A 65,132-nucleotide genomic window follows, 5' to 3' on the forward strand; every position below is an offset into this window, starting at 1 on the left:
TGCACTGGTCTTGCTGGTGGGCTTCCTGGAGGCACCTGGTTGGTCACTGTGGGAACAGACTGCTGGACTTGAAGGGCCTTGGTCTGATCCAGCACGGCCTTTCTTATGTTCTCATGTGTTTACTGCGTCTGTGAATCTAGAGAAAATTTGCTCACATTGTTTCACATTAAGTGTTTGTCAGTCATTGTCATTATTTAATTTTATGGATATCTTACTTACTTTTTTCCCTCCTCAGAGACCATGTCTACCCACTGGCTTTCTTGGTGGTAGACCTGGACTCCGAGGAGGGGAAAAAGTCCCCCTTCAGAGGCCAGGTCTACCAATTGGCTTCTATGGGCCTCCGGAGGCCAGGTCTACTGCCAAGAAAGCCAATGGATAGACCTGGCCTCCCAATGGGACTCAGCCGGAGGCCAGGTCTACCAATAGGCTTTTATGGCGGTAGACCAGGCCTCCAAACGAGGACTCCGGATGGGGAGGGGGAAATGGCAGGGACTTACAATTTAATTTTTATCAATAAATAAGATCACTATTAAGTATGATATCAAGTTTTATTCAGTGTACCTATAGTTTAATTAAGACTTAAAACTTTAATTAAAGTTTATTAAGTTAATAAACAGTGTACCTACCTATATAGTTTAAGTTTAAGAAATTTGGCTCTCAAAACAAATCTCAATTGTTGTACTGTTGATATTTGGCTCTTTTGACTAATGAGTTTGCCGACCCCTGCCATATACATTGCTATTCACTTTTGCAGGAAAGAAGGGGGCCTGAAGGAAAGAAGGGAGCCAATCTATTTCCTTTCCAAGGCAAAAAAACAGTTATAGTGTGTGCATGTGAGCTGTGGGATGGGGAATGAGTTGGTTTTGAATGGTGAAACTGAGAAGGTTAAAAGGTTAAACTCCCTTGCCAGGGAGGAGGCAAGCCTCAACATGAATCGAAACACAGGCAAGGGCTATCTATGGATCTCAGGTAGAGATGCCATCCTCCAGGTGTGGCATAGAAATCTCCTGCAATTACAATTGATGTCCGGACTAGAGAGATCAGTTTCCCTGGAGAAAAGAGCCACTTTGGAGGGTGGGCTGTATGTGGCATCGTAACATGATGAGGTCCCTGCCCTCCTTCAACTATGCCCTCTGCAGGATCCAACCCCAATTCTCCAGGAATTTCCAAGCCCAGAGATGGCAACCCTCTCAAGCTATTTTGTCTAGTTTGGTCCTCAGTTTCAATCAAAGGGAGAGTCGGATTTAAACTGAGGCCTACGGTGGAATCTCTAGTTAGAAAACAGAAGAGTCCCCTCTGCTGGAGGAAAAGCAGCATTTTTTAAAACTTCCATCTTTCATCTCCAGTATCTTTTGAGGAAATGAGGTGATTTTCCAGAAGTTAATGCATTCATCACATATATTTCATATATAATTAGACTAAGAGCTGGTTTAAGACATCCCTTTAATGTCTGCTTGATTTGTTTAATAAGCCTGTAATCCACAAAACAGGTCTGTGCTGATGGGGTACAAAGTTAGCAGAGGAAGCAGAAGAAATCTCTATTCATCCTGCCATTGCAGAAAGGGAACGCTTTGCATAGCGACAGCCACTGAGAAGTTTTTTTTATATTGGGCAGACTCTTATCTTAAAATCAATAGAGAAATTTTAACATTTGTCCTGAGTTGGTCGCCAAGTGTTTCTTTGTTGCTTCTTGGCTGCCATGAAAGTAGCATACGTGTGGTTTTCTTTTAAATAAAAAGGGAATATGGAGGAAAGTTGTTGCTAATGTCTGAAATTTCAGAGAGTTTTCACTGCATTGTTCGTGGTATATATTATAGTTTTCATTCCATTGTTCTCTGATTTTGTAATCTCATTTCTGACACCTCCCCTTGTACAAAGGGAGTGTACTGCTGTTAGAAGAAGAAGAAGAAGAAGAAGAAGAAGAAGAAGAAGAAGAAGAAGAAGAAGAAGAAGAAGAAGAAGAGTTGGTTTTTAATATGCCAACTTTCTCTACCACTTAAGGCAGAATCAAACTGGCTTACGATCACCTTCCCTTCCCCTCCCCACAACAGACACCTTGTGAGGTAGGTGGGGCTGAGAGAACTCTATGAGAGCTGTGACTCGCCCAAGGTCACCCAGCTGACTTTGTGTGTAGCAGTGGGGAAACAAATCCAGTTCACCAGATTAGCCTTCGCCACTCATGTGGAGGAGTGGGGAATCAAACCTGGTTCCCCAGATCAGACTCCACCACTCCAAACCACCGCTCTTAACCACTACACCACGCTGGCTGTATTTATTAAAATATTTGTCTTCTCTCCCTCTCTCATTTGGACATCCATAGCAGCCAGCAACAGATTTTTTTAAAAAAATACAGCGTTAAAACAAATACAAGATAATTACCAGACCCTATTATCTCTGTTATTATTATCCAAGACAGCCGTTAGTCAAGAGGCAGTGTACTTCTGAGCATCAGAAGTTGGGAACATAAAACAGAGGAAGGCTGTCCTCTCCATGGGCTATTTATAATATTCCTGGAAGCACTGCGCTGTTCAGTGCTGGCAACAGAATGCTGGACTTCATGCACCTAGGTCTGTTCCAGCAAGACAACGTTTACATTTTATAACCAACAAAAATAAAAGCCGCAGAGCGTTTCTTCAGATATTTTGAGAGCTTTGCCAAAGACCACATCTAACTTGACTAACAAGCAACAGAAAATGAAAGTTCTGTTTTGTTTTGTTTCAGTTTTGCACAAAGAATACGTTTTTCATTTATTCCTCCTTAGCTGAAGTAATCAGGGGACTCCAGAGAGATCTGGCCATTTTCCAGTTTGCAAATGACTCCAAGAGGAAGAAGGACTCGGCTAAGTTGTATTTTCACATGATGGCTTTCCAGAGAAGCAAGCCAGCTGACTGAGTTATCAGCTAAACTAAAAGCAGCAGACTGGAGCCCTCATTTCCTTGGCAATTTCTGCTCCCATCAGTTGGTTTTTAACAGAAGTCAATGAGAGAGTAATGAACCCAGCTGAGTGAGCCAGTTGTGTACCAGCCAAGTGAAGGTTATAACCACACCCCTACCAACTGATCCCATCCAATCAGGGCTTAGTAAGAAGATCCCTTGCTGGATCAGACTAAAGGTCCATGTAGCCCTGCATCCTGTTTTCCCTGCAGCTACCAACCAGGTGCTCCCAGATGGTCTACAAGCAGGGTAGGGAGAACAAAACTTCCTCCAGACGTTATTCCCGAAATACTGCTATGCAGAATTATACTGCCTCCAAACTTGAAGGCTCCATTTAGCTAGTGGGGATGATAGCTATCAATGGCTCTCTCCTTAGGGTTGCCAGGTGCCCGGTGGTGGCGGGCAAACCTCCAGCAATTTGTCCCTTTGCCTGCCGACCAGCTGACAGTCGGCGGGCAAACGTGCATGCGCTTACACGCTGCTGCAGGTCACTTCCGGTTTACAACCAGAAGTCCCGCCTTGCAAGGGGCCTTATGCCACTCGTTTGAGTGGCATAAGGCCTCTCGCGAGGTGGGACTTCAGGTTGTAAACCGGAAGTGGCGCGCACGCACGTCGGCGCGTCCATATGTTGTCGCACAATCCCAAGCTGTGCCTTAAAAGTCTCCCGCCAAAGGAGAGGTAGGACCTGGCAATCCTGTCTCTCTTCCATGAGTTTGTCTAATCCCCTTTTGAAGTCATCTAGACTAGTGACCATCACAACGTTCTGTGGCAATGAGTTCCATGTAAGAACATAAGTAGTATCAGTTTCATTATGCTCTTATAATTTCACACAGATTGGAATTCTAAAGAGCGATACGGCCACACGCTTTCTGCAACTGTCTAGATCAGTGATGGCAAAACTTTTAGAGACCGAGTGCCCAAACTGCAACCCAAAACCCACTTATTTATCGCAAAATGCCAACACTGTGGCCCGAGCGCTCTGCTCCCGTCCAGCTATGCCATGCTGTGAGCTATGCTCCCCTCCAACCTAGTTCCTCTCCAACCCCACCACGGGAATCACCTTCGCCACAGACTCAACAGGCTGCCATCCGCGCCGCACCCTCATGCCACATGTGAGCCGCCCAGCATGTGAGCCGCCCTGCCGCATGTGACAGGGGAGGGAGGAAGCGCTCCCATTGGGCTGCTGGGCAGAGGGACAGGTGATGTGAGACATGCCCTCAGGCGCGCGAGGAGAGGGGTAGGGGAGCGGCCCGGCCCCATGTCGCTCTGGCTTTCTAGTAATGAACTCAGGTGAACTCTGTGCTGGGGCGATGGCGTGTGTGCCCACAGAGAGGGCTCTGAGTGCCCACTCTGGCACGCGTGCCATAGGTTCACCACCACTGGTCTAGATAATCACTGAAGAGCAAGAGCTGTACTCTGCAGCTTACTTAGAGTAAGCTTCACATAGGCCCAGGGCAGTGTAAAATTCAGTTCAAACGGGATGGAATTTCCTTGGGCATTGAGCTTATTCCAAAGCAATGGCCTTTCTCACAGGGCTGATGACCCTGGCAATTCAGGTTTTGCCTTCCTCCTAGGTAGGGTTGCCAGCTCCAGCTGGAGATTTTGCCAGATGGAGATTTTGGAGGTGGGGCTTGAGGTGGGCAGGGTTTGGGAAGGGGAGGTACTTCAATGGGCTATAATGCCATAGAGACCACCTTCCAAAATGGCCATTTTCTCCAGGGGAACTGATCTCTGTCGCCTGGAGATCAGTCGCTTGGAGATCTCCAGCCACCACTTGGAGGTTGGCAACCCTACTCCAAGTGTAAAATCCTTTGAGGTTACCAACCCTGGGTTGGGAAATTCCTAGAGGAGGGACTTCAGTAGGGTATACTGCCACTCTCCAAAGCAGCCATTTTCTCCAGGGAAACGGACCTTTGTAGTCTGGATATCAGTTGTAATTCTGGGAGATCTCCAGGTCCCACTTAGAGGTTGTCAACTCTACGAGGATCATGCTTCCTAACCCTGGCTCTCAGAATAAAGTCAACATTAGAAAGAAGAAGAATTGATTTTTATATGCTGTATGTCTCTACCACTTAAGGAAACAACAAACCAGCTTACAATCACCTTTCCCTCCCCACCACAGACACCCTATAAGGTAGGTGAGGCTGAGAGAGCTCTAAGAGCTCTAGCCCAAGGTCACCCAGCTGGCTTCATGTGTAGGAGTGGGGAAACAAATCTTGTTCACCAGATTAGCATCCTCTGCTCACACGGGGTAGTGGGGAATCAAACCCCGTTCTCCAGATCAGAGTCCACAGCTCCAGACCACTGCTCTTAACCACTATACCACACTGGCCATTCTCATCTTTGGAGAGTTTGGTAGCTGACTAGGAAGAAGAATTAATGGGAGAGTAGGGAAAGGCATGGGAATCCGGTAGATAAGGGGGGGATATGGCAGTATAGTGCAGTGATTATACCAGGACTGGTGAGATCCAGGTTCAAATCCTTACTCTACCAAGAAATTTAGTAGGTGATCTTGAGCCAGTCACTGTCTCCCAGCCTAAGTACCTCACAGGATGGAAGAAAGACATATGCCACTTTGATCTCCTTGGAAGAAGAGCAGGACAAACATGTACTTGGCAAATAAGTTATGGATCGAGTCTGGCACCATCAGGTCTATGGTGGTCATCAGGGGTTGGCTTGGTCAGGCAGCTGCCCAAGCATCCCATGGATCCCTCTGCACATGCAAGGCTTTACAAAGCACTTTGGCTCATTGAGGTCCTACAGGGAAGTTCCTTATGTGAACAAACCCCCACCTCTACCGCCCTGGCTTCTTTTGAAATCTTACCTATAGTGCCACTTAAACTGATGCGTACCCTGATGGCATTTGTTTCTGGAGCCACACTGCTGAAGGTCAGCTTGCCGAGAGCTTGGGATCATCATGATTAGGTGGCGATTCTGGTAATCTTCTCACTGGACACCCCCACCCTACCCTGCCTGGATTTGTAAGCCACTAATTTCCAGAAGACATCTTTTCCCATATGTGCAGTTCCCTAATATCTCAGTTTGGCTGTATCCCTTCCCAAAGATTACTCCTTTGTGGCAAATGATTGTTTGCAGAACATTAACAGACTCCATCCTCGGAACCTGCAGGAATCCTAGGCTGGTGTTTCACTAGGCAGTGGACTCTAGAGAACTAGGTTTGATTCCCTACTCCTCCACATGAGCAGCGGACACTAATCCAGTGAACTGGGTTGGTTTCCCCACTCCTACACATGAAGCCAGCTGGGTGACCTTGTGCCAGTCACAGCTCTCGTAGAGCTCTCTCAGCTCCACCTACCTCACAGGGTGTCTGTTGTGGGGAGGGGAAGGGAATGTAATTGCAAGCCAGTTTGATTCTGCCTTAAGTGGTAGAGAAAGTTGGCATACAAAAACCAACTCTTGAACACATGAACACATGAAGCTGCCTTATACTGAATTAGGCCCTGGGTCCATCAAAGTCAGTATTGTCTACTCAGAGTGGCAGCGGCTCTCCAGGGTCTCAGGTAGAGGTCTTTCATATCACCTACTTGCCTGGTCTCTTTAACTGGAGATGCTGGGGATTAAACTTGGGATCTTCTGCATGCCACGTAGATGCTCTGCTGCTAAGCCACAGCCCCTCTTCTTCTTCTTCACTCCTTGAACCGAAAAGGGTAGGAGAAAAGGACCTGTGACTGGCAAATCACTGGTGTATAGGAAGGGATGCAATTGGCTATGGATAGCGTTGCCAACTATCCAGTACCTTGTTGGTCTTAAACTAGTAGAATCTTATTCCATCAAGTAGCAAGGACACTGAGAACCAGTGTGGTGTAGTGGTTAAGAGTGTTGGGCTAGGATCTGGGAGACCCAGGTTCAAATCCCCACTTATGCCACGGAAGCTCACTTGGTGCCCTTGGGCCAGTCGCACTCTCTCATCCTAACCTACCTCACAGGGTTGTTGTGAGGATAAAGTGGAGGAGAGGAGAATAATGGAAGTCACTTTGAGATCCATTGTGAAGAAAGGCAGGGTATGAATGAATAAAATAAAAATAATAAAAATAAGGACTGAGGTCTGAAAAAAGCAGTAAGCACAACCCTGTGACGCTTTATAAGAAACCAGGCTTATGACCAGATAGTATTGCCCCATCACTTGGCAATTTTGCTCTTTATTGAAAGGGGGGATGGGTTGCCTTCAGCCTTGCATGGCCTAGAGTAGAGGTGTCAAACATAAGGCCTGCGGACTGGATCTGGCCCCTTGAGAGCTCTTATCCAGCCCACGAGCCAGCCGAAGCAGCCAACCCCCCAAGTCCTGACCTGGGCTGGGGAACCCATTGTGGGATCACTAGCCACCACCCCCATTCCCAATCTTGGCTGGAGAGGCATGGCCCAGCCCAACCAAGTGAGATTTATGTCATATCCGACCCTCGTAATAAATGAGTTCAACACCCCTGGCTTAGAGCATTCCTCCATGATCCCTCACTGTGCTTTAGATTTACAAAGTAAAAATGGTCTCCTAGGATCTCCTATCATTAAGGCACAACTGATTGGTGTCAGGTAATAAAAAAAAAGGTAAAGGTCCCCTGTGCAAGCACCGGGTCATTCCTGACCCATGGGGCAACATCACATCCCAACGTTTCCTAGGGTGGTTTACAGGGTGGTTTGCCAGTGCCTTCCCCAGTCATCTTCCCTTTACACCCAGCAAGCTGGGTACTCATTTGACTGACCTTGGAAGGATGGAAGGCTGAGTCAACCTTGAGCCAGCTACCTGAAACCAACTTCCATTGGGATCGAACTCAGGTCATGAGCAGAGCTTGGGTCTGCAGAACTGCAGCTTACCACTCTGTGCCACGGGGCTCCTGTCATGTAATACAGATTGCGTATTCTTTCTTAACAGTATTTCAGTCACTTTGCTGGATCAAAGCAAGAGGGGCCATTAGGGTACTAGCTGGAGATCTCCTGCTTTTACAACTGATCTCCAGCCGATAGAGACCAGTTCACCTGGAGAAAATGGCCGCTTTGGCAATTGGACTCTATGGCATTGAAGTCCCTCCCCTCCCCAAACCCCACCCTCTTCAGGCTCCGCCCCAAAAATCTCCAGGTATTTCCCAACCTGGAGATGGCAACCCTAGGGGCCATGGTTCAGTGGTAGAACATCTGCTTTGCATCTCCGGCATCTCTAGTTAAAGAGATCAGGTACTCAGTGTTGTGAAAAACCTCTGAGACCCTGGACACCCACTGCCAGTTAAAGTAGACAGAACTGACCCTGGTGGATCAATGGTATAAGGGCAGCTTCCTGTGTTAACCTAATCCAAGAATCCCAGAAAGTAACAAGCCCTAGATGCTTCAAGAAAAAAAACTGGCCACTGGTCCATTGGTGGAACTAAGTTTGCTCTCTCTCCAACCTTATTCTGTGAAACTCCTCGCAGGGATTGTGACACCTGTGGGGTTCAATAGCAGCACGTGCCTCATGTGTTTTGCCATGTTTTTCTGCCCTTGTTTAGAAGTTCCTGAAAAATACAGCTATAGGGGTGGTCAGAAGCTCAGTTGGCCAGCTACAAAAACAGCAGGTGCATAGAGCCCCTGGGAGCAGGCGCAGTTTTTCCTCTTTCAGACTGGGTTGATCGAGGCTATCCGCAAGGACTTTACAAAGGTGTGCTCCGGCGCCACCTGTAATTCCACCAAGGATTCTGAGCTGTAGTCAGGTCATATGGAGAGCATGCAAGGTGCGTGTTTAACCACCCTAGCATCAAAAATCTATTGACGATCTATCCCACATCACATTCCAATGTCCAAGATATGATGATGAGCATAACCGATTTTTGCAGACCATATTATCCCATTTCCCAAGAAGGTCAAATCAGGAGAAATTAGTCATATTATTGAAAGACATAGACAAATACATTACTTCTCAAATGGCAAGATTTGCTGCTGCCATCATGAAGCATAAAAAGATGATGGGACATGCTGACCATAATATCTCTGACCCATAATTGCTCTACTCTGGGTCATTTGTCATCTTTTATTTGTCTCTGGATTGTATGATCTTTCCTTCCTATTATATTTTAATGATGAATTTGTATTTGAATTTTAATATTTTATGGAAAATGTTTAATTTTTTTAATCTATGTTAAATTATGTTGCTATTTTTTAAATGTTATTGATTTTGTTTTGGCGGAATTTCCACCTTGTTTTGTATTGTTGCTATGGCTTTCTTTGCTAATGCAATAAAGACATGATGATGATGATGATGATGATGATGATGATGATGATGATGATGATGATGATGATGATGATGATGATGATGATGATGATGATGAACTGCCCCAGCAGCAATCTGGCCCATCTATATCTTACCTAACAACAGAAAACACATCCCTTTCAAATGTGTGCTATCATGTGAAGAACTGTAAAATGAGGGATATTTTTGCATAATCCTCTTTCCCCCAAATTGGAGCAGTAGTTCTCAATCATACATCCCCCTATATACTTCCATTCTTTCTCAAGTCATGGCTGCCTTCAGGCACTGGATAAATTGTGCCTTCTGCAACAAATTCTGGTTAGTTTGCCAGGCATAAGTGACGAATCATGGTTTGTGAAACCTGGTTTGTCTGTTTCTTACCCCTGACCAGGAAGGACACCCTCTCTATGCTGCCATCTTGGCCACAGGCAGCAGTGCGACTCCATAAACGGTGGTTTGTGAATTCAGACATGGCAACCAACCATAATTGGTAACAACTGTGGTTAGCAAAGCAGCAACCAACCCTGGCTTTAAATCTCTGTTTGGTGCAAAGCAACAGACCCCTGTTTCTTGGTCTGCCCATGTTCTGATAGCCTGGCTAATTGAGGTTTGATCAATCCATGGTTTAGAAAGTATGACAACTGCCATGCACGCCTGCTCACAGTTCTTCCCCTGCAGCATACGCAGAAGTGTTCCCCGAAACATTGACTCCCGTCCTGAGCGTGCACAGTGTCCACTTTAGTGCATTAGACTTCATCTTCATTAAAAGCAAAAGGAAGAGAGACGGAATGGGAAAACGCCAGCTCTTTGCGTGACGACTGTGCTCTGTCTCCGCCAGCGGCCAAATGGCAGCAGCCTGGCAGGTAGCCACTCAAATCCAAAAGGCCATCTGCCTGCAGATTCATATTGATCCTTACCAACTCCCCCGCCCCCCACCCCTTGCAGGGTTATCAGATGCAGGCTCAATGGTACTGGGAATGGTGTTTCTACAGAAGCAATTAGTTTAATCCCAAACTAAACTGTTTAAATTCCAAGCTATTTGGAACAAATAAATAAATAATGCAGCTCAGACACTTCATCTCTCTCTCTCTCGCTCTCTCTCTGTCACACACACACACACAAATACACACCAAATACACACACACACACAACCCTGTCACTTCTCCAAGCTTTCAGCTAATCTCTACATTTCTGCCAGTGGAACAATGGGAATCTATTCCCATTCAGGAACCAAAAGTACTGTAGCTCTTTAGTTTAATTTTGTCATTCCATAATATGTTTTTAGTTTATCACTGTCATCTGAGATTCATTGGCTTATGCAAACAGCCATTAAGGTAATTAAAAAAAAAAACTCCCTCCTTTGCAAAAAAAAAAGGTGGGGGAGGGAGAGACAGATGATGCTTCCAAAACAGGTGTGTGGATAGAATTTATTGTTAGGTAGCATCCTCACTTTGACACTTACTCATAGCCTGACCTTGGATGATACACTTAACCTCAATGCATTGTTTTTCACCCTCCCTACAATACATTAAATTGGAAATGTGTGTTGGGGGGGGGGGGTGTTGCTGCTTGCATGATTTGCCTCATTAGAAAAATCTGCTGCATGTAATCCATTAATGTTTGGGAAGCACACTGAGATTTTATAGGAAGGAGGCACAGAATTAACAACACTAGCCAATTATTATTTTTATCACTGCTCCACAAATTAATTTTATGCCTCCGAATATATTTTTAAAGCTTCAACCCTGCTACTTATTGTTTCCTATATTACCTTTTTTTTAAAAAGCTCTTAGACTGGAGGGGGGGGAAGCTGGATGGGACACTTATTCACAAATAAAAGAAATTGCCTGTAATTTGTGGCGTCCCCTTTGCTATTACTGGAACATTTGCATGTGAATAGAAGCCTCCCCCCCCCTCCCCAATCCAGCTTCACCTTGATCCTGGACTATAATCGCCCTCCCGCGTTTATGAAATCACAGCATGCCGCCGTAGAAATTATGTCACACACTCAGCTTTATGGCTTTTGCTGCAGGAGAAACAGGAAACCCAAGCGGCTTTTTCTTCTATGAGAGTTCACCATTTTTAACAAGCTCAGATTTTTTAAAAGAGTCTTTTACTTTGTAAAGAGTCATAAGAATGAAGATCATCTGCCCCTAGGGATTATTGTTACACATCCTAAATATCAGAATGATATGCATTTCCATAAAATAGGGCCATGGAAGCCCTGAAACAGGATTGGAAATGTGCGAAGCATGCCGGTAATATCCGAAAGTGTGCCGTTGTACGCACACACAAAGACGGTCTGGTTTTCCTTTGTTGCGGTGGTTTTAATGGTCCACGTACCAGAAATCCTTGGTCTTCCCAAATACAGATGGCTGCATTCGCCAAGTGCACCCATAGGATGCAAGTAATCACACACTGAAGAACACGTTACGCAGGAATGCTGAACCGAAATGTAAAAAAATAAACGAGACTCTGGAAGATCTATCAACAGATCTTCCCAGCATTTATGAATGGTAGCCACATAGGGCCCAGCTAAAGACCAGGACCGTAATGTTAAGGGAGAGTGGATATAACTTTTTAAGGACTGTTTTAAATGTTAAGGCGGGGGGACAGGCAAAAAAGGATGCCTGTTTTTTCTCTCCCTTTCTAAGTAAAACCTGAATTCACATTAGGGTTGCCAACCTCCAGGTACTAGCTGGAGATCTCCTGCTATTACAACTGAGCTCCAGCCAACAGAGATCCATTCACCTGGAGAAAATGGCCGCTTTGGCAATTGGACTCTTTGGCATTGAAGTCCCTCCCCTCTCCAAACCCCACCTTCCTCAGGCTCCATCCCAAAAACCTCCCACCAGTGGCGAAGAGGGACCTGGCAACCCTAATTCACATCTTCATTCAGCCGTGAAATCCAATTGGTAAGCAGAGGTCAGTCACTCTCTGTCTGCCTAACCTCACAGGGTTGTTGTGATGACAAGACTGGGGAAGTGTAGGGTTCATATACACCTCCCTGAGTTTCTCAGACAAAGGGTGGGATAAAAATTAACAAAAAGGAGACAAATTGGTTATTAGGTCCCTGCATGGTAGGTTTCATACTCTCCAGCCATATCATTTGGTAGAGTTACTGTATTAATCTTGCCCATCCCATAGTTGCCCTTACCCACAATCCATCACTTTGAGCCAGGACAGACAAAATTCACATTGGGAGTTTCTACTAAATAATATGGCCAGAGAGGGTGAAAATAACATATGAACCCTGATTTCTATGGCAAATGTATATCTATATTGGTTATTGGCTAGAAAACTCAAAGGTTTCCCAATGTTCTGATGGAAGGATGCTTGCAAATGTGACCTGGATGGAACTGCAATATTCAACTGATGTCACAGAGTGGAAAGTACTTGCAACAAATAGGTTTGCTGAGCATCATAAGTTCAGGCCTGGCAAAACAACAACCTTGACATGAAATAACAAAAGATGATTAGATTTTGTAAAATAAAATCAAACATGTAGTGCCCCTTTTCTCTTAAATTCAGCACTCCATACAACCACACTCGTGATTTTGGTCAGTTTTTTAAACAGCACTATTTTGAATGGCTGTGAGTACTCAATTGGCAGTAATTCAGCATAATGGCCGACCAGGTAGCTGCTGTTAGTGCATGCCCATAATTTACTGGTTTACTGGGATTATGCGCACCACGTGGTCATCATGGAGAGATGATGCATAATTTAAAATCAGCTAAAGACAGAGTGCATGTGCTGCTTTTGCATCTGCGCAGTTGACGTTATTAGTCATATTTAGGACTACCAGCCTCCAGGTACTAGCTGGAGATCTCCTGCTATTACAACTGATCTCCAGCCGATCGAGATCAGTTCACCTAGAGAAAATGGCCGCTGTGGCAATTGAAGTCTACGGTATTGAAGTCCCTCCCCTCCCCCCGCCCACTTCAGGCTCCACCCCAAAAATTTCCTGCCGATCGCAAAGAGGGGCCTAGCAACCCTAGTCATATTGATGCATGGTACAGTCCCCTAGCGGCCATGTGAGAATGAGCAAAGTGCTTTGATCCCATTTAGAACACTTGCTAAACCAAGAAAGGGCAGGCAAAATGAGCCAGGCTGGAATACTAGAGGCAAGTAGCACGACTCTCTGCCCTGATCATCCCATCAGCACTTAGCCCACCAAGGAAATATTCCTTCTTTTCCAGCAGGTGAGTTAGGCAGATGGTGGGGGAAGGAGGCGGACAGAGACAGCTGTGGGGATGCAATACAAGAACACACATGTGCAAAGCATTTGCAGTCCAGTTTAGCACCATTTTGAGCCTTTGATAAAAAGCAAAGATACTGAGTGGTTTTGGAAGTTTGTTTGTGTCGAAGAGAGGTGCCCACAGTTAGCAGCATTCACAACACCAGAAATAACTCCTCTTGCTCCCAAATACACATGAGTCTAATTGGCAGATATGGTAGTTGAGATCAGGTCCTGATAATCTGGAACTGGCCTCAGCAAAGCAAACAATCTGCTGAAATCCAAATCAAGACCAAGAGGGCAGGAAGAACATACCCCTGTATAGTTGGCAGGGTTTACTAACCTGCTCCATAAAAAGTGTTGAACCAGGAAGACCAAGGCCATTCAGAAAGGAGTGGAGGGCAACATTTCTGAGAAACAGAAACTGAGATGCACGTTGAGGGAGATAACCACCTTTTGTGCTTCCATGCCATTCTTTGCTCAGTTTCAGCCCTGTTCAGAGAGTTAACATGTGGCACTCTGCAGGCAATTGATCCAAGTTCTGCAGTACTAGGAGTGTTGCAAGCTGCCCACGCTGACTTCTCTTTTTACTTCCAGCCATAATGCCATTCATTAGCTAAGAGAGCAGAGAAGCACAAATGGGAGGGGGAAAATTAAAAGGCCAGCCTGACGGAAACCCCAGAAGCAAAAGTTGGAAGAGGGTGCTAATTAGGTAAGTGGCGACCTTGTTCTCCAAATTGGGTTCACGCTTATGAAGCTCGACCATTGCTAAGCAGAATATGTAGAGAAATACAAAAAAGGCATATTTTAATGATAGGGCACACTAAAAGTTAATAACAAAGGGATCATAATGAACAGAATCCTCTAGGAAGGACTTTAAAAACACCCCATCAATTGAAATGAAGCATGAGTAGCTCCTTTTCCCACAGGAGGGGCATAGGTAGTTTCCTCCGGCAGGTTCATCATTCAATGACATCTATGGATTACTCATGAGTGAATTTCAAACTGTCTACCTTCAAAAAACTCTTTGAATACGGACTCTTGGTAGAGGGGTGGATGTGTGCAGAAGAGGATTCTGCAACCATGTATGCACAATCACATTTACAAAGGACTACAGCCAGGCATTTGAGCCACATTGCTGACCCATGAGACCCAAAAACACAGCCCAGAACTGATACAGCAGTTAGCAAGCGGTCTTGCTAGAATACTTCTGTGCCATTACAGATCTGCTCATTGAAGAAGTCCTCATAGGGGTGGCCAAGGAACATTGGGCAAAAACACATGGTCACTTTAGCCTCCTTTATTCCCTGTTTCAGCCAGGATTCAGCCAGGATCGAATGCATGCGTTTCGCCGAACGTGCGTTCTATCCTGGTTGAATCCTGTCTGAAACACAGAATAAAGGAGGCTAAAGCGACCATGTGTTTTCGCCCATTATTTCAAAACTCCTGAATTTCATGTCTAAATTGCTCAGAATAAACTATATAAAGGAGGATTTTCATACACTCAGATAATACTTAATGGTTTTGTAATTTACAATTTCCTTTGAGAAGTTATGCACTGAGCAGTCAAGTAACATACTGTACATGTACATAACATCAATGCCAGCATGGAACCAAGACAGGGTGCCACCCACCTGAACTCAGGGCAAATCTACACCTATTATATTAGGTGCTGTGAAACAAAGGCAGGATGCTTCTGCAGTCGTCTTGTTTGGGGGCTTCCTAGAGGCACCTGGCTGGCCACTGTGTGAACAGACTGCTGAACATGATGGGCCTTGGTCCGATCCAGGATGGAGTTTCTTATGTTCTTATGGACTCATTTGAAAAAGTAGAGCATTTAAGAGGAGCAAACCAACGTGAACTACATCCCAAATGTTAGGGTGTGTGTGGATTAATCTCCAGACAAATGGGGTGTGTGTGGAGTTTTTGTTTCATTCAAGTAGCAAAAAGGAATGAGAAAAGCAACGAATGAATGCCATTTGTTGGTTCAGTGTCTTGGTCCTAATCTACCCCCCAGTCCTATGCGGTGCTGGGGGCTATTAATTGTGGGGCTGTGGCCAGGCAGGCAAGGGGAAAGGAAACAAGTGGACTGGGGCGGGGAGAGGGAAGTGCCTCTCAATCAAATATACATTTCATGGATGGGAAGTACCCCGGCTGCAGAAACGGCCCTTTAAAACTGCAACTCTTTCTGGCTTTTCATCTGCTGAGCACCGACACTCGTTCATTTCAGCACTCTTGACAATCAAGCAGGCAGACTTGGAGTTATTGTGCATGAAGGGGGATCTACTCCTTAATCTTCCTAGAACAAATTGCTCAGCAGTTCAACCTTTGGGGGAGGGTTGGGGGGGGTTACCCCTCAAAAGGTAAATCTCCTCTATTTTTTCCTCACTCTGCAATTGGCATCAAAGGCAAAGTGCTCGTGTGTTTATCCATTTGCGTGCGTGCCCCTGGGTGACAGCGATACTAAGATTTCTGAAAAACAACATTACCAGTAAACTACCAGCTTGGTTCCATTACTGTCATTTTCTACAATTTGACTGTAAGGTTTTCTTTCAGGGAAAAAGTTACAATTTCATTGGGAGCGTTGACTCCGTATGTTTATTTTCCCATTATTTGGTGCCCAAAGAGAAAGGAGTATTCCCTTGACGTTAAAAAAAAATAAAAAAAAAATAAACCTCTTTCTTGACAGGTTTTACAGTCTTAAGGCATTTTGGCAATGGCTCCACCGCCTTTCATTTATTATGATGCCAGTCAGCAAACAGCACAGGAGGGAAAGTAAAACAAAACAGAAAAATATGGCCAGCATGCACAACTGATTAATCTGACTTTTTATGGCAAACAAGAACCACCCAGGGGCCCCCTTTGCTTCCCTGACGCTATAAATCTTGGCGATTTCAGTGCGGCAAGTCAGACGTCTCAGTGTTTTTCCTCCAGTGGCAAACAGACAATAAATTAAGTTGGCTAGTACAGATGCTTATGTCAACTATAAAACTCTGGCACCATCACTGCAGAAAATGCAGAACTGTTTTACAAGCTGAAATAATTAACAGCGACACAGACTGTCCCCAGCATTTGGTACTATGTGATAGCCACTTTGAGAAACCACCCCAGTATGTTAGCATGCATGGGTGTGAAAGCTGGACAATGAAGAACGCTGACAGGAAGTAGATTCTTTTGAAAAGTGGTGTTGGAGGAGAGGGTTACGGATACCGTGGACTGCCAAAAAAAACAAATCAGTGGGTTATAGATCAAATCAAGCCTGAACAGACCCTAGAAGCTAAAACGACAAAACTGAGGTTATCGTATTTTGGTCACATCATGAGAAGGCAAGAGTCACTAGAAAAGACAGTCATGCTAGGAAAAGCTGAGGGCAGCAGGAAAAGAGGAAGACCCAACAAGAGGTGGGTTGACTCAATAAAGGAAGCCACAGCCCTCAATTTGCAAGACCTGAGCAAGGCTGCCAAAGATAGGACATTTTGGAGGACTTTGATTCATAGGGTCGCTGAGTCGGAAGCGACTCGACGGCACTTAACACACACACACACACACACATGCTAGCATCCTGCTTCCAGCAGCCATACCAAAGCAATTTCACAAGCAGGACATAAAGAGGTGATGGTTCCCCACAGACCCTCCAGTTCGTTGTCACAGAATCTAGTACTCAGGGATATATTGCCTCTGTATATGGAGGCTCTATTTAACTATCATGGCTAATAGCCACTGATAGACCTTTGCATGGATTTGTGTCATTTTTAAAGTAATGTGCACAAGTGGTCACCACCATAGCTTGTGATAATGAACTCCACAACTATAAAGGTAAAGGTCCCCTGTGCAAGAACTGGGTAATTCCTGACCCATGGGGTGACGTCACATCCCAACGTTTACTAGGCAGACTTTGTTTACAGGGTGGTTTGCCAGTACCTTCCCCAGTCATCTTCCCTTTACCCCCAGCACCTATCACTAATCAGCTTCATTGGGTTACCCCAAGTGTTCACAGCACCAAAAAAATTGTTTTTCACTATCCTCTTTCTAAATCAAAAAGCCTTAAATGTGGTAGCCTTTCTTCATAGGAATGCTGCTCCATGCCCTTATTTTGCCCATACAGAACAGTACACAGTATTCTAGATGTGTTTACAGCACACACAGTTGTGCAACAGCATTTACATGCTTTTTTATTCACAAACCCTTTCCTTGATAAATTTCCAACATGTGTATTTGATTTTTCACTGCCACAAACCATGGAGTTGACCCCTGCAATGAACATTCCATCATGACCCAAAGGGACCTAGACAAATTCATGGAGGATAAGGTCTATCCATGGTTATAAGACATGATAGTTTAACAGAAGCTTCCTGTTTACAGACCATGTAGCCCTTTGAACAGCAACTGCAGTGGGACAATAGGGGGCCAAAGGCTATTGCCTTCATGTCCTGGAGACATCTGGTTAGCCTACATGGGCAAGAGGATGCTGGTCCTTTAGGGCTTTTCTCATGATTTCTTTCTGTCCCAACGTGCACCACCTCGAGTTTCCATCGAGTCTGAACTGCCATTCTGTCCCTTTAGCCATTTCTTACAGAGCTCTTCGCTGTTTGGGATTTGATCATCATGAATATAGCAGCATCAGTGCAGCAGCCAAAGAAATACAGCTTGGTAAAAGGCAGTTTAGAAAAGAGAATCCAGTTGGAGGCACTACTGATTAGGTACTTGACCACAACTCTTCTGCCATTTCCAATGGCTCTCTGGGAGTTCAGCAAACAACACCCATTTACTGCTTTATAATAGCCCACCTATGAAATAATCAAACACCAACCAGGCTGGAAATGTGCAACTTTATTCAAAACAAAAAAGTTGGTATTTATCAGAACCTGCACAACACTAAACGCTTGCACATTTGTATAAAGTGACTGGGCTACTTGCAAAGGGGATGTTGTGCATTATGTATAGATACACTTTTTATATGTTAAAAAAGTCACATTTTTACATTAGATTTTACAGGACGGTCCTATACTGTGACAGAATAATCAAGTAACTGTGTAAAAAGAGAAGTAACCAAGTCACAATAAACTTCAGCTGGAAAAAAATGTGTAATGTACATTGTCATCTGTTGCTCAAACTGGGGTTGCTCTTTCAGCTTCACATTTAAAAAAAAAAACTTTGGATGCGCCATTTGTAAAAAGCAATTCAAGTTCTTCAGAACTCTCCCATGTTTCTTCAATCCAGTTCCGTTTAAAGCCAGCAAACTCTGTATTTCTAACTATTTTAAAGATGTGATTGTTTATTCTCAATACATGGTTAAAAAAAATATCCAGCAGCGCAAGAGATATGTTCAAGAGCACACTCTTCAGTCCACTTTCACAACGCTGTAAATCTTACTAACGAACCAAAAGCAGGTGAAGAATCCAATTGTCCCTAAAAAGAGAGAGAAAGAGAATATCCAAAAGAAGTTAAACGTCTCCTGAAAGACTGCAGACTCTTCTGAGAGAGGGTGGACGAAAGATAAATGGCGAGCAATAGGTGGGCTGCTGAACAATTTCTGGGGAACCAAAAACTTGCTAGCTGTTGGGTTTTCTGGAAATAATGCTGGATGGGAGCGGGTGGAGTAATGCTAACCCCAGGATGCAAGGCACTTGTCTTCTTACACAAGAATGCACGGACAAGATCCGTTAATAGTTAAGGCACAACTGATCCATAAGAAGCTTTTCAAAAGTAACGTAAGAAGTGCTTTGCAGACTGGAAACAAGATTCTTCCCTCTCCCCCACTCCAGTCCTGCCTCACTTAGCAGAGAGCAGTTATTCAATATATGCTTATACAGGACCCAAAGCAGTTAGACTTTAATTGTTGAGAAATCCTATCTAACGCTTATCTTTGTAAAATTTAACACAGACCGAAATCTTACAGGGTTTCTAGCAAATGAGGCAGCACAAGGTTGAAGTTAGCCCACATTTGTTCCAGAATGATCAAATCTCGTGTTAATCATGCAGCCACCCATACATACAATCTTTTTAAATTAAAATCTAGCAAACCAAGCTAAGAATACATTGTTAAGTTCACACAATTATATTTTTTAGCCTGCCCTTCCTCCAAGCCGCTCAAGGAAGCACACCTGCTACTTCCCTCCCCCACTAACAAACAATGAGCTTCACAGCTGAGTGGGGATTTGAATCTGGTTCTACGCCAGGGTAGCTCCAACATATTTCAAATCGCTTAGTGGTTTAAACGTCCTTGGAATTCACCATCCAGAGTAACTTCTGAGCGACAGTAAAAAATGTGCAAGTTTGAGGGGTTTTATAAAATTATGCATGGTATGGAGAGAGTGGACAGGGAGAAGCTTTTCTCCCTCTCTCATAATACTAGTGAGACAGCAAGGTAGACTTCCCCTGACTATGGAAGATCCACTGATTTAGCAATTTGTAATAATCTCTTTTCCTTTCTGTAAATGTATTGAAATGTATTAGGACAGCAAGGGAATAGCTTGTTGCTGGGCAGGATATCTCTGTGTGTCTGTGTGCTAGTAATTGGGGCAAGAGTCACGGAGGGTTACAGTGAACCATAACAAGAAATGGGTGAAACTGTTACTATACTGCTGCCTCTCTGTCTGTATTACAATCAGATATACCCTGAATGTTGATGGCTGTCATATCTTGAATTTGGATTAATATCCCTTCCTCAGTATGATCGGGACTCAGAGATTTCTGCCCATTAGGGCCTCTGGGTCGCAGCTGCTCCGAATAAATAACTGTTTCCTGAAACAATGGTCTTGGGTCTCTCCCCTTCCCCCCACGAACCCCCGTTTACCGCAACACTAGAATGCAGGATCATCTAATGAAGCTGTTTATCAAAACAGATGAAAGGAAATATTTTTTCACATAACACATTAGTTAAATTGTGGAATTCCCTGCCCCAGGGTGTGGTGATGGCTGCCAACATGGAAGGCTTTAAGAGGGGAGTGGACATGTTCACTGAGGAGAGGGGTATTCATGGCTACTAGTAAAAATAAATACTAGTCACGATGCATACCTATTCTCTCCAGTATCAGAGGAGCATGCCTATTATACTAGGTGCTGTGGAACACAGGCAGGATGGTGCTGCTGCAGTCGTTTTGTTTGGGGGCTTCCTAGAGGGACCTGGTTGGCCACTGTGTGAACAGACTGCTGGACTTGATGGACCTTGGTTTGATCCAGCATGGCCTTTCTTATGTTCTTATTTCATTATTGCATCATATTGCCACTCACAGTTCTTTCAGAACTCTCTTAGCCCACACAGAGGCAGACAATGACAAACCACCTCTGAATGTCTCTTGCCTTGGAAACCCTACGGGGTCACCAGAAGTCTGCTGCGACTTGACGGCACACATACACGTCATATCTCATCTTTCTTGCTTGATGGAAAAGCATAGTGATTTACATTGGATTCTTGGGTGATCTCCCCTCTAGGCACTTGACCATACCCCCTCTTGCTTAGCTCCAGCAACGTGGCTGCATTTCATGCCCACTTCTAACCATACTCTGGAGGTTGGGGAAATCAAGATTCAAATCACCAATAGGTCATCATGGACTTTATTGTGCATCCTCAGAATCAGGTTGCTCATGGAGTAGTCCTCTGCCCTTTCCAACTTGTAGGTCAGAGGAATCCCCTCTCTATAGTATACTTTAGACTTAAGACAGCATGCCAGAATCTCTGTTGCAAAACAAGGAACATTCAAGTGGCTACAGGGGAAAGAATAGAAGTGGGTCTAGAGATATTAGAAAGCATGGAAATATACATTGTGCTTCTTATGGTTGCTTGAACTGGAGGAAACCAGGTAATCTTTATTAGGGATTCCTCAAAGGGAATACCAGTAATGGTCTTTCAGGCTGCTTGCAAGCCATTTTACTCATTGTTACCAATCTTCTCTTGCAACAATGGAGGGCTGAGCAGGGAGACAGGACGGAGACAGTATTCTGCCCACACCACTGTTCTTATGGATCTTTGGACTGGAACTGAAAGTTTTGGCTGTGCCAGTATGCATAACACTCCATTATTCTTTGATCCCTCCCAAGCCGCTCGGACTTCTAGCTTCCAGTCACCAATAGTTTATCATCTAGTTACTATTTCTACATACCTTCTGGTCAAGAGCCAAGTAATGAAGAGAAGACCAGCCTCATCAGAACTTATGCTGCCTTCTTAAATACCCCAAAGGCTTGGTCACTTAATAGCTGCGATTGATGAAAAGACATCTTTGCAGAGGAAATAAAATGAAGGAGCTTCCCCCACTTCTCCCTCCCCTCCACACTATACACCTGGCTTATTCCTCCAGTCTCCAATATTGCCACTTCTCTTTCTAGTTAAGGCTTTTTCCCACAGCCTGCTATTATCTTCTGCAGATTACCCTCTTCCTCTGGGTTTGCAGCTATCATCCTCTCAAACAGTGGGGGAACGACAGATTTACCGCGCTTGATAGGAGATCATACGCCAGCCACAAAAGGAATTTAATTCCTTTATGGGCTTGACATCTCAAAGTCTTTCCAGTTTACGGTCAATTCTCACTCCTCCCTACTGTGTGTGGCACTCCGGCGACCTTCATGGCCCCCCCTGAATCTCGCATTTGGAATCCTCATTTCTCATTTTCTTGGTATCCTCCTCCTTATCTTTGTCTGTTTTTTAATGTCTAGGGCTGTAAAAAAAGGATTTCCATGGCTAGATGCTAAAGCATCACATTTTTGGGAGTCCATGTCAGAACTGAACTCACCCTACTCTCTCTGAAGGTTTATAGCGCCCACTGTGTTTGGCATACTCTGAACAGCAAACAGTAAGGCAGGTAGCAAAATATATAAACTGACCATTTTAGAAAGAGAGGCTACTATAAAATATTGATGCACCGAACAAATCCAAATTTTTTGAAAGCAGTGTTAAATGTTTGATTTTTTTTTAAAGCAGATGTTATACAGGTTGAGTATCCAATATCCAAACTGATCCAAGATCTGAAACTTCTGGTGAGATACTGACACTTTTCCTACTGATGGCTCAATGCACTCAAACTTTGTTTCATGTACAAAATTATTAAAAAATATTGTATAAAATATTTGCATAAAACAACCTTCAGGCTATGTGTATAAGGTGTATATAAAACATAAATGAATTTGGTGTTTAGACTTGGGTCCTATCCCCAAGATATCTCATTATGTATATGCAAATATTCCAAAATCCTAAACACTTCTGGTGCCAAGCATTTTGGATAAGGGATACTCAACCTGTAGAGCATTTGTTAGCACTGGTTGCTTCTTCTGTTTTCGTTGGTTAGGGCAAAGGAGAGAATCAACTAAAAGGAAGAAAAAAAGAAATAGACTAGAAAAGATCTGTCACTGGCCACCAAGATTAGGTTAATTCATGCCATTGTATTCCCTATTACTATGTATGGGTGTGAAAGCTGGACAATGAAGAAAGCTGACAGGAAGAAAGTAGACTCCTTTGAAATGTGGTGTTGGAGGAGAGTGTTACGGATACCATGGACTGCCAAAAAATATATGTGGGTTATAGATCAAATCAAGCCTGAACTGACCCTAGAAGCTAAAATGAGTAAACTGAGGCTATCGTATTTTGGTCACATTATGAGAAGGCAAGAGTCACTAGAAAAGACAGTCATGCTAGGAAAAGCTGAGGGCAGCAGGAAAAGAAATTTTAGACCCAACAAGAGATGGATTGATTCAATAAAGGAAGCCACAGCCCTCAATTTGCAAGACCTGAGCAAGGCTGTCAAAGATAGGACATTTTGGAGGACATTGATTCATAGGGTCGCCATGAGTCGGAAGCAACTTTACAGCACTTAACACACAGACAGAGAAGAGATCCATTGGAGCATCATGAAAGAAGGCTGGCACTTCTACACTCTCTCTCACACTTCCACTGAGCTCCTTCAAGCAGCAGCCAAACCTTTGGGTGAGCACCTGTTAAGTCTACCCACAAGGATCTCCAGACCAGCCTGACCTGTCAACTCCCTCCCCCTCAAGACACATAACCAGAGAGGACACCCTCTAAAATCCCACACAAAATGCAGTAATTGCCCCCAAGGCCCTTTATCGGTGGGTAACAGTGCCTCATTTCCCAGCACAAACATGGGAGAGGGGAATTCAGACTCTCTGGGGTTCCCCTTCCTGCCATTTCTCATGAGGTGGGCATAGACAGCCAATCTCTTGCTGCCTCACTTTACCAGAGTCCCCATCAGGATGGTTGTCACAAAAGCAGCAATAGGTCTGTTGACATTTACACTATAAACTGAAGTATGCCATGTTTTCATTGCTCGTGTTCCCACCTTGTTTGTTCTTTTTATGGCATTTTAACACAATTGATGCAAAAACAGTACACAGTGAATGCAGGAAATTTTGCATGAGGAAACTGAAATGTAAAAGTAAACAACAGATTCAATTCACACAAGAAAGAAGTAAAAAATGAAAACAGATTTACAAGCTGAAATGGTGTGGCAATGAAATTCAGTAGAATCCCTGCTTCAAACAGGAAGAGGACTTTAAACAAGACACAAGTCTACACATCCTACTGGCAAGCTTAATATAAACACACACTCTCTTTAATGTACACTTTTGACTCAAAACTAGCATGGCTTTAAAGAGGTCCAGCATGATGCAAGAATAAGATTCCATCAGGGCAAACCAAGATCTCCTTCAAACAAGCCTGAGTGGGCGATCTAGTGATATGGTAGTAATTGGCAGGAAACTTAATAAGCCTCTTTGAACTGTTGCAGCTTAGAGGTGCTTTCTGACACCGAAACCTGTCATCAATTAGTTCAAGCAAAGAAATAATTTGAAACATCAGTGAAGAACGAGCTTGCAACTGCTTCTCCCAAACTCTGGCAACGTTGTTTTGGGAAGGCAATCTTTTGCATCTCTCTCTATATGTACAGGAAACAACACATACAGATATATGTACCTCTCTACCCATAACACTAGAACTTGGTTGCCCAATCAAGTTGATGGGCAACAAATACAGGACAACAGACTAAAGTACTTCTTTACAAAATGCATAACTGGCCAATGGAATTCACTCCCAAGGTGCAGAGATGCCTTGAAAATTGGACTAGAAAGATCAATGGCTATTAGCTATTATAGGTAAATGGAATCTCCATGCTCTAAGAGTGCGGGGGCCAGGGCTATTGCCTTCACGCTGCTCGTGGGGTAATAACCTGGTTACTGACAGTCAGAAAAGGAATACTGGATGGACCCTCTTTCTAATGTACCAGGATGTTTTTGTATTCTTTTGAATCTATAAAATAAGCCTAATCTTTATCTATCAAACCTTAAGGGCTCTGAGCACTGAGGTGATGTTTTGTGGCTAGAACACCAATATAGGATCAAGCCCAATCATTTACTTTATAAAAATATCATAAGTACAGACTATCAAAGGAAGCACAAAACAGCATGAATTGAATTGTTTCAATTTGGACAGACAATATGAGACATGGTGTGTTGTTAAAAAGACCTTAGACAAGAGTTATGGTTAATAATTATATCTCATAAAAATATCAAGCAATTGTATTGGCTATTGAGCCCCTAGTCATTTTATCAGAGCCAGTTTATAAATTACAAGTGCCTATTTTGTTGATGAAAACTATTAAGGTTTTTTTTTGCTGATAACTATCTCTAACTCAACCATGCTCTTTAGCTCATATAATAATGCAGATTAGTACACATTTATTCAACATATTCTAATATTTTCTGGAGATATACTTCAAGACAGGAAGATTTATTACACGTTTTATGGACCTGTCCAGGAATTTAACCTTTTATATGTCAAATCGCAGATCTTAACTGGCTATAAACAGTCTTTTAACCTATGTATTTTTAATGTGTCATGATGGAAATAGTATGGTGTTATTCTTTGCTACTTCGTTAATTTTTTTTATTAACTGTTCAAATTTCATCCAGATGTTAAATTGTAAATCAAGGTTCTTCTCTTAAAAGTTACAAAACCTATGAAAAGGCTGCTCTGCACAATTTGGCAGACGCAAAGTGAGAAAAGTTTACTCTTTTTATCAAGGAACTATTCCTTTGATCACTACCACAGCCAGTGTAGGGGAAGCTACCTCCAGGTCACATTACAAATGCAAGATAGCTTCTAATACTATACACAAAGCTGGGATTATATCAGGTAGGATACTGAAATTGGTGGATCAATAGATGGACAAATATGGGAGGTTTTTAAAAAATTCTTTCTGTTTCAGGAGGAAGAGCAAAAAAATGCTGAATTTTAGCTCATTTGAGCACTCAGCTCCCTTCTGTGATTGGCTGAAGATCTAGCTTTTCATGGCACATTATTTAAGAACGAATCTTAGTGCATGAAACAATCGGCAATGTAAATATGAATGCTTTTTAGGGAGTAGGCTTAACAAAAGGAATTGGCTGATCCCATATTGACACAAGGAAATCTTTGCTAACTAGAAAACCAGCATACGTTTAATAGCTGATTACCTCCATGGCAATCTTGTCCAATTCCTACTCCCCTTTACTGCAGGATATGTATCACCGTAGTACAAATGTCTGAAATAGTCTATAACCCCAAATGCCCTCTCTTACAGCAGTAACTGCAATATTTTACTAACCAGTGCTTTAGCCCCAAGTTCTCAATGCTCTATCTACATCCCACCTGCAGAATGCAAAGGGCACAATACAGAAAATATCCAGACATACCAGGTACTGGCTATCCAAATGTAGAACAAGCAAATACCTACGGATCTCCTCCACAAAATGACTGCCAAAGTTTACAGCCAAAAGAATAGCCTATGAATAGCACTGCCGAAACAAAGCCAGTAGGGACCCAATAAGTAACTGGATGGGAAACTACTGGGAACTCCTATAAAGCAGTGGGACTTGCACATAAAATATATATTTTAAAAGGCTTAGAGCTGAATGAACTACACGGTCAGCAGCCTTCCTTCTCCCCTACATGTTAACACTGTGTGTGTGCACACAAGTATTCTCATGCAAGGAGGGTTCCTGTTTAATTACAGAGGAATACCCAAACATCCAACCTACCATCTGCAGCAATGTGTGTGTATAAAGTGCCATCAAGTCGCAGCTGACTTATGGCGACCCCTTATGGGGTTTTCAAGGCAAGAGACTAACAGAGGAGGTTTGCCATTGCCTTCTTCTGCATAGCAACCCTGGTATTCCTCAGTGGTTTCCCATCCAAATACTAACCAGGGCTGACCTTACTTAGCTTCAGAGATCTAACGAGACCGGGCTAGGCTGGGCCATCCAGGTCAGGGCATCTGCAACATTACAGACCAGTACTGACATAAAGCATGATAGTGCTGTTTGTGTAGTTCAGTGCTTTCAGACAAGTCCCAAGGTGGCCCAGCAATGCACTGGGAAACCTTGAGCATGTTTCCCAAAAGAGACACAGCTTTGTTAAGACCTACTCTTTCCCAAATAAGCAGCCCTCAGTACAGTAATGAAAGTCAGAGTACTACCAGCCACTCTGTGGTGGTTATTTTCTATACTCTGTAGCTATAGCCTGATTTGTTGCGGGGTTTTCCTCATCACTTCTGCAGCACCTTTTACCTGCCACAAAACTGGCAGGCAAGATGTTGCTGGGTGCTTGAAGTTGCTTTCTTTTTCCAAGAGCTGATTTATGGCTAATTCATCAGAAATCAGGCCAGTTTTATTATGCCCAGACTAACATTTCACCATCTTCCCTTTGATCTTTTGTTTACCAGCTCCTCTAAATGTTCTGTAGTTAGAGATACACAAAATCGGCAACAATTTTGGATCTGTGTATGCTATCCCATGTTAGCGTGGAAAATGCTGGTTTCACCAGCTGCATTTTTATATTCTTAAAAACTACACAGCTACAACCTTGGACCACTAAAACAACCAAAGCCAAGATACTTGAAAGATGACTGGGCCACAATCCACTGAGCTCCTCACACATTCATTTAATGGAGAAATGAGAATTCTAAGCATGGGATCATTGCAAGAAAGCAAAACAGAAAGCATTCTCTAGCCTAGTTATATTATTTTTTTCATATTCAGCATCTCTCTGTATCATATTGCTTTCAATCAACACACGGGGTGGCTGTTTCAGAGTGTGGAATTCTAAACACAGTTTATCCAGAAAATCAAAACTCAATGCTGAAAACAGCATTAACTCACAAGTGAAAATGATGATCCCAAATAGAGGATGCAGGATTGCCCTGTGCTTTGACTAAATGCAGCATTTTCTCTTCTGTCCAAGAGCAATAAGGCAAGAGGTAATAACAAACTCACCCCTGCTCAAATGTACTCATTCACTTACCATATCATTACTTTGAAATTCATACCGTAAATTGCCAGGCCCAGGCAAAAAAAAAAGGTAATTGCAACCATAGACCAACCTGGCCAATCCCTGCATTGCTCCCATGGGCTACTGGGGTGGCCCTGAAAGCCCCAATCAGTAACTGAGGGAAGCGGAGGGGGGCCACCACATGACCTGCCCCCATATACTGTCATCCCACAGAGGAAACACATCAAGGCAAAAGAACACGCTATGTGAGATTCTTATTAGGCACTCTGGTGCTGGTAGAGAAGGACTTCATTCATTTCCGTTCTCTTCATCCCTGTTCTCCTGCTAACAATGAACAACCCCCAAACTACTTCTGCCTCTGTTCTGTTTCCCACAACAGAGTATTAAGAGAGTCTGGCGGGATGCTTTTGGCAAGAAACATGCTGAAGAGAAAGGGGTTAAGAAAGCCCTCTCCTTAGCATCAGCCTCCCCCTTCTACTGACAGCTGCAGCAGCTGCATTTTGCGTAACTAAGTCCCCAAGAAGAATCACAGGCCGACACATCATGTGTGGCTCTGCCATCAGTCCAGAAAACTGCTGCACTTGCAACAAAGAGGCGGTGCTTCCAAAGCCCATCTCTGGCCAGCCTAATTTCAACAGTCTATCTCCTAAGGTATGGGGGCATGCATGGGGACTACAAAACTGGGATCACTGAACAGTTAATGAGGAAAAACTAACTTGCAAAGGGCCATAGCTCAGTAGTAGAGCATCTGCTTGTCATGCAGAAGGTCCCAGTTTCAATCCCTGGCATCTCCAGTTAAAGGGACTAGGCAAGTAGGTGCCGGTCTGAGTAGACAGTACTGACTCTGATTGACCAAGGGTCTGATTCAGTATAAGGCAGCTTCATGTGCTCATGTGATCCTACAGATACTGGTTTGGAGGATCAGAACATGATGTCAGAGCCAAGCCCTGTTGTGAGAACATACAGGCATAAACTTCACCAAAGCACATTTAGGCCCCAGTGCCCTTCATATCAAAGAGACCAGGGCAGACATATCTGAAGATTTTAATCCCTTTCAGCAGCTGTTATGACAATTTCAATTATCATTTAATATATGAAAAGGATATTTCTTATTCTAGCAATTTCCATCATGCAAGTCAAACTGAATTTGGTAGAATGGCAGTTAACCTTAGCTAAAACCCAGACAAGCATTAGCATACTGTTTTAGTTCAAAATTAAAAGTTTTTTAAACACTGGCATTTATTTGTGGTAAATTAAAGGGGACAGCTGGAGCTCGCCTGCAGAGTTGGAACTTAAAAATGGGGGTTTTACTGGAAACATGCCAAGTCCCATATTTGCTTTCTTTAAAATGTGGGATTAAATCCTTCTTGTTTTTTGCTTCCGTTTGTTTGAAGACAAGGAAGAAAATATTTGTGCAACTCAAAGACAACTATGAAACCATTAGTGCAAAAATGTGTGTGTGTACATAAATAAAAACAACACACGCACCACTTAATAGGGCTGGTCCACAAATAATATTTATAGAAATATTATTTAAATCAATCAATCAATCAATCAATCAATTAGTACCCAGCTTGCTGGGGGTAAAGTGTAGATGACTGGGGAAGGCACTGGCAAACCACCCCATAAACATAGTCAGCCTAGTAAACGTTGGGATGTGACATCACCCCATGGATCAGTAATGACCCGGTGCTTGCACAGGGGACTACCTTTACCTTTTACCACATAAATATGTTCGTCACTTGACTACTGGCATCTGAATATGCAAACAGATTCCTCTGGAAAACACTGAGCAAGCTCTTGTGTTTTAATTGGGTCACATATTCTAACCTCAGATTCTGCCATACTGAGGGGAGACTTTGACTGCACTGCTAAAAATATTGAAGGACCCATAGTTAAATGTAGATATGCAGAAAGACCGAGATTTAACCCCTACCATCGCCCGTCAAAAGGCTTCAGGGTAAGAGGCCTGGGAAACATCCTTGCCTAGGAATGTCAGTCAGATTACTGAACGGCATGGACCAGAGGTTTGAATTAGCAAAAGGGCCCTTAATATCGTCATATAAAACTAAGGATCCCAACCTTGTTTGCTCAACTACTTGGGACTCACCAGTGAAAAGGAAGAAAATCAGAACCATGATCATGGTATATCCAAAATATAAAATAGTGCTGGCAGTTCCTGTGATCTGAAGTTTTGAGAAGAAATAATGAACTGCATAGATGAAGAGATAGACGGCTGTGAAGCTGCTGGTTAAGAATGATCTCCACCACCAGTGATAATCCTGGAAGGAAAACCAAGAGAATATTTAAGAGGCAAAATTATCTTTTAGTCAGTTAACTGCAAAAGCTTTATATGCACAAAGGACCTATTTAGTCCTTCATCACACATACCTCTGCTAATTACCCTAGCCTACTGGAAAACAACTTTAGTAAGACTGCCATTTCTCATTTTAATTCCCACGGGCAAACAATTGCCACTTGACCTAAGGAGCTGTTGTCCTACAGCTTGGGTGGATAACAAAAGCTTAAAATCTGGAACCTGCATTTACTAGAAAATTAAAAAAATGTGTTCTTAACCTTAGTGTATAGTTGTATGGGATGTGATGGGGTCTTTGACACCTTCATTCAATGTAGCTGATTTTCATAAAGAGGATTTAATAAAAACAGAAGATAATATTGGAATGCAGTAGAAACTCTGGTAAAAGGAAGCATGTGAGAGGATAGTGTTTTGAAAGCACTGGCATGGGGGTTTGCTGAAAGTCTGTTTGTGAAAAATGACATTTGGATGCACCAAATTGTGCATTCTTCTAAAAATACTATTCTACTTCCAAAATGTAAAAAAATTTTTTTGTTACATATGATGTGGGCAATATGAAACTAATATAGGAACATAGTTTAATTTCTACAAGACATACGGCATTAATTCTCTTCCTACACAGATTCTTCCAATCCGTCTATTGGAGATGTGGACATTAAGGGATGTGCATTTTGTTAAGTACTGCAGGGGTAGTAAACACTCAGAATCAAGGATTAGCATGGTCGGCCACCTGCTGAGGTCACAGTCTAGCAGAGTGGTCCACATCCAACCAAAAATGCTGGATCAGTTACCAGTTTCTCAATGAGAGAAGTGTCTGACAGCAGTGGAGAAAGTAGAGTGGAAGAGAATTGCATTGCTCCTTCCAAGAAACATCACAGGGGTTCTGGGGTAATCTCCCATATCCTGACGGGAAGCACGCTAGAGGGAATGGAATCCTGACTCTTTTGTGTGATTTTAGACCCATAGGCACTGACAACTAAAAGAAGCATGTTCGTTCTACTCCCTCCAAAGTAGTCAAGACCAGGGACTGGGCAAGGAAAATAAAACAGGACTCTTAGAGGGGCCCCGGATGGCTTATGTCTAGCTAGCCCTGGGTGATGATAAGCAACGCGTATGAATGTGTAGAATTCCGTGTCCTAAGAATCTCTGCTAGTCGTTAAGGAAAGAAAAGGGTGGACTGGTCAGGGGTTCAGGACACTAAATAGCTATTAACTCCTAGCTATACAATTAACTTCTAGCTATACAACCCCTAATCAGCCCCACACTTTCTTTCCTTAAGGAATAGCAAAGATTCTCAGGACACCAAAACCCACACAAATATTCTGTATCTCAGCAGAGCAGTCAGTCAAGAGACTCACATAGCCCTCAACAATAAACCATTTTCATTATGGCATCCAGCTCTGAAGCTCAGAGACAAAGATGGCAAACGCGGCCAGGAGCCCACCCTACACTTTTTGTCTTTTTAATGCTCCAGCTGGTATGCAGATACAATTGCACCTTGATGGTACAAAGAAAGGTTGATTTGGCTCTGAAACAGCAGCAGTCTGTTTCACTGGCAATGGCAAATAGAAAAATCTCAGCTTCTCTTCCCCCTTTAGCATCTTGGTCTTCTGCCAGCATGCAGAAGTGCTCCCTTCCCCCCCCACACACACCCAACAGCTGGCCACAACCAAGCTGCTTATTACATAGGAAGGACCGTCATGCCTTTTCAAGCTTAGCATCACCCGCTTTTCTATCAAAGGAGTGAACTTCTGCACAGCTGGAAGCAGTGGTGCCACAAATCTTTCCAATACGGCTCAGTGCTGGAGGACCAGTAACTTGCAGATGTGGCTCAGCTTTTTTGAAGCCACCAGCTGGCCAATCCATCCAGCACCACATTGGCCTTGGCAGTGAAAGGAGACATCTGTTTACCTCAGCGCATAGATGAAAATAGCACAGCAAGACTGTTGCCTCTGAACATGTGATCAGAAGAATGATAAACACCAAGAACAAGAATCCAAACATGTAGTACATTTGGTGGGACCTGGAATGAGACAACACACACTGTCAATACGCGTTTCAGTCTCTCCCACCCCACCCAAGTATCCAGAGTCATCACTGTGAAGATTTAAAAGAGGATTATGGGTGGTAGTACAACAAGAATTGCTATCATTTTATTTCTATGACACTGTCCCCATGCAGGCTGCTTTATGGAGTTTGAGAAGATAGGTCCCTGCACCTAAAATTCAACATGAGGAACTAAATGAAGCAAGGGGACTGAGAAGGAGGCAAAAACAATGAGAAGAATATGTGTTTAGTCCTGTTACACATACTTCAGTCTCATGGAAAGGTGAGTTTTGAGGAGGGATATGAAGGCAGCAAGTTCTGGCCTACCATCTGACCGCATCTCATAATTCATGATGTATTTAGTGCCATAACAAATAGGGTGCAATTCTGCAAACCCACAAACTTTGATCCTCATTCTTGCTAGCCTGGTTTATCCTCCATTGTCCTTCAACCCATGTGTATGTCAAGTCAATCTTTGCAACAGACCTTTGATTAATTCTCCTGCTCTGCTGCAACACACACCAGCTGCAATCAAATAATATTTTTTTGTAGAACTAGCATAGTAGTTAAGGAAACAGACCATGAACTAGGAAGCTCTCTGTTTCAAGTTCACCTTGTTCATGAAGCACTTTGGGGCTTTTCAGTTTAGAAAAAAATGTTTATGAGTATGTATAATATAGACAGAGACAGAACTTTTTCTCCTTTTAACATATTATAACTCAGGGGCATCCAATGAAGTTGGACAGGCATGAGATCTAGCACTGAAAAAGGAAAGCACTTTTTCATACAATGTGGCTTAAGTTCAAGTAAGAAAGGTAGACTCTAAATAAAGTAAATTAAAAATTAAAAAATTAAACCCCCCCACCCCACCCCAAAAAGTTCAGGCCTGGCAACCCTAGCACCATCCCACATCATAATGTGGAGGAGAAGAATTCTGGCCAGCTTTGTTGAAAGGATTATTGAGTGAATATGAATGAAGGACAGCAAGCACTTAGCAAAGTGTTATTTAAACTGTAGCCCCGTACTGGACATTGCCATCTTGATGCTATGTCCTAGGTCTACTATCCGAAAGGAAAAGTGTTTCCCCAATTCGGTGGTAGTGAAGGCGCATGCAAGGAGTCACAGATTCAGTCCCTGGCATTTCCCTAGATAGCAAGTAGCAGGTGTTGCGAAAGACATTTCACTGCCAGAGACCCTGGAAAACCACTGCCAGTCAGAGCAAACTATCCTGGGCTAGATGGTCTGATAAGATAGCTAAGGGGAGGATCTCTGACTTAATGGCACAGCACATGCTGTGCATCTAAAATGTCCCAGGTATAATCAATGGCCTCTCCAGTAACAGAGACTTTTCTCTGCCTGAAGTGCTGGAGATCTGCTGCCAGTAAACAAATTGAGGTAGAGGGACAAACTGTTTGACTCTGTATGAAGCAGCTGCATGTGTCAAGCTTTTGATGCAAAAATGCAGATAGGTACGTAAAAAAGGAATTATCCAATCCCAGCAGAAACTCATGGAACAGAGTAAAGCCCAAGGCAATTGAATCATGCAGAATACAACAGGCAGACATTTCTGATCAAGTGCTTCCTGGGACATCGTTTGGGTATTAACGATTCAGAGCATAAAAGTTTCTCACTCACCAAATGCTGTTCAGAATGAAAAAGAGCTGAATAAAGATACATCCGAAGGGCAAGATGCCACCCATGATGATACCCGGAAGAGGTTTCGTGAAAAAGGATTGCTCTGGGATTTGTCGAGGAATCTGGTTTGTACGCACTGGGTGCTCAATTGGCTATGGAGAGACATTGACAAATCAACAGGACAAATATCAACAAAGCAATAAGATAAGGAACTGGGGTAGGGGGACATGGAAAGAAGCAATAACTTCCAGTATGCAAAAATATATTATTTCCATGTTTGGGAATTCAGGTGGAATATCCTTTATCCAAAAATCTGAAATGATCCAAAATCGGGAATTTTTTGAGCGCCAACATGATGCCACCTGACCTCATGTGACAGGTCGCAGTCAAAATGCAAGCAAACAACAGCATCCCCAAGAGAAAAAAGCCTCTTCAGCTGAAGTATATCTTTTCTGCACTTATTCTCTACTGTATGGTGGGTGGCTGAGATAGTGACACCTTTGCTTTCTGATGGTTCAATGCACACACACTTTGTTTCATGCACAAAATTATTAAAGATATTGTATAAAATTACCTTCAGGCCATGTGTATAAGGTGTATATAAAACATAAATGAATGTTGTGTTTAGACTTGGGTGGCATCCCCAAGATATCTCATTATATATATGCAAGTATTCCAAAATCTGAAATGATCCGAAATCCGAAACACTTCTTGGCCCCAAGCATTTTGGATAAGGGATACTCAACCTGTATTATGTCTGCAGTGTTAATGCATTTTCATGAATTAGGAACAGTTATCTCCCACTCTTATACCAACATTGGCATCCAACATAGCTTACAATATTAAAGCAGTGTAATGCAAACCTCCTCCCACCGCACAAAGCACAATTAAAGAGCCTAAACTGCTCCACAGCACTGCCAGAGGTCAGGGCAGGCAAGAGGTATAAAGTTGATGGAAGTTTTTAACCCATTCCTTAGATGGTTCTTATGGTGTGCCAGCTACTTCATTACAGGCTGCAGCAAGCCCGGTTGATATAGCTCCAGGAGCAAGTGTGTTTTGCATTTAGAAAAGGAAAAACAAATATATAATTGTATTTCCAACCTACCTTCTCCTTGAATCCGAAGTATGCACCAACAAAAGTTAAGGGGACAGATATTCCAAACCACATGGCCAGGATAGCAACCAGTGTGCCAAAAGGGATAGCAGCTGAAGACCCTTTTACCCAAAGGATAAGATTCATGATGAAGAAGTCAGCAAAAACAACTCTAGGAGGAGAAATAAAAAACAAAACATGAAACTATTTCAGAGTAGGTTTAGCCATTACACCACACAGACCTGTACTTCTACTGTGAGACAACTCAGTCTTGTGCAACCTGCTTATTATTCTGCAAGATTCTGGAGTGGTATCAATGCTGGGTGATCACAGACTAACTTTGAAGGTACAAATGTTTTATACTTCTGCCTTTGCAGAATGGCACCAGCATAAGTAGAAAATGTAGACATACGCTTACTGAGATGTTAAAATCATCCAGTGTCAAAGGTATTAAGCTACGAAGCCACAAACTATACGAAAATTTTCAGTTCTATGAACACAGGGCTCCCATGGGCTGGGTCTAATACAAGAAGCAAGGATAAAACCAGCAGAGTCTCAGGGTACTGATTTTTCCAGGAAATCCATGGACTAGATTGCCAGTGTTTTAAAAGCTGCCTCCAAATCAATATGCACACATAAAGGCCCACCACAGGAAGATGCACATTTCCCCCAAGCGTCATCTGTGCACACCCCATTGATTGTAAAGAAGCAATAATTTCACTGCAACAGAACATCGCCTGGCAACTGAAAACACTGACCCCTTCTGAAACCAACTCCATGCAGCTGACACTCCTTCTGTTCATTGGATGGCAATGCCACACTCAGCAGACTGGGACTCATTATGTAAGTATTCTTAAGAGCCAAATTTTTTGCCAGAGAGAGCGGGATATAAGAACGATAATAAATAAATTTACAATGCTGTCAGAAGCAGCTCCATCCTATGCAATACCGGACCAAAAGAAAACAGACCTCCAATTCTATTAAAGCCTTAGAAAGATACCCTACCCAAGATCTTAGCCAAAAAAATATTTTGGGAATGCCAAAATGGACACTCTGTAAACTATAATAATTGTGAATGAAAGGCACTTTGATTTTAAAGCTCTGTCCAAGAAAGAAATCAAATCGGTTACTCCTCCAAAAAGAGAAAAGGGGGGGAGGAAACTACCCATCTTCAGATTCTCAAAATCAATCCGCAGTACGTAATTGCCTTGGGCAGTTTATGGCATTATGCAAATGTGCTGAACTAGCATAGCATAATCAAGACATCTGTTCTTATTTTGTGCTGTCTCCCCACCCCCTTTCCCTGGGCAATCATTGCACTTCTATGAAGTGGAATTTATACACTGGAATTGAAGCTATCAGCATGGCTTTTTGTGCTCTACCAAGATAGTATCTAGATGGCAACAGGAAACACAGAGAACCTCTGGTTGGGGCTTAACAATTTGAGAGGGGGAAAGAGGGGGGGAAGAACACTAAATTGGAGGCTACCCCCCCCCAACACATACATACAAAGTTTATCGAAGGTCCAGTTTTAGACATGATGTTGGCAATGCTAAAGAACTTACTATTGTTACTTTTCACTTGCACAGAATGTTATTTAAAGCGAGATATTATCTGAGCAGAACAGCTACTTGTGCCACGAGTTAGAGGCAGATGACATGCAGCTGTTTTGCATGAAGGCCCAGTTTAAACAAGACACTGTGCCAGTGCAGACACACTGGAACAACTGCAAAAAACTGCTTTATCCACAGCTTGCTCACAGCAGATTTAATGCTTGATCACAGCAAATACAAGCTGTTGTTTGCAAACCATACCATGGTGTAATGCTCTGATTTGCAGCAAATGCCTGACTACATTTAAGTTATTCAGGTGCAACGTTTAGCTATGGTTAAAGAAAACAACCATGTTCAAGTTTTATGCAAGCCACAAGTCAACTGCTGACCCCTGTTCTCTGCAGCCTTTACAGCTGTTGCTTTGGTCACTTATCCCTTCCCTTTTGGCAAGAAGAATAAAATAAGAAACTATGCCCTCTGTTTTGGGAAGACCTGCTCCTCCACTGAGTTTCAGCAACTTGTGCTAGTCTAAAGGTGGGGGAGGAAAGGACAAATGAAAAATGACAGCATATTCCTATAGGAATAGTCCTGTGCAGACTTCTCCACACGGGGGAGTGAACTACTGCAGTCAACTACTGAAATGGGGCCTAAAGCCAAACTGAACAAACCATGAAGAACACTTGCACAGTCATGTTCATGCTGCTCCCATTCATTTCAAAAGAGATTATGCAGGTGCTCCTGGATATACAGTTGTTACTAAGGTACTACTGGACTTGAATCTAGGGATTACGAGGAATTCTCTGCTAGATGCACCCCAAGTCATAAAGAATGACTATGTAAGACTTCCCAAAGGTCAGAATTTTAAAACTAATGTAAAAGAGCAGCAGTAAATGTAGTCACATACGTGGCACTACAGTTCACAGCTATGTGCACCCATATATAAATAGGATGTGTGCATGCATAACTGGATGAAACCATCCCTACAATACTGGTTGTATGTTGTAAGTAAGTAATACAGGCATATGGGCATATTAGACAAATTTCAAGGACAACAACATGGAAAATTGCTGCAGCAGACATTAAGAGGGAGAGGGAGAAGAGAATACTGACCCAGGGCACAGGAGAGCAGTCAGCAACACATTCGTCTTCCATTTTTCACCTCTGAATGCTGAGGAATAAGGAAAAGAATATTCAACACACATGTATAATAAGCAGAAGATTAAAGATAGTCTTGATAACATTACTGCAAACTAGCATAAGAATAACAACAAGCCAGTCTGTGAGCCTAACCAGATATTATGAACTACACAAGTTCACCATGAGGACCTAGAATCATAGAGTTGGAAGGGACCACCAGGGTCAAAACTACACTGCAACTATACTGTCGCTGCTAGTTCCTCATCAGTAAATGCACAGCAGGATTTGGTTCAGATCAGGACCACTGTGCAGGAGAAGGAGGAATTTCTGTGTTTGGTGTTATTTGCTCCATTGGGAGCCAACATGTGCACCAAGTGCTTGTATGTGCTGGTTCCCCACAGAGAGAAAAAATGCTCCCACCCGTGGCCCCTGGGCGGTTTCAGACACCAAAAATAGCACAGGGGAGAAGGCAAAACTTTATCCTTTTCCTGCGCAGCAGTCCTGATGCAAATTGGGCCCTGCTGCACATTCACTCATGAGCTACCACCAGGAATAGCAGATACAGTAGAGCTGCAAACCCCTGTGCTGAACTCATGCAGTTTGTAACGTCTCGTTAGACTCTGAACCTAATCTATTTAAGAGAATCTGAAATAGAATTAAACCCCAGCAAACGGACACAAATCACATTCTTCAGCCAAAATTCAAGTAGGGCCAATACCCTGTTCACAGTCATTTACCATAATCCAACAAATGTATTTAGGCTGTCTCTGCAACCCACATTCAGCGAATAGTTTCAAGTTTCAAAGCAATTTCGAAAGGGTCATGGAGGAAATTAAGCACTGCAATGCAGAAAAGGGGGGGGAGCAAAGACACTGTTATGGACATCACATCTCTGTATCACAGCCTCTTATCTTTCCTGCCCACATTATAACCCTGGCAAACCCTTCGCATTCTATAAAGCAGAAGAGGACTAAGAAACACAATGAGTGCTGAGTAGGGATTTGAACCACTACCCCAGATCTGTGCTTAATATCCGCTAGTCCTGTTACCAGGAATATCATTGAATCGGTAGTGAAATTTCTCTACTATGCTACTAGGAGGAGATTTTCTCTTGACTCCTGACGTTTTTGTAATTGTTTTCTTGATGTTTATGCCAATAAAGGTTGTGTGATGTAGCTTGTTACAAAGTGAAATTGACCTGCTGATGACATGACTTCAGTTTGATAAATCTGCAACAGATTTCAGGTCAATGATAAGTAGCTACTTGACAGAAATTTAGAACTTAGAAATTTCAAGCTGGGAGTCGCTAGGTCTGCACAAAAAACTGTTGCAAGGATGTTACGGGGAAACATGTTTGTTATGATCTATGGTTCCAAAGACAGCCATTACACATTTTACAATCCACAAAACAAATCACCGTGTAACCTGGAAAACTGACTGATGCAATTGTGAAATTGTGGGATTGATATGCATAAGGAACAACTACTGTTTATTTCCTATTCGCTGAATGAACACCTCGCAATAAAGTCATCCATCTTTTATTTATAGCAACTAACATTGGCCCTTATATCTGTGTGTTTGATCTTCCATAATGAAGAAATCTAGCATCTTCTCAGACTAACAGGCCTGGACCCAAGACTATGAGAACATATCCTTCTGCATTTTCAACACTCCACATGTGGCTCTCCACATCAATATGACCCTTGCAGTTCCAACCAGAAGAAGGATGCCTTCTATTACGTGGGGTTGCACTTACTTTTGTACATGCGAGCAGAAACGTAACCTGCAGGCGTCCCCAGCAAGACCCAGAGCACAACCGCACAGGTCATCAAGGCCCCTCTGTTGGCTGGCGAAAGACATCCAAGGCAGGCAAAGACTAAAACCGTGAAAACAAAGTACAGCATGGTTTGGAAGACTACATTTGCCAACACATTGTTATATATATTTTTTCAGTTCATACCTGTCCACACTTCACCTTGCCTCCCCCCCCTCCCTTTGTCAATTTCTCCTGTACCAAACTGCAGCATGTAAATTTCTCAGACCAGGAAGCTCCTTGCACTACACACATTTGACAGTGGTGTTCTCCACACAGGGATGGGCTTGTAGGGTTTCCCGAATGCTGCTGTGGCAGACACAATGATGTCTTTGTGGCCAGCTTCCCTGCATTATCCCTGCCTTAGCTGAGGTCGTCATTTCCCCCCTCCCCCAAATAGCTTTTTAAAAATGTGATAGTTATAAAATTATAAAGGTATAACAATATGCCAATCTGTTGATCAGGTTTTCTGAATTCCCAGCTTTCATTTTTTAAGAAACTCTCTAGCCCCTTTCATTGTGGAACACCATGATGCTGTGGGGAAGTGGGGGGAAATCTGCTTCCAAATAGCACCCAAGCCAGGACAAAAAACCCCTGTGTAAGTGACCAGCATTATATAAACACACACACACAACAGCCATAATAACACAGGGAGGGGCCGTGGCTCAGTGGTAGAGCATCTGCTTGGCATGCAGAAGGTCCCAGGTTCAATCCCCGGCATCTCCAGTTAAAGGGACTAGGAAGTTAGGTGATGGGAAAGACCCCTGCCTGAGACTCTGGAGACCCACTGCCGGTCTGAGTAGACAATACTGACTCTAATGAACCAAGAGTCTGATTCAGTATGAGGCAGCTTCATGTGTGTTCATGTGTGAACATGAATTCAGATATACATCCAGAAAAGCATTTTCACACTTGCCAAGGAAGCCCATCCACTGCAGGGAGTTCCAGGGTTCATGCATGGCCAGGCCTGTTGTATCTCATGGCTGCCCTGTCTCAACTGAGTGTGTGACCCAGAACACAGCCACACACTTCCCTGCAGCTGCTTACTGCAGATGACCCTGATAAGCCAGTCTTTCAAGGAAGCTGGTCAGCCAACACTGATCTTCTCATCAAGGAAACCTTGACAAATATCCAAGGAATCCTTGGTTTTCAAGGACACAGTTTGAAAAGCGATGCTTTGGAAACACACAAGCTCCCACCTACTCTTGATGCTGTTCAGTTCTGTTCTCTAGAGCTGTGGGGGGGGGGGAAGCCTGCTTGGGGCTAAATGATCCCCCTCCTTCCTGAATTTTGCACTTGCTGTTGCCGCCAACCCACACCAGATGATGCCCACGTGCTGCTGGTGCCCATTGAGTCTTCAGTCCCAGCTGCCACATTTCTTTTAAGAAAAAAACAGCAAATAAATAGAAAGAGCCTGTGCCCACATACACTGCTAGGGGAGAAGGAACCTAAACAGTTGGCCCCTAAAGTTAGTAATTCATTTTTAGAAGAAAGAAAAAGAATACCGATACCAGCGTGGTGTAGTGGTTAAGAGCGGTGGTTTGGAGCAGTGGACTCTGATCTGGAGAACCGGGTTTGATTCCCCACTCAACCATATGAGTGGCGGACGCTAATCTGGTGAACTGGATTTGTTTCCCCACTCCTACACATGAAGCCAGCTGGATGACCTTGAGCTAGTAACAGCTCTTAGAGCTCTCTCAGCCCCACCTACATCACAATGTGTCTGTTGTGGGGAGGGGAAGGTGATTGTAAGCTGGTTTGATTCTTCCTTAAGTGGTAGAGAAAGCCGGCATATAAAAACCAACTCTTCTTCTTCTTCTTGAACCAGTTTATACTGTATTCCCAAGAGCCATTACACAGTTATTTATAGAGCCCACATTAAAATAGCCTGATATTATTAACATCATTTTACATACGGCTGTCACTTATGTGATCAACACCCCTCCCATCTCTCTAGTGTCAAACCTAAAGATTATACATTCCTTGGGGCAGGGATCTGTTTATTTATGCTGCGAAGTTCCAAGTACATCACCGGTACTGTATAAATAAAATTTTTAGTCAATCCAGTTCTACTTACACAATGTAATAAATGTCATTATGAAAATCTGCGTCCCCTGGCCCAAGAAGACAGACAGCAGCATGCCCTTCCTGGGAGGCCTGAACACATCTCCGTGGACCAGCTTCCACCCAAATTCCTCCTGGGCATCCTCCTACAATCACATCTTTATTAGGCATATATCATGCAGCAGTGAATTAGTACAAGCTAGACGTGAAATTCACTTCCCTAGCATGATTATCTTTCGGTTTTGTTTCTGAGGGGGACTAATTGCATCAGCTTCGTTACTCGCTGATTTTACAACTCCCTAATGGACTGCTAGTTGGGGGTGGAGGTTGCAGATTTATTAAGAAACGCTTATCTGAAGGAGGAGAAACAAACATTAACATACTTAGCTGGAATATGCAACATTAATTGATATTAAACAAAAGATTGCATTTAATTTAAACTGTATCACAAGCCTTTAGCACATTTATCTGCCTTTTGTCTTCTACAGCCAGTCAAGTTAGTTTCAAATTCAATAACAAGGAAGGAAAAAAAGGACAACATATTACAAGTCAAAGCCCAGGTTCTATCAGGTGTCTTCCTGTCACCCCTAATAATTTTTTTCAATAAAGCCAATGAACAAAATACAAAACATAAAATGCCATTCCAAATTAAAATTATTCTATTGCCCACTTACCAAAAGCCCGCTGAAAAAAAGGTGTTAAGGTGTTCTGGAAAGAGAATTCTACAAAGGACAGGGCTTATGCATGCACCAACTTAAAACACACACATGTGTACCCAGAACTTGGCACACTCCTGCCTTTCTGGAAAGTTGACATTTGTATAAGTCATGTTAGACGGGGGAGTGAGGGTCATTTGGAAAGGGGGCATAGGTCTTTACCCTTATCATCCCCATTCTTGAGCAACCTGTAAGAAACTCATCATCATGGGCTCGCTCTCCACTACCACCCCACTTTACTGGGTTGGCAGGAAAGGAACAGAGAGGAGCAGAAGAGCAGCTTCTTTCCCCCCCATCTTTACTAATCCTGGTCGTGGCCCTTATTGAACTACAGCCTGTAAGTCGTTCCTTTCCTTCAGTACTCCAAATCCAGCATTAGCTCTAGGTGCTCTAGTACCAGAACTACTTCTATCCTTGAAGGAAGGGTATCTTACGTGCAAGGGCATGGATCTGAGGGCTTCTATTAACAGTAGCTTAGCCCTCCCACCTCCCCATCATCCTATTAAACGACTAGGTATTCAGAATGAAAGCTTTTGTAGCAGCTGGGAAGAATATCAGGGACCATCAATTTGTTAAATATAGGATGTAAGCACTCCTGACAACACATCACAAATAAAGATTTGCCAAATAAAATTCCCCACGTGACAAGACAGTTGTGCAAATTATTTTCCCTCGAAACATGGAAGAAACTTCTAGTCCCACCAATGTCTGTCTTGAAAGCCTGATAGTATTTGATTGAGAGGGGAGAAAAAAATCAAATTATCTAAACAAGCCATGAAAGCTGAGCTGAGCTTCTTGATTTGTTTCATATTAGCCAAGTCACTCTTCACCTTGGGGAACCAGGATTTTTGTAAGCCTTTTCATTAGTTCCAAATGACAGCTGATGAAGTCTGTATTTTGCAGACTTTTGTTTTAATTAGCTAAGCAAATACTACCTATTTGGTTAAAGTTTTAAAAGCTCTTCACGAAGACACCCACAGGAACTGTTTGCCATGCAGACCACCTGTAGCTTTCTAGAGCAACCTAGCAAGAGGAAATGGAAAGCTTCACAAAGCAAATATACATTTTTAGAAACATATTGCTGAAAGTATAGGGCAGGCCCCCCCAAGGAAAGTACAAATTGTCGCTGTGGAAGATGTGATCACTTATCTACCTCCTCTCAGGTGACTATTAACTGTTCAGTCTTATAACAACAAGCCAGTATCCTTTTCAGTATTCCAACAGAAGCAACTGTGTGCCTTCCTTAGTGTTGAAGGAAATTGCTACACCACCCTTTAGTATTCATAAGCTTACTTAGGATTTCCCCTCTCATCAGTCTGAAAGCTCCCCCATGCTTGTATGTATCCATTCTCCAAATTCAGGAGCTTACTTACCGAGGAGTCCATTTGGTTGTATCTTGCAATATCTTTATGAAGTGTCCTCAGAAGGATCATGGCCACCATTCCAGATAAGAAAAGAACTATCACAAGAGAATTCATTATACTGCAAGGGGAAAAGAATGTAATATTTTAATACAAGCTCTTTCCAAACCCTGGTGCATACCAAACACACATTTGAAGTATACAGTGAGCAGAGTTAAATGTTCAAATGTGCAATCATAACATTAAGAATTTAGTAATCAAACCACATAGTGAACTGAAAAAGCATCATAATGTTCTGGTCTAAAAGGGCAACAGCATTTTGGAGAAAGGTACTAAGAGAAGCACTGTGCCCAAGACTTGAAAAGCTACAACGCAGCTCTAGATTGCCTAGTGCTACAGAATTTCATGCAGATGTACCAAATTATATTCATGTACTTCCATTATAAATTAATTAATGCTCATTAAAAGCTCAGCAGCAGCTTCCATCACTACCAGCTCCTTACTGCACACTGATCTCAAGACATACATACTTTTAACTTTAAAAGGGGAAAAAATCAGTCCATATTTTCTGAACTGAATTTTTCTCAGCGATAAATACTAGCTTCAGACAAAAGACAGAACTCCAAAGCAAACCACAGGACAGCTTTTTTTTCCAAGTTGATCAACTAACATCTCAAATTTTCTGAAATAAGATGATAAAACTGAAATACAGAGATTGCTTTTCTTCAGGGTACAGAAGGCACATTCTTTGGATGAAACACAATACTTCAGCTTTTCCCAAGAGTGCCAATACTGAAGAATTATTCCACAAATGCAGATGTAAAAGTTCAGTTGCCTGAACATTAACCGTCTTTTTTAACCATATAAGAAGCTACAATTCCCAAAATAAACATGAAGATCCCAATCTCCCTATGCTTTTCTGCAAGCCATTTCTTCTAGAACTAAACATCTCTTACCTAAACCACTGAATATTGGTATGAGGCATGGATTCCAAGATGTAGTCCCATCTCGAAGCCCACTTAATACTGTTGTTTTCCTGCATGAAAATAGTACAGCTAAAATCACCGATGCCACTTCTAAAAAAATTCAAGTATTCACAGAAATCTGATTCTCATTGGCTCAGTTGTGTTTGTGGAATTCTGTGACTGGCATGCATTTCTGCATTTTTAAAAGACCCGATGCAATGTCTGTGTCAGAAGCGTGCAGGTTTTTTATGCATTGTGCTTGCTATTGCAGGGAAGCCACAGCAGTTCAGCTTCCATGTGGTTTACACGTGCCATTCCTTCTTTGGAAAACACAAGGGGAGCAATTACCCCTCCCCCCAGCAGCCCTTAAAGTCCCCCCTTGAGTTGCTCCTAGGGGTCCACCATCCCCCAGAAGCAGCACTTTGAGATGCTCTGAGAGGGGGGAGGCAAGGAAGTTGCACGTCTGTGGACAGAATTTCTCAAACCTGTATGTGAATTCTTAATGGCATTAGGAATTGTGTGCCCACAGCTTACCCTACAGTCAATTATAAAAAAAAAAAAATGGCCAAGACCCAGAAGCACCAAGGGGCTCCAACCCATAGACCTTCTGCATTTTCAAGATTGATCCAATTTTTTCCTATAATTAAGAACGCTCAGTGATGGTGCACAGGAAGTTCCCTGACTCACAGACAGTACGTAACACCTGCTTACACCCCACTCAACATATACATCACAACTGATAATACACGTTGATGACTTTTCCTCTACAAGAGTAGATACCTCCAAAGACATCGCACTTTTTGAATGAAGTCAATGTTACAAACCCAAATTTCATCAACCCTTAAAAAACCCCAAATACTGACAGACAGTTCATTCATGTAGTCAAATTAAGAGGCCTGAGCGGCTCCAGGGAACAGTAATGGGATACAGAACCTTGCACTTCAAGGTCAAAGGTTCAAGTCAAATTTCATTTGAAAGAAAAGGGAAAGTTGTTAGCCTATGACGGGCTGCCTTGCCAAGCACAAGCTAATGGTCTTTGCCTACTTCCTCACAAACAGGTGTCTTCCATCACAAAAAGCCAACCTTAACTGCCACCCCTTGGGGCAAGTCTCAACACAGTATGGAAACCAAACTACCAAGCGCTCTATGCAGTTTCTCATGCTGTGTCATATTTAATCAGAACATGTACCCAAAAGGTGTCAATCAACCATTCAACACCAACAAAGAATTTTCCTTAAGAGACTGAAGCAGACAGCACTTTGTTCTGTGTTGTTGTTGTAAATTAGGATCACCAATGTTGTACGTAAAGTTAGCTACTAAATCTTGCAATCTCCCAGACAAACACCATGGTTCATCTGTTATTTACAGGATACATTAATGACAGTTCCTGATAAAATTTGTGCTTTAAACTCATACAGGTGGATTAATGACAGCAAACATGAGGTCAAAGAAAAATTAATAATTTGTCATGTGTGAATGCTGCAGATAGGTAGCATTTGCTGTACATTGACAGAAGAGAAACAAATTAGGTGATGTAGGGGTACCTTACCTTAATGTACTGGGTTTGGGAGCTCAGTACACACCCAGTTCCACCTAAGAAATGTATTTTTGCCTCATGATAAGCTAAAATCGGAAAAGTTTAAAAAATTACAGCTGCAAGTATAGTGCTTTCTTATACTTACTATAAATTTCACAGAGTAAGTGTAGATCAGATCCAACTTCTCTGAGAACACTGCAGGAATTTCCATTGGGAGGCCATCACAGATTAAGCCATTTTTATCTGTATGTTTGTAACTGCAAAGATAATTATTTTTAACACTTCCTGTATAACACAATTTGTGTAAAGGACTCATTGATTTAGCACAATATTTTATTAATTTTATTTACAGGTTCCTCTTCTTCCCAATGGGAACCCAAAGCAGCTCCCATCATTCTCCCCTCCTCTATTTTATCCTCACAACCACCAACCTCTGAGATACGTTAAACTGATAGCGTGTGATGGGCTCAAGGGCTTCCATGTCATGGTGGGGACTCGCACTCGGGTCATTAGTCTCTTGACATACAACACAGACAGGTGTCCAATCTTCTGTCTGATTTGCGAAGCCTTCTCACATGCACCTCAGGCCAGGTTTTGCCACTAAGGCTTTTAACTACTTGGGCAGCCGGCCCACCGGCATGGAGGGCAATACAAACAAAGCCCAGGTCAAGCTTAATTAACAGAAGAGGGGCAGACTAAGAATTTTAGTTCTGACGCATCATCTTCCACCAGCCAAGACAGACCTGAATTTTTACAAGGTGCTTCAGGGCCACCTAATGGAGGGAGGAAAAATAACTGCAATTACAGATAGCTGCAACGCATCTAACCCAAATTTCAAGTACTTCAAACCCATTCAACGGCGTGTTGGTAGAATCCACCTCTACTCAACTAGCAACATTTTCCAAAACTTTGACAATAATTCAGCTCAACCATTTCTCAATGGCCAAAAAAAGAAAAAGAAAATCACACTTTGCCTCCCAGCAAAAACAGACACTGCAGAGTAAGGGGCTGCAGAAATGGGTGCAGCTAATGCTTGCCCAGAGAATATAACAGTGCCCCCTTGTGGTACGCATTACTGGAACACGGATTACAACATATAGGGTGGACTGAATTCAGATTGTGCTTCTTACGTTCACTCATAATCTCTTACAACTGCGCCCATCATAGATAGGACATGTTTGAATAACTGGGCCCTGATATTAAGAGGGGGTAAAAGAAACACCTAATATATAGCAGCAAAGGAATAGAAGATGTGAACGGGATCCATGTTTTCACAGATAAATTTCTGCACTGTTCTTTAATTTAAAATTTGGTTAGTAGATACAGAAGGCAGCAGTCTACTCTGAAAGTACTACAACAGGACAAAGTTTACTAGATAAGATGCACAATTTTAGATACCCTTTAAAACCCAACTCACATTCATTCCATTAACATTTGATTACTAAAAGAAAATAAAGTTGTACTGTAAAAGTCACCATGTAATTAATCCTGACCCAAGAGGCTATTGCAAATGGGCCAGATGCTTTCCAAAAATGCCTTCTGGGATTAGGTAAAACCATCAGGAGTTTCAAGGCTACTTTTCAGTTCTGCTTTATCACAACCACACACACAAAAAGTCTACAACCTCTCTTCAATAGGTGACTGAAGTGTATATCCCCAGTTAAACCATTTCTTCCATGTATTTCTCATTTCAGGATGTTCCCTTTTCCACCTTCTTTAGGGCAAGAATAGTTGACTGAGCATCCAAGAATGAACCCTCACTAGTAATTTCTTTGATAAATTTATTTATTTAGGGCATTTATGCGCCACCTCTCCAGAGACCTGCTCGAGCTGACTCACAACTGAAAACAATTCCACAAAACCATAAACACAGTGATACATATTATTAATATTAAAAAGAAATAATTGGCAGGGGGCACAGAGAACAGGTCTTGGGAGGGTGATCTTGTGGGCTGGACTGCATGGGAGGAATTGCTTCTTCAAGTACCATAGCTCCAAACTGCATAGGACCTTAAAAGGGAAGAACCAGCACTCTGAATTGTGCCTGGAAACAGATGGGCAGCTTACTGAGCAAAGCCCTACTAACACAGTGAATAGTCAAAACCAAATTCAGTTACCTTCTGGGTTCCAGCCTTGCTGAAACTAATCGAGCTCCAGGCCAGTTCTCATCCTTTCCACTGTGATACATGATAGTAATATCAACATGGTTGAAGAGGTAGAACGTATTCTTCTTGTTGAAGTCAGCCTTGAAGAGATATTTAAAAAGTGTTTTGTAATATTGTCCTGGCACTAGTAGTAGCAGCTATAGCATTACTGTATGTTTAAAAAGAGAAAATTTGAGAGCACAATCCAGGTATGCTGAAATTTTGCCGTTAGTTTGCATAGAAAATGAATTCCATAAATCCCGATTCAGTTTTCCCAGAAGAGGATCAGGAGGAAGAAAAGTTATAAAGTTCATCAACAAAGCCATGCTTTGTCTACATCTGGGTCTGGGTCTACATCTCCAGTAACAGTTAGAATCCAAATAATTTTACTTTAGGGCATACTCCATGGGTTCTTTGGGGGGGGGGGAGAAACATTCTATTTTTGACGAATAGACCACCATCACCACACACTTCATTCATACAAACCTCTTTTGAAACTCCTCTTAGTTACAAAAGCAGCAGACACAAAGCAGACTAAGCTGCTGAGTGAAAAATGTTATCTCCAAAACCCCTGGACACATGGTACCAGTGCCATGGCTCTTTGGATCCCAGCCAAGTATCCTTGGAACACTTCATAAGCACCTGGGTAATTTTTCCAATGATGTGGAACAACATCTGCTAATGCTAACCTGTGACAGATGATTCAACACAAATCGCTCTGAATTTCATGGACTGTGAGTATGTCTAAATGGCCTAACCTTAGAAAGAGGGGATTAGAAAAATAGCCTTTGGATACTTCTTCCCCAATACTTTCAGGTCTTAATGATGGTGTCATTGGGAATCACACTAAAGTCTGAAGGCAAGTGAAAATAATGCTAGAACACAAGCACTCCTTTAAACAGACACACTCCTCAGTTCTTGCCCTGTATGCACCTTCCCTCCAATGGATAATTATGTTTACATTTTTGTGCTTCTTTAGACTTTCCCCAATGCACTAGTTATTACCAATGTAATATGAGAAGCTCTTCATTTATAACACAACAGCCCTGCCTGCAAAGCCAAGGAGGAAATTTGAGAAAGTTGAGCAGCTTGTCCAAGCATACCATAATTATCTTTCCCAGGACAAGGCAATAAAGCTAATGATTTGGCTAAATATGTTGTAGAATCTTTGGATTAAAAAAAAATCAGAAAAACGTTGCCAAGCATGGAAATCATTATTTTAGAAATAATTGTTCGACAATTCATCCATCAAACATTTCTGAAAATCTGAGAAAAATTCTAGCTTTATTTTGTCATGCTCTCTCCTTAATGAATGTTTTCTTTTCTTAGCCAAAGCTCAAAAAGTGGTGGAAATAAAAATGCACTCTCCTACCCTTGCAAATAAACCTTTTGAAGTACATTCGATGCAATGTGTTCTCTTGTGACCATCCTTAATTGCTTTTTTGGTACCATGCCTTGTCAATAATATCTTTATATCCCAAGTAATTTGCCAGTGCACAGACAACTAATAGGCTCTCTCTCCAAGCAGTCACCCCACCCCCACCAGCTGAAGTACATTGAGAATTCTTGCCAGTTTAAACACTGTATTTATTGCCTTCATAGAGTCCAGAATTACAAATTATTTTTGCTTGTACTCCAGGATAACCAGTGCCATGCATAACATAGGAGCATACATAACATCTAAACTGGTCTTCAGAATCAAAACTCTGCATCTGTATTCCATCTGAACTACTCCCGTGAATAAAGATTGGGAAGGCAAAACACACTTTTGTTCAGATGTATTATGTGTCATATGTTTTTACTGTTAGTTTACAAGCTGGGTGTGGCAGGAAAAGGGAAGCCACTTATCTGCAGGCTCCCACTGGTTGAGCCCACCCTCCTGCCTTTATTCCCCAGACCAGTGGGAGAAATGTCTGGGGCAGAAATTATGCCCCACGAAACACAAAGCTGCCTTATACTGAATGACCCTTGGTCCATCAAAATCAGTATTGTGTAGTCAGACCAGCAGTGGCTCTTCAGGGTCTCAGGCAGAGGTCTTTTACATTATCTACTTGCCTAGTCACTTTAACTGGAGATGCCAGGGATTGAACCTGGGACCTTCTGCATGCCAAGCAGATGCTCTACCACTGAGCCACAGCACCTCACGAGACATCAGAGCATCAGGCGCATTCTGGGAGTACTTAACATGGAGTTTTTGAGGATTCCCAGAGCATCACCTGACACACTGACATCACATCTAGGTTTTTGCCTGGATGTGGTCACACGTAACAGAACATCATTTTCAACCTTTGCTCGGCCAAAAAGGTTCCACCAACAACTTCCATCCCCAGCCATGAAGTATTCTGGCATATATGAAAACAATTTCAAAATCCCACCCTACTCCCACCAAATCTTTTCCCCAAGGATCTTCTAATCTCCTAGAATCTTGAGCAGGCAGGTTTGGCCCCCTTTTTATCCTTTGATTGACTCTCAGCTAATCTCAACGTTCTATCCCTTCTGAAAAATGTTTTTCTCTCATTAGGTCATTGCTGGAAGGCTTTGGTTAGTTTACAAAGATGTATTTTTCTGCATATCCAAGGAGTCACCTGAGACACCTATTTTGTCTCCAGTTGTACTGCTTTCATCATACACACAGGGGACAGCCAGTATACTATTCAATAAAGCAACTGCAGGCTTTCTTTCATGTAAAGCAGGTGTGATAATAAGGGATTCTCTACAACAGTTTTTAAGAGCATAAGATTGTCTGTTACCAATTGCCAGCAGTGTGATAATAGCAGACTGTTTTCACTGTGTTTTCATTTTATTTTAGCCCACTCTGGGACCCAAAAGTTCCACAAAGCTGCTCAAAACAGGACTAACTAGAATTCTAATATCAGCGACCATGGCAATCAGTTGATTCCAAATGCCTTCTGAAATAATGCTGTTCTAACCATATGTATGAAAACAAGCAGGGAAAGAGACAGAAGTGCCTCCCTAAGTGCCTACCAAAGCAGGGAGTGCCTCTCCTGCATACCCACCCATCAAGCCTAGATGGTGGGGGAATACAGAGCACAAATTCTTCAAATGACCAAATTGTGCAGAAAGGTACATATGGTCCTTGATAAGGCAGTAATACTAAGCACATTTACTAGGGACTAAAGCCCATGGAATTCAGTGAGCTTTATTACTACATAAACATGTTTATTATCAATCTGCATGATAAATATTCTGTATTTTACCTCCTTGCCCAGAAAGTCTTTTCTAAATTGCTCTGCTGGTACTTTAGGGTTTACCAATAAGACAGAATTCTGAAGAAAAGGATACATTTGCATGTGAAGACTTACCGTATATACCCATGTATAAGCCGACCCGCATATAAGCCGAGGTGCCTAATTTCTCCCCAAAATGGGAAAAAATTAGGCACCCGCATATAAGCCGAGGGTCGGCTTATAACCCCTTCCCCCCCGCAGGCTTACCTTACAGGGCTCTCCAGCGGCGAGGGTCCGGTGGCGGCGGTGGCGGCGCAGCCCGGGGGGGCGGGGCAGCCTTCCTGCAGCTGCAGGAGGCTGCCCTAGGCCGCTCCCGGCAGCAGGAAGTGGCAGAGCGGCCCGGGGGGCCCCGGGGCAGCCTCTCTGCAGTTGCAGGAGGCTGCCCCAGGCCGCTCCCGGCGGGGAGAAGCGGCGCCGCCGCCCGGGGGGGGGCCGGGGCAGCCTTCCTGCAGTTGCAGGAGGCTGCTCCAGGACGCTCCCGGCAGGGAGAAGCGGCGGCGCGGCCCGGGGCAGCCTCTCTGCAGTTGCAGGAGGCTGCCCCAGGCCGCTCCCGGCAGGGAGAAGTGGCGGCGGCGCCCGGGGGGGGCCAGGGCAGCCTTCCTGCAGTTGCAGGAGGCTGCCCCAGGCCGCTCCCGGTGGGGAGAAGCAGCGGTGCCGCCTGGGGTGGGCCGGGGCAGCCTTACTGCAGCAGCAGGAGGCTGCCCCAGGCCGCTCCCGGCGGCAGGAAGCGGCACGGCACGGCGGCGGCTGTAAGTTTCCCCCCTTCCTCCCTCCTCTTTCCTCCCTCCCCCCGTATTGACCCGTGTATAAGCCGAGGCCGGCTTTTTCAGCCCATTTTTTGGGCTGAAAAACTCGGCTTATACACGAGTATATACGGTATTCAACAACAATAGAGATATAATGAACACTTACACTCATAACACAGGCATCTTTAACCCGGCCAGCTGCAGTAACAAAACATCCAATTGGAAATCCTGGATTACAATATTTCTGTCCGTCTTCTACATCATAACACCAGGTTACTGGCATATTATCAATAATCCTGAGCAAAAAGGAAATAATTCTATAATTAGAAAGTGCCATAAAGTATTGCATAACACAGTACTATTTGGCACATTTATAATTAGAACACTCATTTATAATTAGAACACTCATTTATAATTAGAACAAAGAAATTAATAGGGGGACTATCATAAGAATATGGCTAGATTTTTAAAATTATTATTCTTGTTTCCAGAGATCTGACATTTTAGAGAAAGTATTAACTCACCAGTGGTGCTGGTAATTTAACTGCATTCCTTTCTTCAAAAATGCCAGCTTACTCACATCTTCAGCTTTCTCTGGGTCATAAGATTTCATACAGACCTTCTTGCATGTTTCTGCTTTGTTAAAGGTAAACTGTAATAAAAACAGATTGTTTGCTCCATGCTGTTCAAAATACTTTCATTCAAAACTGTACTTCTGTCATCAAATATAAAACCCAATATTTAGCATCTTGTGCCTAAAGCCTGTAAATTATGCACAACTTTATGTTCTGTCCAGTGCTCTTTAAAAGAAATTGGTGTCTCACTCATACTACAACCCCTGTACAGAGGGTGCTAGATTACAGGTGAACAACATGCAGTCATAAAAGAATGTTAATGCATATTGTATTGATCCAGTTTGCATAGGCTTCTGCTAGAATTTAGGGAAATTTATATTTGGAACCTATATTTTCAAGAAACAAACAGTAATCAGAAAGCCATTTTCGTTGTTCTAAATCCACTTAACCCCATTGCTTGTTGATCTAGTCCACGTGTGCCAAAAAGCAGCATGCCACACTATTTTATGCATCATGCCGGGCTGGTTTACCATCCACTGGAAACTTTGTTGTGTCTGGCCAAGTCCAACCCTCGTCCCTCCCCACCCCACTTTATCTGCCAGCACACCAATATCTTCACAGATACATGGAGAAGGTTTCTGGCACTCAGATCAAAAAGGATGCCTGCCCCTTATCTAGTTTAGCCCTTTGTTCTCAACAGTGGCCAGCCGGATGCTCTGAGCTCACGGAGGGAGCTGGAGGTATAGAAGCAGCTTTGCAAATGCCATAAATAAGTATAATTGATTCTGAGACATATCCTGAACTCCTTACCCATAAACAATAATACTTTTCACCTTGTTAGAAAACAAGAAGTTGTTTCTGGTAATAATTTCTCATTTTATGCAGTTTCCTATCCGGGGCAAGAACACCTCTGCCTCAGCCACACAGCATCGCCACCATGCATGCTTGCAAGGGGGCAGTGCTTAAAATCTATTTACAGTACACAATGCTTCGCTGAAGTGTTTGAACCTGAATGAGCCCAACACACTCCAGTATTTGTAAGAAAGCCTTGCAGAGCGGCAACAATGCAAGTGACTGACACAAAAAAATCAATAGGATTTAACAATACACAGCAGGGTTTAACACCACAACAGGTCATCCAAATAGTGTCTAAAGGCTGCAATAACCTTGTAGGGGGACGAAGCGATTCTCTCTCCAAACAAGACTTGTCCCAGGTTTTCTGAAGGCCTTTTCTCAGTTGCATCTTGACAAAAGTCAAAACTAAGGGGTGGGAAAGAATTTTTAAGCATTAATATTGAAGAGTTATGCTTTTATCCATTTTAAAATATTGTGAATTACTGAATTATACGGTTGAAACTACTACTTCTTCTTCACATGCTGTAACAATGTATACCATACCGCAGATATTTTATACTTCAGTTAGCAGTCCATTGAACTCTTTCAGACTGCACAAACCAAAAGCCTCTTTGGATAGTTTTTACCACTCCAAATCTAAGCACTTACTAAAAGATATTAGGGCATGTATACTCACGCATCATATTCATATGGTAGGACTGATTCCACAGAGTCCAGTCGGTTCACAAACAACTCAATTTGTGACTAGAAGAGTAGAAAAATCTGTTAGAGCACTTTGAATCTAATATATTTTTAAAAGCAATATGTGAACAGTAAACCATTATACAGTGAAAAATGCTATACAAATTATTTTGATTCTATTATCCTAAACAAACTTACTTGCAAGCCAATATGACATACTACTAAAGAGCTGGATTTGGGTTCAAACCCCACCCTGCTGTAAAACTCACTGGGTATCTTTGGGCCTGTCAGTCACTTTCTCGCAGCCTAGCCTACCTCACAGGGTTGTTATGAGAATACAGTGGAGGAGGGGGAAGAACCATGTATGCTGCCCTGAGCTCCTTAGTGGACAAAAAATGTACTAAATAAATAATTGGGAACAATACCCCCATTTAAATTAATGGAATTGACAGTGAGCAAACATGGTTTGACTGGGCTTTAAAAGAGGCTGCTTCTTCGCAGGTCCAGGACCCATAAAGGCACCAGCTCACATGCTCTCATAATAGCAAGTCACTCACCAGTGTTCCTCTTACAGATAGACAACTGAGGCAGAGAGACAGCCACTTGCCCAAGATCACCACAGCGGGCCCAAGGGTGAGCAAAATTAGAAACCAGGTTTCCTGAGCACAAGTCCAATACCCTAGCCCAGTGATGGCGAACCTTTTAGAGACCGAGTGCCCAAACTGCAACCCAAAACCCACTTATTTATCGCCAAGTGCTAATACAGCAATTTAACCTGAATACTGAGGTTTTAGTTTAGAAAAAACAACTCATACATTCACATATTTTGCGTTAAAAGAAAAACACAATAACAGAGCTTTCAATCATACAAACAACTTTTTATTGAAAGGTAAAAGTTTGCATTTGGCATGCATCTCTCCAGGACTCGTCCTCTGCTCAGCTATCAGACATTATTGTACATAAGTAAACAATTATACTGTGCCTGAACCTCCTCAAGAAGTGCTTGAAACTGTCGACAATTCAGAGCACGAGCCATGATGTAATTCACCATTTTTGTGACATCTTTGAGGACATCATCAAATTTTTTGAACAATTAATGTGATTTTTGCTGTTGTGTGCATGCTGATAATTTGTCTACCCTTGGCTCATACTTTGTAAGTTTGAGAGCAACACATGCACCACTCAGGTCATCTGTTAGCCTGTTTCTGGTGTCAGATTTTATATAATTCAAAGCTGAAAACAGCTGCTCACAAGCATAAGATGATCCAAACAAAGTAAGGAAAGCAATCCCAAGTGCTTTCATTGACTTAAAATTATTTGGCAGAGTATTCCACATTTTAAGGATTTCATATTCAGAACTAACTGTGCTGTCTTTTGGCATCCCTTCTATCTTCTTAAGTGTTTCACCCAGGTCATAGAATTTATTTTTCCAGATAGAGCTTTCTTTAAATTCTATTAGCTCCATTTCCAGATTTTCTAAATCTAACCAGTGTAGGCAGGAAAGATCAAGTTCTTCAAATTTGGCTTTATGTGGAGAAGTAAGAAAACACAGGGTTGTCTCCATTTTAGGGAACTGTAAAAATCTGTTACTAAAATTCACCTTTGCAGCTGCTACAACGCTAGAAAATTCCTTGTAGATTTCCTGATGGCTTGTAGGATTGTCTGCAAATGTAGAATTTTCTAAATGCTTTTTTAGACGGGCGGGGCCCCAAACTAAAGACGGGCGGGGCCCCGACAAACAGCTGCCCTGAGCTGCCCTGCAGCTCAGCTGAGAGGGGGGGCCTGGCAAGGTGCTGGGCCATAGCCTCCCCTGTCCAAACTGAAGATGGGCGGGGGCCCTGAGAGAGGGAGGGGCTTGCCCCGGGTGCAAGGAGAGGGAGGGCTCCAGCGCAGGCTGGGGGAGAATGGGCTTGGGGAGAAGGAGTACCGCTCTCAGCGCCCTCACCACGGCCACACTGCACAGCCCTAGGCAGACGTGACTGCTCCGCGCGTGCCCACAGAGGGCTCGACGTGCCGGCTGCGGCACACGTGCCATAGGTTCGCCAACACGGCCCTAGCCAATAGACCTCACTGGCTCTCATCTAGTGACAACAGAAAGAAAAAAAACAGCAGGTTTGCTGTGAAATCTGAAGCCAGCCTATCAATCCAGTATCAGCCCAGGATGTAATCTGTTGTTTTATCATCATCTTGCACTTTTTATTTCTGTTTATTATACTTTCCCCTATTTATTTAAATTGCACTTTGTAAGTCACTTTGGGTCCCCATTGGAGAGGAAAGCAGGGCAAGAAATGCCTAAATAACTTTAAAAAGTATTTTTCAAAGCACCAACCCAGATACTTACTTCAGCTCAGTTTCTCTAATATAAGCTTCAATCTAATACAGCCTACTTTATGTCAAGCCATTACAGAGAATGTCAAATTGTGTAGTAAAGGATGGGTGCCTTCAACCGTATTTACCTAACACTGGCCCTGTTACAAAGAAAATAGGATTGTAGTTTTATTTATTTATTTACTACATTTATGCCCCCATCGTTCTCCCTAATGGGGATCAAAAGCAGCTTGTATCATCTTTCCTCCCGTTTATCTTCCCAACAACCCTGTGAGGTAGGTTAGGCTGAGAATGTGTGACTGGCCCAAGGTCACCCAGCAAGCTTCCACTGCAGAGTAGTGATTCGAACCTGGGTCTCCTAGCTCCTAGAATGACAATCTATGCACTACCCCAGACTAATGGAATGCTTCTTATCCATGGGAGATAGTAAGTCGTTTATTCTACATGTTATACTGTTACTGCATTCTTTTTTTAAAAAAATTGTAAACCGCCTCGACTTTAGTGAGAAAGGTGGACTACATGAGAACACTGAGAAAGGAATGGGGTGGAGAATGTTCCAGGGTTTCAAAGTCAAAATGTGTTAAAATTTCTGGAGCACTGGATTCTGATGCAGCAAATACCTTGCTTAGCAAGGAATTTCAGTAGATGGCCCGTACAGCTGCCACCTTTTCCACCCGCTCCCATATATTTACCATACTTCTTCCCTGCTTTTCTACAGTACAGGGGCTTAAGAACATAAACAGCAACCTTAACTGCAGGTTGACACACAAACATAGCAAGAGAAATTTAACATTGACATTTTGTCTGCTTTTAAAATACAGGGACTGGGAAACTGTTCTCTGCTGAACTACTGCCTGTCCGAGACAGAATAGGAACCTCGTCAGTCAAAACAGTTGGCAATTTTAGCAGCCTTGGACCATTCTCTCACTTTTTCAGCTTAATCTACCTCTCATAATTGTTGTAAGAATGTTTTTAAAAGCCTTACACACTCTGCCAAAAACTTCACAGGAAAAAATACAGTAAATACATTAGGTTTCTTATGAACTGCTCACAGAAGTATGGTTTTGCTTCTTTTTTTTTACGCTGCAGCTGAGAAGGTAGAATGTTAAAAATCTAACATTAAGGCATAGTACATGAAGGCTGGCAGATACCTAAATTACCCAAACAGAACTGGCACAGCTAAGAGAGAGTAGGTTAAAGAGACTGCTCTTTTCTATTTATTTATTTATTTTGGCATCAGAAATTTCAACTACCTATTGTTTGAAGTACCTATTGTGCATCTCTGTTTGTTGTTTTTTATTAAGGCCTCCCCCCCCCAATATGGTTTATTTTAAATTGCATTTTATTGCAAAGTTTTCTGTATGTTCAAAAATATAATAAAATTAATTAGATGTATGAATGGAGTGAGATGGGGATGAACATAATGAAGACGAGATATCAAAGTTTCCTCTCCAAATGGAATCCATAAGCAGCAGTCAGAATGTGCTGTGCAGTTTGACGGGGGTAGGGGCTCCCTCCCTTACCCTGATATATAGAAAGGGTTGAAGTAGCTGCTTCAGGTTGAAGAGGGGGGCATCAAAGTGAGACTTTTTTGAGTGAATTTAGGAAGGGGCTCCTCACATCTCCTTTTTAAATTGGTATCTTTGCAAAATACAAAACACAGCTTTGGCAGGAAGGAGAACAGGAATACAAAGGGAGGATAATAAAGGGTTCACACATACACAAAGACACAGCACATGGGTAGAGCAGGGTCCTTTTTACTAGAATGTATGGGAGCTCTGATGGCAGGAAGGAAAGGGCTCTTTGTAGCATCTCTGCCCCTTTTAGATTTATGAGGGGAGGGAACTCTCCTAAAGATTAGAGAGGGGAGTGGGGTAAACATAAAGCAGTTTGGTCACATAAGACATACTTTTCTTCCCATCCCCTCAAATGGAGAAATGTCCCCATATTAAGAGGAGAGTTTGGAGGGGCAATCCATCCCCTCAATTCAATGTATGGGTTTAACAAGGTGGGGATTCCTTGAGATAATCTGGAGGACACTTCACGTGCCTCCCTCATTGTTATTTATCCCCCTCATTAAAGTACATTAAAGTCGTATCTGGGTCATGTTATGAGACAACAAAGAGTCACTGGAAAAGACAGTCATGCTAGGAAAAGTTGAGGGCAGCAGGAAAAGAGGAAGACCCAACAAGAGATGGCTTGACTCAATAAAGGAAGCCACAGCCTTCATTGGTTCTTGTAGGTTATCCGGGCTGTGTGGCTGTGGTCTTGGTATTTTCTTTCCTGACGTTTCGCCAGCAGCTGTGGCAGGCATCTTCAGAGGAGTAACACTGAAGGACAGTGTCTCTCAGTGTCAAGTGTGTAGGAAGAGTAATATATAGTCAGAAAGGGGGGGGGGGGTCGAGCTGAATCGTTGTCCTGCAAAAAGTATCAAAGGTAATGTGCCAATCATTGTCCTGTAAGTATCAAGATAATGTGCTAATGAGGGTGTGATGTTAATATGGAACAATTGTATCCTGAAGTGATCTGTTAATGTGTGAAATCCAAGGCTAATCCGCATGGCTATTGTGGACTGTAGTCTTTGTTAGTCTGGAGGTTTTCAGGACAGGAAGCCAAGCCTTATTCATTCTTAAAACTCTCTTCTTTTCTGTTAAAGTTGTGCTGACGTTTATGAATTTCAATGGCTTCTCGGTGCAATCTGACAAAACAGTTGGTAGAACTGTCCAGTCTTTCAGTGTCTTGGAACAACACCCTGTGTCCTGTTTGGGTCGGTCCATGTTCAGCCTTCCATTCGCAAGACCTGAGCCAGGCTGTCGAAGACGGGACATTTCGGAGGACTTTCATTCATAGGGTCGCCACGAGTCGGAAGCGACTTGACGGCACTTCACACACACACAAATTTATATGGCAGAAGGATGGGTTCTCTATGCAAAGGTGGGTTATTCTGCCCCATCAAAAAGAATCACTCCCCCCCACCCCCACCCCTTCCCATGTTTGGGGAGGGCTGAAGTAGAAACTGCAAAGCAGGGCTTCCTTGAGAGGATTTCAGGAGCTCCAGAGCTGGGGAAGGAGCTCCCCCCCCCCACTAATTTCTAATTTATCTCCTTGCAAGGCACTAACATTAGGTTTATGGGGGGAGGGGGATGAGGCAGCCTACGTATAATAATAAATGGGGCCTGTGAGGGGGTTTTTGAGAGGAGGCTTCCCCCTCCCACCCGCCCCAGGCACGGAGGGGAGGCATCAAAGCGGGGCTTTCCCGAGGGAAGAGCCCCTGGCTCCGTCGCCTCCCCCACCCCTTTCCCGCCTCACCTTGCAGCCCTCGGAGCCCTGCGGGGGCTCGCAGAAGCTGACCGGCGCCAAGCCGGGCAAGTAGAAGGCGCCGCAGACGGCCGCCAGGCCCGCCAGGAGCAGAAGCGGCAGCCTCGCGCGCCTCATCCCTGCCGCGCTGCCGGCCCAGCTTCCCGCGGGGCCAGGGGCCAGAACGCGGCGCTGCCGAGACTTCCGTGCCGGCAGCCGCGTCACAGTCGCCCGAAGGCCGCCGACGAGGCCCGCGCTCGCTCGCTCGCTCACTCGGGGCTTCGGCCTCCCACGTGACCAAAACAAGCCTCCGCGCGCGCTGCCATCTTGACTAAGGGCAAAGTTGCCAGGGCTTGTTTTGGACAGGGAAGCTCTTTTTCTTCTTTCTTTTTTTTTTTAGGCTACCCTGCCAAGAGAGACTGCATGTTCCACCTCCTGCTCCCCCAACAAGCCCATTGCAAGGAAACATAGTTTGCCTGCATTAAAAAAAAAAATCCTATTTCTCCACATGACTGGCGGAGCAGGTGGGCACCTTATTAGTTAGACATTTTGGTTCCCAACCAGGGGTCCGCGAGAACTAAATTAAGGCCCGCGAAACAAAGTTATAAACCCATAATAAATTAATATTTTCAATTAAAAGTTCTCTATTATAAAATATATATATTCAAATATTATTCTAAGTTTAATGTTTAACTAACAGTTATGATTACCAATGCTGATTTCTCCACACCCATCTCTCCCCTGGACATCACAGACTCTTCTGCATATCACACCTAATCCCATCAAGGCTGCTATTCACATTTACATACTGTTCCTCTACTTAAAGACCGATGGATTCACATTCTAGCTGTATCTGAAGAAGTGAGCTGTGGCTCACGAAAGCTCATACCCTACCAGAAAATATTTTTGTTAGTCTTTAAGGTGCTACTGGACTCTTGCCCTTTTTGAGTTATGATTAAAGTTTATTTTCAAATTCTCGGAATTTTTATTTTGAACCTTGGGGTCCCTGAACCGAACAAAAAAGTCCTAGTGGTCCCTGGTCAAAAAAAGGTTGGGAACCACAATCTGGAGGGACTGCTTTCACTTGCAGTTACTCAGTTTGGCAACAACCCCCCCCCCCAAAAAATGCTGCTCTAGAAAACCAGTGGCCGTTTTCATGCCTTGTTCCACTATGCAGAAAGTTATTTGGGGCCACCTTATACCAGGGAGCTGTAAAACCAGACCCCTTTGCCCAATTCTCATGAAAATTGGGGGAGTCTTTAGAAGAGAGGGTGGACCAGATTCCCTGATATTTTGATGCCGGTTGGTTAAAACACATCCACTCAGGAAAACCTGCCATTTTCCACACATGGAAAACAATGGGCGGTCATCCGATCCGATCTTAATAAAAACAGAAATGGAACCTTTCTTCAACGGGGAGGTGGAGTAGGGCAGGCGTGTAACCGAAGACTAATTCATCTGTTAGTTTATTTAAATGTCATGTGTTATTTGCACTTTTTATCATATGATACTATTTTCAAATATATGCAGAAGTAATTTGTGTGCTTTGAAATATTGCAATGGTGCACTGATACGTAATATTTTCAGCATAATTAATCCTACAACCCTCAACAGTTCAGTATGACGACTAAGCCGTGTGCACCACACATCTCAAAAGATATGCGCTAAAGTAGCAGGTTTGTATCTTGGAGGTGCTGCTGGACCTGGACCACCTGTTGGATAAGCAGGCAGCTGCAGTGGCCAAGAGAAGCGTCTTTCACCAGCTCTGACTGTTACCAGCTGCAGCCTTTTCCGGGTAACAAAGATCTTTTCCACTGTGGTGCATGTCTTGGTAACACCTAGATTAGATTATTGTAGTGTGGTCTATGTGGGGCTGTCCTTGAAGTTTGTCTGGATATTACAAAAGGTACAGAAGGCTGCGGCAAGCATGGTGACTAGAGTATCATATTACTCCAGTCTTGTTCCATTTACACTGCATTCCAATTTGTTTCTGCATCCAATTCAAGGTGCTGGTAAAGCCCTGTGTGACTTGGGACCAGCATGTCTTAAAAACAGAGTACTTCCATATGAACCTACCCAAGCATTATGATCATATTTAGGGGCAAGACCTACCTTACAGTACTACTGTAAGGAATGCAGAACAATAATGTTTGTGAAGAGCACTGAACACATGAAATGCTATAACACATGCTAAATACACTTCCTTAACTGGAAGACCTATTTAACTCACTGGAGCTTTTGTTAACAAGCAAATATGTGTATGGCTTGTTCATTAATATATGCGTCTATACAATATATATCTATTGGTAGATGTGTTCAAATTATATAAACACATCATTTACATGTTATTAAGCAAAGGCTTCACATCCTCATCCCGCCTCCTTAATTTGCAATATGTGTAAAGTGCCTGTCAAGTCGCAGCCGACTTATGGCGACCCCTTTTGGGGGTTTTCATGGCAAGAGACTAACAGAGTTGGTTTGCCAGTGCCTTCCTCTGCACAGCAACCCTGGTATTTCGTCATGGTCTCCCATCCAAATACTAACCAGGGCTGACCCTGCTTAGCTTCTGAGATCTGACGAGGTCAGGCTAGCCTGGGCCATCCAGGTCAGGGCAATTTGCAATATACCAGATACTTTTATTCCTCTCTCGTAATTTGACATCTCAGAATCACCCAATTAAATAAATGGTTAAATTTTTATTACTATTTTACATTACATTTCAGACTGTGTTCCCCCTCCCAAGGAGCTCAGCAGCACAGGTAATTCTCCACTCCCGTTTTATTTTCACAACATTCATGGGAGAGAACAGTTGGCCCAAGATTAATCCAGAGCTTCATTGCCGAGTGGGTGAACCTGTCACAGTACAGCTCTCTTAACTGCTACACTGCTCTGACTCTCGCACCACCTCAACATTTAGAAAGAAGCAATACACTAAATGAATAGATGGAATATTGTCGAAGGCTTTCACGGTCAGAGTTCATTGGTTCTTGTAGGTTATCCGGGCTGTGTAACCATGGTCTTGGAATTTTCTTTCCTGACGTTTCGCCAGCAGCTGTGGCAGACATCTTCAGAGGAGTAACACTGAAGGACAGCTGCTGGCGAAACGTCAGGAAAGAAAATTCCAAGACCACGGTTACACAGCCCGGATAACCTACAAGAACCAATGAATAGATGGAATGTTTATTTAGATATCTATACCCTGCTTTTCTCCCTAACGGAGCTTGCAACCTCCTTCTCCCTTCCTCCATTTTATCCTCACAACAACCCTGCGAGGTGGGGTATGCCAAAACCACCATTCTAACTTCCACCCCATGTTGACTCGAAGTACTGAATATTTTTTTGCTGTACGTATAGCGAAGATTTGGAATTATCTGTAACAGTCACGTTTAGTGATGGAGCTCATTGTTACAGGATGCAAGGAGGCGGTTTTAAAAGAGGACGAGACACGGGCCACCAACAGCGACGAGCCCATGGTGGCTTAATTCCAGTTGCTGGAGGACAGTAACTGGGGAAGCTTGAGCCTTGTGGTTAGTCCTTCCAAGAGCAGCTGGCCGGCCGCCGTGGGAAACAAGCTGGACCTTTGTTCAGCCTCCCCCTCCTCGTGTCCTTCACTCTACTCCTTTCTTCTCTTGAGCAAACCCCGCCCCTTCCATCCGGGCTTCTCTGCATCGTTCGGCAACGCACTGACGTCAGCTATATAAAGGGCCGCAAGCCCTTTGTTCGTTCTCAGTGCGTCGTTTGCGGCTTTGCTGGCCGGTCTGCGGTGAGGGTGGAAGGCAGCTTTTTTAAGCAGGCGGCTGCGGGGCAGGTAAAATATCTCTTTTTCTTCCCTATTTCCATCGCCTCAACTGCTTTATGCAGGGATTTTTTTTTTGTTCCTCTCTCTCTCTGCTCGCCCTGCCTTTATTCACGCCCCTTTTCTTCCTCATGGATGCTTAAGCGCCATTTTAATCCGTAGAGGATGACTGAGGAGGGTGAGCGAGCGGCCAACTGAGGACAGACCGGGAATGGGCGCTTCGAATTGAAGGGGGGAGGGGTTGGGGAAAGATACTAGAGGCGCCATTTTGTGGCCGTTCAAAAGCGTTTCTTTTTATTCCCTTCCCCCCCCCCCGGTCTGGCTCGAGGACGGTTGGCGTGCGTGCAGGGAGAAGCTGTTTGCGCATGCGCCACACTCCGCCTTGCCCATTCGCGCTCGGCGCCTTTTTTCGTTCCCGCCGTCGCCTCCCCACCTCTCAGTGCGCATGCGCTCTCTGCCTCTATCGGCGTGTTCTTGCTCGGATTCGTTTTTAGGTGTGGTTTGTTAATAAAAAAGGGTCGATGCTTTCCTGTCTGCCTCCTTGCGTTTTCATTCATTCATCACACTTACTGTATCGTCCCCCCCCCCTTTTTTTTTTTTAAGGAACCGCAGGGTGGTATATTTATTTAGAAATCTCATGTGCCGCCTCTCCATAGTCTTTGCGATATGTGGATGGCGTATTCTCTCACAACCACCCTGTGAACTAGATTAGGCTAGAGTGGGAAGAAAGACTGCCTCAAGGTTATGCAGAAGGCCTCATGAATTGAGTTAAGGTCTTTTGGTCCAACACGCTATACCACACTGTTTCTCCAATTTCCTTTGCATCCACAACCCTTTCATGTTTTTCACTGATCGAAGTGGAATAGACTGCTGAAACTCTTGGTATTAATTTGATGTGCATAATGATTTGAGGAAGGCTGTAGTCTTAATAGCTGCTTTAAACTTAGAAATTGATCAACTGGATAGGACTTGATATTTCCAAGCAATCAAGACCTAATAAGCATCTTTGGAATCTCTTAATAGGGCAGGTCTATTTTATGTGTATCTGAGCCCAGAGAATATGGCAAGGTTTTCCATTGGAAGCCTGGAAGCTTTTCAGCTTTCTCCAACAATTGTATATTTTTTGGGGGGGTTCTAAATCCTAGGTAGCGTAAAAATGGTGGAAGCAGATCGTCCCGGAAAGCTGTTCATTGGTGGGCTGAATACAGAGACGAATGAGAAGGCTCTTGAATCTATCTTTGGCAAATATGGTCGCATAGTAGAAGGTAAGTACAAAGCATCTTAAGTTATGATTTATTTATTTATTTTTCACATTTTTAGCCCACCCTTCCCCGGCAAGCCGGGCTCAAGTCGGGTTACAACAGTAAAAATTACAATATAACAACCACAGTAAAATATAAAATGTAAACTATAAAACCATAAACAGCCCAATTAATACAAAAAGATGGTCGCCATGTTTAAGCGCTTACTGTAGCAGGTAAGGCCAACTATAGTATGTTGTTGATTCGGCTAACCACCCTCACTAGATTGTAAGCGGGGTGGTGAGTAG

The 65,132-nt window shown here is 43.2% G+C and overlaps 2 protein-coding genes across 2 annotated transcripts in view; one reads left to right on the plus strand and one right to left on the minus strand.

Moving 5' to 3' along the window:
* Positions 1 to 18,315: 18,315 nt before the first annotated feature.
* On the minus strand, positions 18,316 to 54,232 carry LOC130486610 (transmembrane 9 superfamily member 2-like). Its single transcript, XM_056859932.1, has 16 exons — positions 54,158 to 54,232; positions 53,793 to 53,886; positions 52,576 to 52,703; positions 52,218 to 52,347; positions 48,031 to 48,158; positions 46,059 to 46,170; positions 44,368 to 44,447; positions 43,424 to 43,532; positions 41,348 to 41,480; positions 39,214 to 39,333; positions 37,431 to 37,488; positions 34,780 to 34,939; positions 33,675 to 33,826; positions 31,905 to 32,016; positions 29,787 to 29,958; positions 18,316 to 18,813 (listed from the first exon to the last, which is right to left on the minus strand). The coding sequence occupies exons 3-16, from the start codon at positions 52,662 to 52,664 to the stop codon at positions 18,746 to 18,748; spliced, it is 1,623 nt and encodes a 540-aa protein (XP_056715910.1). The 5' UTR covers positions 52,665 to 52,703; positions 53,793 to 53,886; positions 54,158 to 54,232; the 3' UTR covers positions 18,316 to 18,745.
* Positions 54,233 to 64,722: 10,490 nt separating this feature from the next.
* RBMX (RNA binding motif protein X-linked) overlaps positions 64,723 to 65,132 on the plus strand; it is a 7,278-nt gene continuing 6,868 nt past the window's right edge. The window contains exon 1 of the mRNA XM_056859935.1: positions 64,723 to 64,848. Coding sequence (XP_056715913.1) covers positions 64,740 to 64,848 — 109 coding nt within the window. The 5' untranslated portion in view covers positions 64,723 to 64,739. The remainder of the gene's footprint in view (positions 64,849 to 65,132) is intronic.

Source organism: Euleptes europaea, chromosome 13 (assembly GCF_029931775.1).
Source record: "Euleptes europaea isolate rEulEur1 chromosome 13, rEulEur1.hap1, whole genome shotgun sequence".
NCBI classification, from domain to species: domain Eukaryota; kingdom Metazoa; phylum Chordata; class Lepidosauria; order Squamata; family Sphaerodactylidae; genus Euleptes; species Euleptes europaea.

What these genes read in the sequence shown, in the direction of transcription:
- LOC130486610 (XM_056859932.1), bottom strand. Translation starts at nt 52,664, where the DNA reads ATGAAATCTTATGACCCAGAGAAAGCTGAAGATGTGAGTAAGCTGGCA. An exon ending in AATGACATTTATTACATTGT is followed by an intron (nt 39,334 to 41,347) that starts GTAAGTAGAACT and finishes TCACGGTTTTAG; the next exon opens with TCTTTGCCTGCCTTGGATGT. An exon ending in ACTGCTCTCCTGTGCCCTGG is followed by an intron (nt 34,940 to 37,430) that starts GTCAGTATTCTC and finishes TTCTCCTCCTAG; the next exon opens with AGTTGTTTTTGCTGACTTCT.